General features: G+C 38.3%; 1 protein-coding gene across 1 annotated transcript; it reads right to left on the bottom strand.

Moving 5' to 3' along the window:
* Positions 1-15,660: 15,660 nt before the first annotated feature.
* On the bottom strand, positions 15,661-32,810 carry LOC122005671 (DNA-directed RNA polymerases II, IV and V subunit 9A-like). Its single transcript, XM_042560792.1, has 4 exons — positions 32,635-32,810; positions 32,487-32,562; positions 29,255-29,413; positions 15,661-15,956 (listed from the first exon to the last, which is right to left on the bottom strand). The coding sequence occupies exons 1-4, from the start codon at positions 32,661-32,663 to the stop codon at positions 15,876-15,878; spliced, it is 345 nt and encodes a 114-aa protein (XP_042416726.1). The 5' UTR covers positions 32,664-32,810; the 3' UTR covers positions 15,661-15,875.
* Positions 32,811-72,089: the final 39,279 nt, after the last annotated feature.

Genomic DNA, 72,089 nt, shown 5'->3' on the forward strand with positions numbered 1-72,089 from the left:
TTGGATTGGTTCGGCTTTTTGGCTTTTGGCTCAGTCAGGTTCGACATCTCGTCGACTACCCACTTTGTTCCTCTAGAGTCGGACATCTTTCAATTATCTTCCTTAATTCGTAGCTTTAGGATTAAGTCTCCAAGTCTCATCTCCTTTTGCTTGTGCTTCAAGTAATTTTTGAAATCCTTCTATGATAGAGGGATTTTCTCGATTACCACGGCTACTTTGAACAACTCGTTCAACTTTATGCCTTCGGCATCCATATCATGCATTATCAGTTGCATGTTTTGGACTTGAGATGTCTTGCTCTTGGAATTCATCATCTTGAAATCCAAAAACTGTATGACGATGAATTTCTTCAATTCGGCATTTTCGGTTTTGTATTTCTTTTCAAGTGATTCCCATAGAGATTTTGTCGTTTCTATCGAATAATACACGTTATACAACGTGTTGTCGAATGCGTTAAGAACGTAGTTGTGGCACAAGAAATCTCTATACGGCCACATATCGCATGCATCCTTATTATCGAACTTTCCTTCTGTAGCAGTCGATGGGTCTTCATACAAAAACCGTACGAGGTTTAGCATTGTCAGGTAGAACAACATCTTTTGTTGTCATCGTTTGAAGTTAGTTCCGTTGAACTTCTCCGGCTTTTCTCCGTATGGAATGGCGGTCGAACCATCATTAATCCCAGCCATCAGTTTGCACGATTAGAATTCGTCTTAAAATTGTTGGGATCTTTGTGTTGATGCAATCTGAGCGTGGCCAAAATGACGGTATACCACCGTTTTGACGAAGTCGAGGCTAGATTTAGACTCTATCTCTTTAAGATGAATTTGTTGGTGCTCACGGAACACGACAATTATCTCCCAAGATACAACGACTTTATCTTGCGATAGCAGCATTGTAAATCGCAAGACCTCCGATCCAAAGAAGGCTTCTCGAACTCTCCAATGCAAGTATGGAATGCAATGCTTGCTTTACTTGGAAGGAATTGAGTGAGTGAAATGAGGATGTGAGGGACATTATTTATACTAAATGAAGGGGTATAAGAACCTCTTGGTTCAAATAGATCTCATTCATCCATTTTAAATTAGATGATGTAGATCGCATTCTTTCCTAAGAGGCACATTACCTCTTCATAAGATATCACCCTTTAATTATCCAAAAGACACTTAAACCTTTTAATTTTTCATTTATAATTTCTAATAGAGGTAAGGAGGGAGGAATATTTGTAAACATATGCTAAGCGTGTTAAGATAAAGGAATTGAATGGAAGAGTGAGAGGAAGAGTCTTTGAATCATAGTTGTTAAAAGCGAGCGCTTCACTCGCTTTAGCGTGAAGTGCAGCAAGGCGCGAGCCTTGTGTTTCACAGATTTCGAAAGTACACATGATCTCTGAAGTGCGTGCTTCATTGCACTTCGTGCAAAAAGCACAAATGTTCAACTTTGCGCAAAGTATAGAAACTTCTTTTTTTGTTGACGCTTCCCGTAACGCTTTTGCCATTCCAGAGTCATCATGATGCCCCACAATCACTATAGCACCATGACAATCTTGGAGCATATTTAATTGATTTAATCAATTTCTAACTTAAATACAATAATTCAAATAGGGTTTCAAAATTCTTAATTAAATTATCTCAATAAAATATATAAAAATATATATTTAAATTTTTTTAAAAAAATAATAAATATTATTAATTCATGGAAATCAACTTTATATTTAATCTTTTTTTTATTTTAAAAAATATATAAAATATTTTCAAAGATTTATAATTTAGTTTTTATTTTTTTAATAATCTATAATTTCATCAAAGAATATTTTATTTATAATCATTTAGATTTGTAAAGATATTTAATAGATATAATAATTTTTTTTCCTTTTTTTTTTTTTTTTTTTTTTTTTTTTTTTTTTTTTTTTTTTATAAAGTCTACACTTCAAATCCCAAGACCTTTAAAAGACAACTATACTTTGAAGGGACAATGAAAGCAAATCATGCATATTCTTGTTTGGGCCCAATTACTGGAGATTGATAGAGAGCTTTGTACAATGGTATAATTGCATGGACTTTTCCCTTTTTTTTTTTTTTTTTTTTTTGGCAACTGTCAGATGTTTAACATCAGGGTTTCAGTAATTGTTTATGCATGTTTTTATTTAGAAGGCACTGAACTCAGTATGTTCTTCGGAAGGAAAGATGTTGAATGAACCTCCTCTGTTTTATTCTAAAGGATTTCTAGAAAGAAGTGCGACCTATGGTTCCAAATAACGAAAATAAAGTCATTACTTGTATTCTGAAAGCTCAAGGAAACCAACGGATGAAACAACCAAAATATTTAAACCCAAGGTAGTTAAAAATTTAGGTGATCAGTGATGTAGAAAGTGTGGCTGCTACTCCAAGTACATCATTGGATCATGCACTAGGAGCGAGCAATGAGGAACCAAGCCTAGTGCCTTCATCGTGGCTAGTCTGTGATGATTCTGAGTTCTTAGAAACAACGAACTATCAGAGAATTCATTAGAAATGTTGAAAAGTAATGTTAAGTTTGGAATCAACTATATTTTTTGGTAGTGCAGACAAGTCTAACAGAAGATCTTAGACTTGGAGACTGGACTTACATAATCAACTTCGTTGGGGAAATGATTTTTAAGCATGCCACTTTTATTTGTTGTCTGAAAAAAAACAGGTGAATAGAGGCAAGTATTTTTTAAGATTCACTCAACCAATTTTGTGGGAGAAGTAGATTTCTTGAGTTAGGCTTCGTTTGGGAGCTTTAAGTTGGAGAGAAAGGAAAAAGTTTGGATGGAAAAAAAAAAAAAAAATAGTGCTTAGGAGGTTTTCATGTAAAGGAAAAGAAAGTGAGGAAAGGGAAAGTTTTCCCCTTTATTAATCAAAAGATTTTCCACCCAAAAATGGGAGGGAAATGGGGAGAATTTTTGTTGGAGGGAAAAAATTATTTTTTATACCAAATATACCCTTCAAAAGTTGATACAAAATAAATTTATCCACAACATATCCTATAATTGATAAAGTGAGTTTCTCTTCCAAAGAATTCCAAAGAACACAAGAGCTTCACAAGTCGAGGAAGATTGAAAAGTGCGCATCTTCTATAATAATCAATTAACAAGTAATACTTTTCATTTTGTTGATATCATTTACCTCTTTCTCACTAGTTCATAGTTATTTGTTGATTTATTTAATTATTTTGTGTTTATTTTTGTTAATGGGCTTTATTTGTTTTAATATTTTCCTTTATTTTTCACATTGTTGATATACTTTCTCTCTTTCTCATAATTATTTGTTGATTTATTTAATTACTTTGTGCTTGTTTTGTGCTTATGCTACTTTGATGGCATATAACAATCATAAATTATTGAAGGCATTCAATTAATTGGAATACTAATAATTGTATTTTAGATGGATATGGAGCAAACTGAAGTTGTAAGAGAGTGTGATATTCATGAGAGAAGTCGACAATTAGTTGTTGTTGAAGTTATTTGTCGTATTATAAAATTAATCATTTTTCGACATTTCTCTCATCTAAATTATGTGGATCGGCCTAATGGAAATAGGTCAAAGTGATGTCATCTAGTAAGAAAGAAATTATTATACCAACTTAGATCTAATGGGAATTTAAATAAGGTGATTCGCATGGGACCAGAAACATTTGGCCATTTGTGTGAATTATTATAAACATATGGTGGTTTAAATCCTACTCAAAGAGTCACGGTAAAAGAACAAGTTGTTAAGTTTCTCCATATATTATCAATTCCGGTAAAAAAATGGTACAATGAAATTCTTTTATCGGTGTTCTGGTGAAACCGTTAGTCGTCATTTCCATAGAGTTTTGAAATGAGTTATAGGATTGGAAGATCAATTTCTTCCACACCCTATAGGAGAACAAAGTCCTCCCGAAATACTTCACAACGAAAGATTTTACCCATACTTCAAGGTGATTTCATTTGCTCAACTAGTTAAAAATTTTAGGTATAATTACCTACAACCATAATATGAACAAATTACATGTTTATTAGGATTGTGTTGGTGCAATTGATGGAACTCATATACGCATGAAAGTATTAGTAATTATGCAATAAGATGCTGAGGTAGAAAAGAACATCCAACACAAAATGTGCTGCTAGCTGCATGTTCTTTGGGCATGTGATTCACCTACGTTTTACCCGGTTGGGAAGGGACTGCATCAGATTTAAGAATCATAAAAAATGCCCTTAGCATAGAAGATAAATTAATCATTCCTAAAGGTAATATTTAGCTACATGTCAATGCTTTAATTAAGAAGTAAGTTACTAACTATTTAAACTTTTATAGGGAAATATTACCTTGTTGATGCTAGATTCATGTTGAAAAGTGGACTTTTTACACCTTATAGAAATGTAAGATACCACCTGAAGGAATACTCAAATTGACAACCACAAAACAATTGTGAATTGTTTAATCTGCGACATTCTTCCCTACGCAATGCAATTGAGCAATCATTTGGTGTTCTAAAAATAAGATTTCCTATCGTTGAAGATAACCAACTTATAGTCTTGATGTATAATCACAAATATTCTTGCCTGTTGCATATTACATAATTTTTTAATGGAAGTTGATCTTGATGTGGAATATATTCACGAAGTGGATGAAGAATTGTCACGACAATCTCCACCACAAGAAGATACGATTGAAGTAGTAAGTATTGAAAAAGATTCACCACAAGGAGAACAATTAAGAAATCAGATAGTCATTCAAATGTGACAAGATTATGTATTGTAACCTTCTGATTTTTCATTTTACGTGCTAAATTATCATATATGATGTGGACTTCATTTTGTTTAGCATGTTCTGTTTTTGTAGCTAATGCAAATTTTTTATTTTGTAAGTTAACTTATGAATTATTATTTATTAATATATATTGACTGTAACTATTATGTGACATTTTCTATTTAGATTACTATTTGTTATAATTAGAAAGATTAAAATAATTTCTTAACATGAAGAGAGAATATAAAATGGGCAGCTCATATGGATGAAGCATTCACTGAGGCATTATTAAATCAGCATTACCAAGGGTTTCGAGTAGATGGGACATTTACAACCACTGCATATAATAACATTATCATCGAATTGAAAAAAAATCTTCAAATGGAATTCACTAAAGACCATTTGAATAATCGAATGAAGATACTCAAGGAACATTTGAATGAGTCTTATGATTTTTTTAGAAATGGAAAATTAAGTGGTTTTTCTTGGAATCCATTCACAAAAACTTGGTGTGCTGAACCTGAAGTTTAGGAACAACATATAAAGGTAGGTGTTAATTAGAATTTTAATTGTTATTTTGTTTCATTTATTTTTATCAGAAATTGATATATGTCTTTTGTTAATTTTTATAGGTGAAACCTGATGCCATAAAATGGAAGACCAAAGTTGTGAGCAACTATAATAATTTGAAAGAACTCTTTGCTAAAGATAGAGCAATAGGAGAAGGTGCTGAAATAGCAAAAGAAAAATGCAAGTGTTGGATTAATGAAACAAATGGATTGTAGGTTAAAAGTATCATCGATATTGATCGACTGGTGTGTAAAAAAGAAATAAGTTTGGAAGACTTTTCCTATTCAGGTAAAGATTTGAATGCACCATATTCAAAATATAACAACAAAAAGAATCAAGGTTCAACAAATTCACAAAGGAAGAAAAAAAAAGTCTCAAATGATGAAGAACTTGATATTCTAAAGTTTGCACTTGACAATGTTGTTGAGGCAATGAGAGAGGAAATTTTCATTCTCCAGAATTCTAGAACTAGAGTTTATACAAAGAACGAGATCTTCAATAAGTTGATCGCTATTGAAGTTGACGAAAATTATGTTGGTGCAACATCCCTCAGGTCAAGGTTGACCTGGTTGACCAAGCTGAGTCTTGGTTTGTGTTTAGATGTTTGACAATAAGATGTTAATTGAAGAAGAGTCAAGTAGGTCAAGGTTGACCGAATACTTGACTGGGAAGTCCTAACTGGGATGTTAGGCAGAAGGAAAATCCTGGTGAGTGAAGTCAGGTGAAAGACCTAGTGAGTGAAGCTAGGCAGATGGAAAACCCTAGTGAGTGAAGCTAGGTGAAAGTCCTGGTGAGTGAAGCCAGGCAAGGGAAAATCCAGATGGATCAAGGATGATCGGACATCTGGTGTTGGGAAGTCCAAGTAGGTCAAAGGATTGACTGGATACTTGGCACGAGGAAATACAGATAGGTCATCTGGTGTAGGAAAGTCCAAGTAGGTCAAGGGAGTGACCAGATACTTGGCATGACGAGAAAAGTCCAAGTGGGTCAAAGGAATTGACCGGACACTTGGTGGGAAGTCCTGGCAGGTCAAGGGAGTGACCAGATGCTAGGCATGATGTACCAACAGGTCAAGAATGACCGGATGTTGGTTTGGGAGTCTTGGAACTTGGTTTTGGGCAAAAACCAAGTGCTGGATCGATCAGGGGATCGATCCAGGAGCTGGATCGATCAGTGGATCGATCCAGGCTTTTCCCAGCGAACAGAAAGCCTCTGGATCGATCCGTGGATCGATCCAGATGTCCCAATCGATCAGTGGATCGATTGGGACGCGGCTGCTTCGCGCGATCGATCCGTGGATCGATCCAGGCGTTTTTCCTAGAGCACAGAGGCGCTCTGGATCGATCCGTGGATCGATCCAAAGCCTCCCCGATCGATTGGGAACATTTGAATCGATCGGGTTCCGACCGTTGGCGTCGATTTAAGCTGCAGGCGTGCGATGGCTGCGGTATCTCTTCTCCGATTCACTCCAGATCTTTCGCCAACTTCTCCACAGCGCTCTCAAAGATCAGATCGCCAGTTCTTGAAGGATCTTGGAAGCTTTCCAAGTCAAGAGGCGGATCAAAGGCAAGAAGAGAAGCTAGGGTTAGGGTTTTCTGTACTCATTGTAAGCTTTGCGCTTGTATTTTGTTTCCCTTTCCTTTCTTCTTGTACTGAGAGTCTTGTAGGGCTTCTCCGCCCTCGGTAGTTACCGAAAAGGAGTGATTTCATAGTGGAGGGTGCGTGCGTGGTGTGGATCCTTGGATTAGTCACCTCTTGTGAGGTGGATACCAAGTAAACCAACCTTGTTAGCGTTGTGTGATTGTTTCTGTTATTTTCCGCTGCATATCCTTGAAGAAACAAGCCACGACGAGCGACGAGCACGCGACGAGCTATTTACCCCCCCCCCCCCCTCTAGCTACTTTTGGTCCTAACAAGTGGTATCAGAGCGAGGCCGCTCTTCACCGGAATCATCGCCGGAAGGGTTAAGCATAACAAGAAAAGCTAGAGGGTGAAGAAGTTGGAGCAAATTCTTCAAGTTCAAGATTTTATCAAGCTCAACTTCAAGATGAAATTCCAAGATGGACTTGGATTTGACACTAGGGTGGCTCCACCATACACATTGGCAAGCTTCGATTCTTGGAGATCAAGAATCGAAAATTTTCTTATGATGGAGATAGAGCAATGGTTTGCTCTAATGGAAGGCTTCGAAGCTCCAACAAACTCCAAGGGCAAGCTTCTAAAGAAAAGCAAATGGAGCCCGGAGCAAGTCCAAAGGTGCGAGGCAAATGACAAAGTGACCAAGCTTTTGGTCAATTTATTGCCAAGCACCATCCTTTGCAAAATTGGAGAATTTGAAGATGCAAAGGAATTATGGAGTAAATTGGCAAAGCTTCATGAAGAGATCCCCTCCACTGTACAAGAACAAGAAGAATCTAGAGATGGTGACTCTTTGGAGCAAGACCAAGAGGTGGACTCCGAGGTTGAGAGATGCTCAACCTCCGAAGAAGAGGAAAACCAAGAAGCTTCATCCTCAAAGGAATGCAACGAAGGGAACAAGGAGGGAGCATACTCCTTGTTTCATATTCAAGATGATGAAGCCTCCACCTCTAGGATTGAGGGGGAGCAATCCTCGGTGACACCGGATCAAGAAGAAGGAGAAGCTTCTACATCCGGGTCAAGAGAAGAAGAGGAGGAAGAAGCTTCTACCTCCACAAGTCAAGAAAAATCGAATGGAGGAGGATCAAGGGTTGATCAAGAGGAAGCTTCTACCTCCGGATCCAAAGAAAAAGATGCCACCCCTACAAGCAAAGGTATAAATACTTCAATTAATAATAAAAATCATATCATATGCTTTGAATGTAGGGAACATGGGCACTACAAGAGCAAGTGCCCTAAATTGGCCAAGAAGAAGGGCCAAGTGGCACAAAAGGACAAGGTGAAGCCCAAGGAGACCATTCCCAATACAAAGAAGAGCAAGGAGCATATTATATGCTTCTCTTGCAATCAAAAGGGGCATTACCGGAGTCAATGCCCTAAGGGGAAGAAGGTGGTCAAGGCTCAAGGAGGCACTAGTCAAGGGGGAGCCTCCAAGGTAAAAAGGAAGGTAACTTTCATTGAGCCTATTCCCTTGCAAAATGGTAAAAAGCATGCTAGGTCAAATTTTTATCATTTTAATGCAATTTACCATAAGAATAGAAATCATGAGGGCTTTAAGGAAAAGCATGTGGCCCTACATGCCAAAACTACTATCCCTAAGGCTAGGAATGTAGGTAAAAACCTAGGCGATAACTCTAAGGATTTAAGATACAAGCCTAGAAACAAAAATGCTCATGGATCAAACACTAAGGACTTAGTGAGAGAAAATCAAGTCTTGAGGTCAAGACTTGATAAAATGGAAAAGACCCTAAAAAGGATGGAAAATATCCTATTAGGGCAAAATGAGCATAACTTAGGGTTAGGAAAATCAAAGCCATCCGATGGCCATAAAGGTTTGGGATACAAACCAAAAACTAAGAAGGATGTGCCTAGCTATCATAGGGTTCCATATAGTTATGGCACAAACCCTAGGTCTAGTGGTCAAGTCAAAAATACTAGGGAAGTCATCCCTAAGAGTGTTTTTGCAACAAACGTGACGAAGGCTTCTAAGAAGTCTAAGAAAGTCACAAACAAGGTCACAAGGGAGGCTATCCCTAGAGTTGACCTAGAAAATGTGACCAAGGCTTCTAAGAAGCCAAACAAGGTCACTAGGAAGGTATCTAGGGAAGTTATCCCTAGTGAATATCTAGAGCATCCAAGGAGCACCAATAGGTGTTGGGTTCCTAGGAGCATCTTCTCTACCCCATAGATGGGTTAGAGAGTGTCAACTCCGATTAGAAGGGTAGTTAACCCAACTTTGAGGAAATTGACACTCAAGGAGCATTTTCAAGGTTTTGTTAACCTTTGAAAATGAAATGGAATTATTATTTGCTCCTTGAAAGAGTAAAATGTGCCTAATGGTGGAAAATTGATGTTATTTTAAATGGCAAAAAATTTGAGAAAGCATAAGAACTACCAAGTTGGGATTTTGGTATGCTCTTAGGAAATTTAAGGCAATCCGGGCCTTAATTTAAAAGTGCTACTCTTGTGAAAAATGAAATATGCCAACATTTGAGGATATGCTTAATTTCGACTGGCATAAATTAATCAAGGGAATTAGAAATGCAAATTTAGGCGTTGGCATTTTCATGAAGCACTTTAGGGCAATCTAGGTTTAAGTTGTAAGTTTAGCTAAGTTTTTAAGGATACTTAGATAGTTGATCTAGGTATATTTTATTTATGTTAAATCTTGCCATGATTGTTTGCCCATCATATGCCATGACATCATGTTTATTTTTGCATTCATGTTTTATTATGCAAAATCCAAAAATACCATGTCATGACTTTCATACATCATGTAGTTATAGGAATCTTTCTTTTGAAAGTTATTTTATTTTGATGTATGCCCTAACATTATCATGCATTAGTTTAATTCCTTGTAATTAAGGACAAATGGCATTTTAACAACACTTATTAACAAGTGACATCCTAGGTGGATGTCTAATATCTTTAAAATGCCTAGATAGATATGCATGATCCCTAGATAAGGGCAAAACCAAAATCTACATCTCACAAAGACTATAAGGTGACTTGCATGTGTTTTAGTACACATTAGATACAAGTGAGATGTTAGGATGATGAACAAAGCTCAAGATGTTGATTTAGTACATTCTTTTGAGTTTTTAGGTTCATCAAAACACATAGTTATGTGTTTTCCCATCATTGGGAAAGCTAATGTACAAGTCATGTGCATTAAGCCCAAGGAACATGATGGGATATTGGTTTTTAAAAGGTTTTTAAAATGATTTTGGAAAACCTTGGTGAAGGCTATCTTTTGATAGTAATCACCATTGAATAGTTAGACACAAACTTGAAGAAAACACTAAAGTTTTTGCAAGATTTCAAGTTTGTGTCAATCTTTGAAAATATGATGTATTTTCATATAAAACTATTTTTCCATGATCAAGTATGCCCTAAATAATGTCTACACGAAATTTCATGATTTTTGGATTTTTGTAGAATTTTCTAGGGGTTTCTGAAGTTGACTGAAATAGAATTTCAGCAACTATCAGAGCTCCGATCGATCCATGGATCGATTGGAGTGCCTGAATCGATCCATGGATCGATTCAAAAGGCAAGTCACCCGTGAGCAGAAGCTCGCTGGATCGATCAGCCGATCGATCCAGGTAGTCTGAATCGATCAGTGGATCGATTCAGAAAGGTTCAATCGATTGGAACCCAACTCCAATCGATCCAAGTTGCTGATTTTGGCTGGGAAGGCCTGATTTCAGCACCTTGAACCTCTTTGAGTCTAGGTAACCATTCCAAACCCCCCAAAATACATTTGTATACATACAAAGGGTGTTTTCATGTGAAAACAAGGATGGATTGGTTAAGGAAGACTTCATTGAAGTTTTAGGTTGAGGTTTGTTTCAAATTTTGAGTATTTGAACCTCAAAACTTCTAAATTTGGGTTTCCTAAAGGTTTAGGGATTCCAAGTCATTGTTGGTGCAATGACAGAAGTTACCACCATGTCTTTAGGGGGAGGGACTCTTTAAAGGCATGAAAATTATTTTTCATGAACCTTGGAAGGTGGTTAACCTTCTTTAAAGAAAATGCTCATGGATGAGCTTTTGAACTTAAAATGAGGAGTGGATATCCTCATTATTTCAAGTGGGAACTCAAGAGGTTAGAAAATGCTCAAGGTTGGGTATTTGTCTACATTGAGGAAGAAGTTAAGGATAAATGAAGGGTATGGGACCTTCATTATCGTGTTGATCACGACGAGTGATGTTGTGAACAACGATGAGCAACTCTTCAGGGGGGGAGTCGTTAACAAATGGATTTGTTGATGTGTACCCAAAATTGGGGCATGGGTTGATGTGTGCCCAAAGATGGGTTGATGTGTGCCAATAGGGGGAGAATAAAAGGACGTGTGAAAGGGAGTAAGTTAGGCTTTCATTATCTAAGAGGGAGTTTTCCCTCTTAGGGGGAGAATGAAAAGCTTAACTTATGCTTTCATTACCTAGTGGCATGAAGAATGAGGCTATGGGATTAGCCTAACTTACATGTGGCATTGTAAGTGTTATTGTGGTATTGTCAAACATCAAAAAGGGGGAGATTGTTGGTGCAACATCCCTCAGGTCAAGGTTGACCTGGTTGACCAAGCTGAGTCTTGGTTTGTGTTTAGATGTTTGACAATAAGATGTTAATTGAAGAAGAGTCAAGTAGGTCAAGGTTGACCGAATACTTGACTGGGAAGTCCTAACTGGGATGTTAGGCAGAAGGAAAATCCTGGTGAGTGAAGCCAGGTGAAAGACCTAGTGAGTGAAGCTAGGTAGATGGAAAACCCTAGTGAGTGAAGCTAGGTGAAAGTCCTGGTGAGTGAAGTCAGGCAAGGGAAAATCCAGATGGATCAAGGATGATCGGACATCTGGTGTTGGGAAGTCCAAGTAGGTCAAAGGATTGACTGGATACTTGGCACGAGGAAATACAGATAGGTCAAAGGGATTGACCAGACATCTGAATAGGAAAGTCCAAGTAGGTCAAGGGAGTGACCAGATACTTGGCATGACGAGAAAAGTCCAAGTGGGTCAAAGGAATTGACCGGACACTTGGTGGGAAGTCCTGGCAGGTCAAGGGAGTGATCAGATGCTAGGCATGATGTACCAACAGGTCAAGAATGACCGGATGTTGGTTTGGGAGTCTTGGAACTTGGTTTTGGGCAAAAACCAAGTGCTGGATCGATCAGGGGATCGATCCAGGAGCTGGATCGATCAGTGGATCGATCCAGGCTTTTCCCTGCGAACAGAAAGCCTCTGGATCGATCCGTGGATCGATCCAGATGTCCCAATCGATCAGTGGATCGATTGGGACGCGGCTGCTTCGCGCGATAAGCGCTGGATCGATCCGTGGATCGATCCAGGCATTTTTCCTAGAGCACAGAGGCGCTCTGGATCGATCCGTGGATCGATCCAAAGCCTCCCCGATCGATTGGGAACATTTGAATCGATCGGGTTCCGACCGTTGGCGTCGATTTAAGCTGCAGGCGTGCGATGGCTGCGGTATCTCTTCTCCGATTCACTCCAGATCTCTCGCCAACTCCTCCACAACGCTCTCAAAGATCAGATCGCCAGTTCTTGAAGGATCTTGGAAGCTTTCCAAGTCAAGAGGCGGATCAAAGGCAAGAAGAGAAGCTAGGGTTAGGGTTTTCTGTACTCATTGTAAGCTTTGCGCTTGTATTTTGTTTCCCTTTCCTTTCTTCTTGTACTGAGAGTCTTGTAGGGCTTCTCCGCCCTCGGTAGTTACCGAAAAGGAGTGATTTCATAGTGGAGGGTGCGTGCGTGGTGTGGATCCTTGGATTAGTCACCTCTTGTGAGGTGGATACCAAGTAAACCAACCTTGTTAGCGTTGTGTGATTGTTTCTGTTATTTTCCGCTGCATATCCTTGAAGAAACAAGCCACGACGAGCGACGAGCACGCGACGAGCTATTCACCCCCCCCCCCCCTCTAGCTACTTTTGGTCCTAACAAATTATATTGATGATTACTATATTTTCCTCACTAAAAATTTAGATAAAGCAAGAACTTTTTTTGGGTGTTCAGCAGAAAGGCGCAAGAATATTAAGTTGATGTTTGATTCTCATTCTTGAATATCAGCATGCTATGAGTGATGGAAACACTTTTGAAGATTGAAAATTATTTTGAGTGACCAAGATCCTTCTTTATATTACCTTTTGTGTTAGGATCTATAAATTAAGTGAAACTATATAGATGTACATGTTCATGTTTGTGTAGAGCATGTCTTGTGCCACTTTTGGTGAAGTTAATATCTTGAAATGAATCATGGTTTAATGGTTAAGTCTTCATTAAATTGATTTATTTTTTATATTATTGGGAGCTTTGAATTTGTAGAAATTATTTAAACTTTCTTACAATAAAACATATTTATGAATAAGTTGTAACAATGTTTACATTACCTATGTTGTATAGCAGCGAATAACTTTAAAGTTTTTCATGATGAATAAATTTATTGGCTGATATATATAATATCAAACATATAATTAGAGCTATTAAAAATTGAAGGTTATAAAAGTCAAGTGAATATATTATTAAGTATTTTCCTTTCACTTCCCTCCAACTCCCAAACAAAAAAAAAATGATTCCCTTTCTTTTCTTTCCTCCACTCCCAAATAAAAAAATGAAAAATGATATGCTTAAGGAAAAAATCTTAAGGAAAACCTCAAGGATAGACACATAAAATTATGGAGCTCACAAAAAGTGAAATGGTGGGCCATGAATTTATGTATCTATCCTGTGAGATTTTTCCTTGTGCATATCATTGCTCTAAAAAAATATATCATTTCTCTTCTCTTCCTTTCTCTCTCCTTCCTTTCTTTTCTCTTCTTTTCTTTTCCCTTCCAACTTCCAAACTAAGCCTTAGATAGTAGCTTCTCCAATTTTGCTAAGGAAGAAAGGAAAGAACAAGCAAAGATGTAGTTTATACATTTGCTTTTATTTCCATCCACATTTCTCCTCATAATTTAGGGAAAGGTTTGCATTTACTTCCCGAAGTGCATATAACTTTGGTACTTTCTCTTCTTCAAGTCCCTCTCTTTAACTATCAGACTTTTATTTTCTACCCTCCAAGAAAGCACCACTATTCTTTCACCTTATCATACTTTTCAGAAATAGAGAAACCTCTTACAACAATCTATTCTTACAAGCAACACAAACCAAATACAAAGATAAAAATAAAAATAAATGCAGTGTAAATAAACTATTCACACAAGAAATCTATGCGTGACTCGCATTGTGATTGCTTTAAATTGCTCTTTGAATGTCTGGAATGGAATAATACTCACCCACAAACCTTCCGAGAACAACCTCTCAAAAATTTCACAAAATTTCTTTTATATAATTGTTGTTCATGATTGAAATCCACCTAATAGTTGACTAATTGCTCCTTTACAGTTGACTATAATACTGCAATTCGAATGTTGTTCTACTCTGTCTACTCAACGGTTCCATCCAACTCAAGATCCAAGTCAGTAGTCACCATAGCAATCGATTGTTACTCATCAATCAACTATAAAATTTTTGTACTATTTCATAGTTAATCAATTGAGTTCATTAGTTGACTATACCATCCATCAATTGATAATCACTAACAATCGATTTTTCATACTAGAAAACTCCAACAAATTCTGAATTTATGATTTCGAGTTCATCAATCAACTGTTACTTCCACATCAATCGATTAATACCTTACTTTTAGTCATACCCAAGTTGAACTATATCCTTGCCTAGTATACAGTTGACTCCAAATTAACAAGACTTCCTTTGCATAGTATTTGATCAACCTTGACCTATCGAAACATCTTCATTGTTAGACCTCTAATTCTCCTTGACCAATTTAGAGTTCCCATCTCATGCCTAAATTCAATCCTCTATGACCTGCTAAGACTTCATCCACTCCTAACATGCAGTCCTTCATGATCTATTATAAATTTCACTTACATGCTTAATATCCAATGCTCCATGACCTATTAGAATGTTCATCATTATCGATTATTCAATCAACCATAACCCAATTTGATTTTACCTTTATTAACTCCTTATTGGACTTTTAATTGCTAAGTATTCGATCAATCATGATCTACTTAGACTTTTCCATTATCAAGTATCCGATCAACCTTAACCTATTTGACATTTTGCTCAACCATCAAGCATATTTGATCAAATACTGAAACGCAACTTGAGCTTAGTCAACTTTAACTAAAGGTCAATTACATCAATAAAAATCATCTCCAAGTAAAGAGATTGATTACACCAATAGAAATCACCTCCAAGTAAACATAGGGTATCAACAAAATAACAATACAGTGTGTGCCAAGACCAGGGCATAGTCACCTTGCCACCACCAAAGGCATGGTGAAGCTCCTAAAGGCGAGGACCAACCATGTTCAAACTGTTTGTTCAGCCAAGCATGTCATCCTTCAGGCGGTTAGCTTTGCCTCTCCAATTGAAGAAGAGATACAGATGTGGCGTGTCCTCTGAGAAATCCCACAAAAGTGCAAAGACTCAATCCAAGACTAATTTGATTGCGAGGCATCGATTAGATCCCTATACGACTTGTTTTTTTAATTAGAAGATATTGAGATATACTAAATCCTGAGTTCTTGAATGATGCATATCATTGGATGCGCATGGAATGATTTTTCTTGGCTTAGACTTTGTTTCCATTTTTTATTTCCCCTTTTTTATTTGAATATTCTACTTCACCGATGAAACTGGATGCGTAAACCCACTTTTGATTTACAGATACAAAGATAGTTGTGTTCGCTAAACTCAGGATACGGAGAGACTCCATTGAAGTAAATATATGTTCAGATGGAAATCCAGGAGGTGCATAGCTTTTCGACACAGAATTGCTTTTTAAAAAAAAAAATAGGCTTCAATTCAGCTCCAGGTTTCAGTAGCAGGTTTGCCCCATCAGTCTCTCCATCTATGCCCACAACTTGGATTGCAGCAGATGAAGAACAGAGTCAAGCCCTCCTCTCCCTTCGAAGGTGCCTGTAAATCAATCAAATCGATCACAGAGCTTTCAGAAAATTTTTGGGTTGAAAAAAAAATCAGCTATGTGAGTTCTGAGTATTTTGTTCAGCCAGCACTTACAAAATGGCTTTGGAATTCTGAGTAACTTGCAAGACAGCAAATTATTTTGATCTAATTCAGGATCGAATTACAACTTATGGTAACAACCAAACTAAATGCTACATAAAGGCCTAAATGGTACAATGAAGACCATGATAGTTGGTTGCAATCAGATTCCTTCAGGGCCATGAAAATACATAATTTGGGGATGCAGTGAAAAGGAGGAAGCTAGGAAAAAAAATACTGAGACATCAAAACAAAAACATAACAAACTCAAAACACATTATACATGAGTCTGATACAAAAATAATAACCAGAGAATTGTTTAGCTCAAAGTTTTAAAGCTATGAACCCAAAGTTAGCTTGGATTGCATCACTAGTCATGCACAAGCATCAATTCAATGAGTGACCATCCAAACAATTTAATGAAGACAGTATGCGTCCAATCTCTAAGTTTTAGATACTTTATGATAAGTTCTTGATACCAAGAGTCTTATATTAAAAAAAATGATCAAACATTGGGATGTGACTAAACCTTGTTTGGGCTTGAACTGAGCTTGAATTATAGTTAAATTGTATAAATTATGGTTGAACCAAATTAGATGATTTGGATCCAACTCAGTTGCATTTTTTTTGTTCACTTGGTCTGGAGTTTTGAGGTGTTTATGCATTTGAGGGGTTGTTTGATTTCCCTAATTATTTGTCCAGTACAACTCCAGTCCCACTCCTCGCCTTCGTATCTATTTTTTTTCTTCCGAAAATTCTCCCTCCCTCTCCTGAGACTTCGACCCCCATCACAGCTGCCACTGTCACCTACATTGACCCCTTCTTGTTGCTGCACTAAACCATCACCATCTCTACCTAAAGCAACACTCGTTGCTGTTGTCACTGTCATTGCCACCTACATCAACCCCTTCTCACTGCTGCCCTAAGCTATCCTGTTTTCATCTCTACCTCAAGCAGCAACCATGCTGCCTCGCTGACCAAAACTAATCGTCATTTGTCAGCATCAGCAACCGCCTCCATCCTGACTGGGAAACAACAGTGATGTAGTTGATTTATCTCTAGGCAACAATGATCTCCCTCTTAGGGCACCAAGACACGTTAAAATCCCTGAATGGCTGGATCCCGCTTCAAGCAGAAATTAATCGATGGGAAAAACCATCAAGCAATTCACCTTTAATTTGATCCTTGTTGCTCCCAAGTGATATGCCCTTAGCTGCAACTATTTTGGGCCCTTCCATTGTTGTGCTTTAGTTTTCAGCAATGCTTCTGATAGGGGACCATCTTCAGTAAGTACTCATTTTTTTGTGCTGCTCTTGATTCAATTCCTTGCCACTGCAGAGTTGTTAGTTTAAGATTGGGACCTTGTATATCTTTGTTTCTTCCCTTCTTTCCAGTGCTATAATTTAACACATTGAGAATTTTGGAAGTATAGGCGTTCATCTAGTGAATTTAATTGGATTTCTGTTATCAGAATTGGATCTCATCATTCATGAGTAGCATTGGATGAAATGTGATTGAATGTGGATCCTTCTCCTTTTCAATGATTGGTTGGGGCCAAAATAACCTTTCTTGAAGCGAAAATATATTCAGTGTTGAGTCATAATCGATAATTGTTCTCATTCACATCTTGCATATCTAATTGCTAGCAGAATCTTGAGGTGGTTAGAGTTAATAGCAGGTGGTGCAGATTTTCGTTTTCAAGGTGGCTTTTTTACTTGTTTCATTATACTATTAAATGTGGGTAAGTAGATATAATTATGCAGTGGTTTGAAAAATAGAAGTATTTCCATATTTGCTTAACATATGCTTTCAGGTTATTTGACTTTTAGTTGATCTTGGTGTTATTTCTCTCCTTGTTCCTTCCTAGATACTTGTTATGAAAATGATGGAAACAAATGGTAATCCCTTAAAAGTGAATGAACTCCCTCAAGAATCTACAAGAAACTAAATGTGTAACTATATTACTGAATCAAGATAAATTACTTATATCTTAGAGCTTTAACTCCACGCTTTGAAACGAGGTAAATGACTATTTATACTGAATCAATAAATTCAAAAATAAATCACCTGTACTATAAAGCCTCAGCTCTGCACTCTAAAAAGGGTTGTGTGACTAAATTACTTGTGATATAGAGCCTTGCCTTTGCACTTTAAAAGAGCTACATGATTACATTATGTAAATTAACAAAACTATGAATGCATTACTTATACCATAGAGCTTTGGGTCCAAGCTTTTAAAGACCTACATGACTAACTATGTTGAACCAAGAAAATGATAGAATTCTTAAACTTTAGAACTTTGGCTCTCTGCTCTATTGGAGTTGTGAGACTAATTATATTGAATCAATGATTGGAATAAATTATTTATACTAAAGAGCTTTGGCTTCTCACTTTCAAGTAGTGTGACGATTTATGAAAATGATGTAATGCAACAATGATGAAATTGAAGAAAATTTTAAAAGTATTTGTGTCATAAGTGATTAATGTTGTTAAATTGATTTAAAAAATGATAATCTTGATTATTTATTTTTTATTAGATTCTTTTGTGAGATATTGTATATCATGCACTTTTCTTTTATACCAACTTTTCATTTTATCCACACGTTTTTGAGTTTTTAACTTTCATTTATTTTTTTAGATTGTGAATAGTGCTGAAAAAGTTTTTTTTTTCATAGGTATGCATTTAGTTTACCTTTTGTCTATATTTTTGCTCTAACATTATTGAAATTCACACGTGGCAAACAAAGCTAGTTTCACAATAAGTCTCTCTCGTGTGGAGTGTGGTGATAACCAACATTTCGATGCATTATTATGGCTCTTTTATACTTGGCGTTTTAATCATCTCGTATGCTTAAATGTTGATTCATATCGTATTTTACAAGCAAAGAGTATATTTGGAACTTCGCTACAATTTACCTACATTTAGAGCATTATGTATTAGTATTTGAACTTTATCTTGTAGGGGATCAAAGGAGAGCTAAACCGGAATCAAAGAGAAGCCAAAGCTCACCACAAAAGCCAACACAGCCTGGTCGTGTCCCACTCTGCTCTATCCTAGAAATCAATTGGAGCCTCCCTACAGTAGGGAGGTAGCAAACACGATCAAGTCATACTTCCTAGTATGGTCGTGGCCTGGGATAGTAGCTCATCGGTTTTCCCTTGGAGGATCGATTCATTCACTCATATCTAGGGTTAGGGAGTCATCTTCTTCCTTCTTCTCCACCTCCATCTGAGCCCTCATCCCGATTGGAAGAGGTGCTACCATCTCCATCTCTGGTGGCCTCCTTCATCCACAAGCTCTCATCCCGGTTGGGAGAAACTATCATCTATTTCACCCCAATAGGGAGGGGTTTCCTCACGAGGGAATACATAGCTTAAGGAGGATAAGAGGGTGTGATGATCTTCCACCTTCTTAGCTTTCAAAAATCCGTCTTTGATACGAATCAAGCCCTTCTCCTAGTTGGGAGAGACGCTCCCATCTTTATCGTCAGATCCGCCACCGACTAGCCCTTGACCAGTTGGGAAGAAGTACTTCCATTTCCATCCACAAACATCGTTCTATATCATCTACCCTGATCGAAGGGAGAGTTGCTCCACTTTACCCATAGTTTAGCTTAGCTTCCTTTATTTCTTATGCTTGCAATGTGTTTGTTTTAATGCCCCTTAAGCTTAGTTTACTTTAGTCAATGCATGTTAATTCCTTTAATTTTTGTTATGCTTGTTTCGTTCAATTGCTTTAAGTTTTGTTCTTCATTTGGATGCAAGTAGATTAAGTTAGGTTAGATTAGATTAGGTTTCTCCAGATGCTTTAAGTTTCATTGAATGTTTTATGTTTCCTTTAATTTTGTCGTGATTGTAGTTTAGCTAGGTTAGAGTTTTAATTTCTCGCATTGCTTTCAATTATTAGTTTTAGAATTCAACTCAACGAACCCTCATTTCAACATCAAAAACCAAAACCCAAAACCCAAAGCAATAACATTTAATTTTGAGATTATCATTCACCAACTACATTCCTTGTGAGAGATAATCCGAGTCATCTCTATACCATATTAGTGTAGAGACTCGGTAAATTGAATTATAATTGTAGTACGACAAAAGTGTATTATCAAATTTGGTATTGTTATGGGGAAGTGTTAGCGGTGTTTGATAATCTTAAATTGTTCTTTGTTTTTTTGTTTTGCTATTTTGTTTTTCTGATCGATGAAATTTTTAGTATCTCTGTTTGTCCTCAAATTATGTAGGTTGAACAAATAGGGTGTGAAGATCATTACTCATCACTTAGACCACCTTTTCAAATTCCATCATTTAGACCACCTTTTCAATTTTAAAAAATTTTTATTTAATTTTTCAGGTTTATATTCACTTACTTTCTCCTATAGTGATCGTAAAAATTCTAAAAATTGTTAGGTGCCTTAATTATCTTGTATGCATATGTTTCATCTTGTGTGTTTCCAGTGTTTTCTCATCTTGTTTTCTTAAGTGTTTCAGTGTATGACTAGGACCTCCTACAATGACTTGTTTTCTCATATCTTGTAAGTAATACAGCGAAGAACAACAAGACTAAAAGAACTTTGGGCACTAGATGTGACTTATCAACCCTTCTGCATCTAGTATCCTAAGTTAGATGTGGACTTGGAATTAAGATATGGAATCATACAATCATTGTCAAAATTTCATGGTCTTACTACTTTACTAGGAGGATCCTAGTAGGCATCTGCAAGAATTTCATGTGGTGTGCTAAGAGGAAAACATCATACTCCGAGCATTTCCATTTTTGCTGGTGGATATAGCAAAGGATTAGTTGTAATATCTTCCCTCTAGTTCTACCACTAGCTGGTTCGAGATAAAAAAAAAAACATTTTTCGTGAGATTCTTTCCTGCTTCTAAGACCATAGTTATTTTTAGAAGAGTATTTGCGGTATTTAACAACTCATGGGAGAGACATTACATGAATATTGGGAGAGATTCAAGAAACTTTACCAGCTGTCCTCAACATCAGGTCAGTGATCAGTTGCTTATCCAGTATTTTTATCGATGGATAGATACATGTTGGATGCAATTAGTGGAGCCGCCTTGGTTAACAAAACTCCTAACGCAACTAGAGAACTCATAGAAAATATGACCGCCAATTCATAGCAATTTGGAAGTAGACAAATGGTTACCAAAGACATTAATGAGAGCCTATGATATTTGTGCTAGTCCCAACCTACAACAAAGTGCTAGTTCTATCTTTGTTAATCAGACAGCAGCTAATGTTTTTCACATCCAACTTCAACACTAACAGCCCCAACAGCAAAATAGATATGATTCATTGTCCAATGTCTAGTCTTGGTTAGATGTATCATTCAAATTTCAAGTGGGGGAATATACAACAACAAATTACTCAACCTTTCCACATACTAGAGGTCTCTTGCTCTCAGTCAAATAGAGACTTGCTTTAGTGCAAAAACAAAAAGATCTCGTGCAGCAAGTAGCAACTCACAGTCTCTAGTTCCACCAAAGAGTTGATGCATCATTACAGAATTGCAAGATGTATGTAGACCAAATGGCATCATCCATCAACCAGATGCAAGCACAAGGCTAAACTTCTCTTAGAGACCATTCCTAATCCGAAAGGTAGTGTTAGTGTTAATGGTATTGACTTGCTCGAAGAGATGGATTGTAGAATTCGTGATAATCTTGTCTTTGATTCTGCTTCTCTACAAGACTCCTCTAATTCTATGTCGTGATGATAAAGTTGTTAATGTTGCAAAGATGGATGATAATGTTGGTGTGTTGTCAACTGATCCTATTGGTGATCTTGTGATGTTGTAGAGGAGGCAATATCCCAAGAATTGTTTCCTTCAGTTCTGCAACCACCTAATCTAAAGTTAGAGCCCCTTCCTACCCATTTGAAGTATGCATATCGAGAGAAGGATGAGCAGTGGACAATGATTATTGCCTAGAATTTTCAACCTGCCAAGGAGAGAGCACTTGCAAACATACTTGCTTCAAAATTTCTACTGAACAAGGTCCTAACATTAACCGTAATCAACCCACTCTTAGAGTGAATACTCTAATTGAACTGCTTCCAACCACTCAAAAGAACTTTCAAAAGGAAAAAGGTGGAAGGAGCGTTCCTTACTTCAACAGCAATTATTCCACTTCCGAAGTGGATTCTACACTCGAATCTTCAACCACTTGGTAAAACCTTAAAGGAGTTGATAATGGAGGGAGCAGGGATTCATGACGCTGACCACACAAAGAAGGCCCTCACCTCTACTTGGACCATCCCACTTTCGACCCGGCTACTACTATTTAATCGCCTTCAATAGCCAGGTCCAAAGGGGAGTCCATTCCTTTCCTTTTCTTTATCTTTTTGTTTGTGTGCTTTTCTTTGCTTTCTTTTATTGCTTTGCTTTCTTGTTTTATACCTTGTGTAGTTTTGTTTTGTAATTCTCTACATGTTCTCTCGTGATACTTTAAGAATTGAAAAAGTTTTTTAAGTTTAACCGTCGAGTTTTAAGGTCGTTTGACATGATTGAATACTCTGCTTACATGTTGTCATTAGTGTGGTGATGGATTCTAACTTGATAGATTAAATTTGATAGTTAATATTTACCTAGTGAAAATTATTGTCATGCTTATTCCTTATATTCTTGTTGTGTGTATTGAACTCATAATAATTGACACTCTAGAACTTGCTTTGCTTCTTTTTGAGACTACATTATCATATGCATGCATGAATGTGATGAAGGTCCTCTCACTTGTTCACTTTGTGATTTCCTTTCTTAGCACTTTCATTGTCCGTTATATTTTCCTTGTCACATTTTTATTTATTCTCTGTCCTATCCTTTGATGAGAGTATTGAATGATGGCATGATGAGTTACATTGTCCGAGATGGACAAATTCTAAATGTGGGGGGAATTCTATGGGAAGAAAAAGGCTTCCCAAAATGAAACACGAGCAGGTCGTGTGAAGTGACACGGCCATGTAAAGTGACACGGCCATGCCCCATTCTGAGAGTTTCATAACAAGAATTTTTTTTATCCTAGAATCAAACATGAGCAAGCCGTGTTATGTGCCTAAATAAAAAAACACGACCTGGCCGTGTTTAGTGTCACGATCATGGTATATTCTATAAATAAAGAAAAAGAAAAAAATAAAAGAAGAAAAGATGCCTTTTATTTGGGTGAAAAGAAGTTGAGCATTAGAATGTTTGGGTGAGATTTTTATGCATGTTACGTGATTGTATCCATCATGCTTATCATTCCATTGCTCTCGTATTCTCTTTGGCCTCTCTTCGTGTCTTATGCTTCTTGTTTCTTTTGACTTCTTTTTGGCCACATTATAACTATAACAAGTCTTTCGGATTTATGCATGTGTATGTTTCCAGTAGTGGAAAGTAGAAAATAAGCAATGGTAGTGCAATGTCATGAGTAGTATTGAGTGTAAACTCCACCCTCATAAATGCTTACTTGAGCGAGAGCGAAAACACTTACCTTGTGAAGCTCTATCATGCTTAGTTTATTCAAGTTGATTAAAATCACCATGTTTATTAACTTGTGTAAGAATTGAGTTCATGAATGTTTTGATGGTCTTAAGTAATTACCTTTTACTATCTTCGAAGTGTGATAGGGAATGATAGGGAGATGAGTTTTTAGTTGTTTACTTGCCTGAGACGTGCAAGAAATAAAGTGTGGGGGTGTGATAACCAACATTTTGACCTATTATTTTATCTCTTATACTTGACATTTTAATCCTCTTGTATGCTTAAATGTTGATTCATATCGTATTTTACGAGCAAAGGGTTTATTTAGAACTTCATTGTAATTTACCTATGTTTAGAGCATTATTTACTAAGATTTGAACATTATCTTGTAGGTGATCAAAGGAGAGCTAAATCAGAGTCAAAAGAGGAGCTGAAGACACAGTCGGGCCATGTCCCACTCTGCTCAATGTTGGAAATCAATTGGAGCCTCCCCAAAATAGCAAACACAACCAAGTCGTGCTTCCTAGCACTGTCGTGCCACGGAAAGGCGATTAATCACTTAAATAGTTGGTTTCCCCTTGGAGGATTGATTCATTCACTCAAATCTAGGGTTAGGGAGTCATCTTCTTCCTTCTTCTCCACCTGCATCCGAGCCCTCATCCTGGTTGGAAGAGGTGCTACCATCTCCATCTTCGGCGGCCACCTTCATCCACAAGCTCTCATCCCAGTAGGGAGAAGTTATCATCCATTTCACCTCGGTTGGGAGGGGTTTCCTAACAAGGGAATGCATAGTTTGAGGAGAAGAGGGGGTGATGGTCTTCCACCTTCTAGCTTCCAAAAGTTCATCTTTGATCCGTATCAAGCACTTGTCTTGGTTGAGAGGCGCTCCCATCTTCATCGCCGGAATCCACCACCGACTAGCCCTTGACCTAGTTGGGAAGAGGCGCTTCCATTTCTATCCACAAGCATTCATTCAATGGGAAGAGTCTCCTCTTACCCCTAGTTTAGTCTAGTTTTTATTGTAATGTGTTTGTCTTAATGCCCCTTACGCTTTGTTTACTTCAGTCAATGCATTTTAATTCCTTTAATTTTTGTTATGCTTGTTGTGTTCAATTGCTTTAAGTTTTGTTCTTTATTTGGATGCAAGTAGATTAGATTAGATTAGATTAGGTTTCGTCGAATGCTTTGAGTTTCATTGAATTCTTTATGTTTCCTTTAATTTTGTCGCAATCATAGTTTTGTAGGTTAGAGTTTTAATTATTCGCATTACTCTTCGATTATTAGTCTTAGAATTCAACTCAACAAACCCCCACTTCAACATCAAAAACCAAAACCCAACCCCCAAAGCAATAACATTTAATCTTGAGATTATCATCCTTGTGAGAGACAATCTGAGTCATACCTATACTATATTAGTGTAGAGGGGTTCGATAAATTGAATTATAACCGTATTACGACAAAAGCATGTTATCATGTGGCAAAAAGGCTATTAACTCATAGTTCATTACTGAATGAAGCTATACCGCATATCATGCATCATATGGAATATAAAAACTATAGCACCATTCTTAATTGAACCCTATTTTATCATTTATTGAATAATTACAAAACATGGATAGAAATCAAACCTTCTTAAGCTATTTGGGGATTTCTCTGATGGCCAAGCTTCGTGGTATGTATCAATCACTTCTATGTAACATTATGCCGAAATGAGTGAGGGTTAGTGCTTTGGGTTCGACTTATACCTTTGAAAATCTACTCATCAAGTTGATGTTGAAAGACTTCAACTAGTTATCATAACCTTAATATGTGATTCAATTGGCCTTCCTCAAAAACAAGAGCACCAATGATTTCTTTACGTGTGCCTTAGAAATCATAAATCGGTGCCAGATCAGAGATTACGAGGAATCAGTGGTTATAAAATTGAAGTATGAGAAGGCTTCGATAATGTGAATTTGGAAACCTCAGAGTGGATCGTCAAAGTGGGAGTTTTTTCTAGCTAGATGATTTCTGGGATCTTAGTCATTATTTTCAGTGCAGATAAGGTGACCATCACAAATGCCAAGTCTGTCCATCTTTTCCATGTATGAGGGTCTACGGTAAGGTATTCCCTTATCCTTGGACATTTTCATTCTTTTGACAGACACTCTACACTATATTTTAAGGAGGGAGCAAATGTTGAGGCTTAATGAGGGAGTTGTTAAAAGCTTCGGTTTTCAAATTGTTCAATAGGCAGTGAATATACTATTATTTTCTAGTGCTAATCCTCAGACGATCTTTTACCTTCACATTTTAGTTGTAGCTTTCTCCATGTTCAGTGGATTAAAGATCATATGTAATAGATCTGCCTTGGCATATATTGGAGAACTAGAAGGAATGATCAGATCTTGCTGATATATTCAGGTGTTCTTACTAATCTTTGCTGATGTCTTATCTCAGGTTTCAACTAGGCACTAGACCAAACAGGATATACTAGAAGAAACTATTGGATAAGGTTTCTAGGGACTAGATCCATAGCTAAGGGCCTTTCTCTCCCTAGGTGGCAGGTTAAATCTTCTAAATATTGTACTAACTTCCATAATATTGTTTCCATGCTCTGTGTGCATCCTACCAGAATGAGTGAGAACTAGAATGGAAAGCATTCGATGTTCATTTCAGTAGAACAGTCAGCAGGGTTCGACCCCTCTCCCCAGGACGGTACTTGGCAGCTTGGTAAAAAAAAAAAGATAGTCCGGTGCACGAAGCTCCCGCCATGAGGGGTCCCGGAGAAGGATCCATTGTACTTGGCAGCTTGGTAGATGTCCGCAAACCAACGGCATTGGTAGGTTTAGGTATTCTTCATTTGCAGGATTTTAATATAGCACTTTTATGCCATTGGTGGTGGCAACTGCTTAATGGAGCTCCACTGCTGTAGTGGCACATCATCAGTAGAACCTACTTCTCAAACAAGCTTTAAGAGATTGCACATCCAGATCAACTGTGGTCCTTCTTGTGGAAATGCATCTGGTAGGTTCGTGGTAGGTTCGTGATTTTTGTGCGTTGAACCTCTCAGTTAAAACCACACAATCATCCAATTTTGTGCTTTGGCATAGTGAATGGAAGCACACTGCTAAAATGGGACTTCTGTGACTTGTTTTCAGTCTGCAACTCTCAAGGTTAGTTATTAGACAACATAACACTGAGCCACCTACAGCTGGCTTTTTTTGTTTTCAAGACCAATGATTATGTCAGATCTTGCTGCTATTATTCTCAGAATTTGAAACATTCAGTCAGGAGAAGGTTTGTCAGTATGGATATTGTGGTGGAATGAAAATGGTACGATTTTTGTCAAATCCATATGCCATATGATCTTATTCTGAGGGAGGGCTGATCCTTGGTGTGTTACAGTGTGGAGCTCCTCACCCATCATGGTTAAAGGCTTTTGCTAGCTCATGCTGCAGACCAAGCTTAACACCAGAACCATACTGAGAAGAAAGCAGGTGCATCTGGAATCCTTCACTTGTATTTTCTGCTTTGAACATACTGAATCCAGAGAATCTTTTCTTGTCCTGCAATGCATCTCTAGTTGGATGGTAGATAATTCAGTCTATTCAGGATCGCTCTACCCAGAGAATCTTAACTTTTACCGTAAATACATCTCTAGTTGGCTGGCAGATAATTGGGTCTTTATTCAGGATCCCTCTACCCAAGGTTTTGAAATAGAGGCTTGGCTGCATGCATTAGCAGAATTTCATTCATGGTGGTGTCCCAGCTTTAACACGACAGCTCAACCATGGTGCCATATGTCTAGCTCTCCCATTGCCTAAACATTTTCCAAATGGTCCATCAAGATCAGGCAGATATGTTCAGAAATTGGCGAGAGATTCTACAACTCAGGAGTCATCAGATTCCATCTTCAAAATGAGCTACCTACCTTCTTTGCTTGAGAAATCTGGTGCTCAAAATTGGCGAGAGATTCTACTAGGGAAGAAAAGTGCAGGAGAGAGATGGTAAGAAAAGATGTTGATAGAGGGAGAATAAGAAAATCACTCTCTCCTTTGTACATTTTGAAGAGAAGAAACCCAGGAGAGAAATCTTTCTTCGCCCTTGAAGAGAAGGAAAGAGAGATGAGATTTAATTCTTCATTTTAAAAAATGCAAAAAATATAAAATCAACAAATCAACAAAAAACAATAATTTCATTCTTTTAAGGTTTTAGCCTGCATTTGAGCTAGATTTTGAGTTTTTTGTTAGATTTGGGTGGAAGCTATTCGTGGAAAGCAGGAGAATTAGTTTTTTACCTGTTGTTTCCTTCCTTGGCCTAAGGAAATGGAGGGAGAGGTTGACCCCACCCACTTTTTCCCTAGGGCAGGCCCTTCCATAGCCCCACCAACTAAACACACCCTTAACTAACAAGTGTTAGGAGAGGCTCTGCAACTGAGATTATCATTCGGGATTTTGCATAGCATCCTTTAGTGTTGTAAGTTGGGCGTGAGGAGAATCTATTATAAGCAGGCCAAGACCATAACTTCAAATAGTGTATTAGCAATGACCACAAGTTATAGAGCTTTTGTTGTGTGGTTCTTTAGTTCCAAGACTCAAGGTATTGGCTAAGAATTACTAGCATTTAGTGGGTTCGGGAGGTTGGAAGAGCTAAATTATTTCACAGCAGTTGTCCACTCTTGTGTGGTTTTTTCTTACATTACACTTAATCAAACCCTCCTTTCAGCATCAATCTAATGTTGGTGGAAATACCTTTTATCCTGAGTTGTCTGGAAAGTCAGACAACTCTCTCTCAAGTTATGCTAGAAAGTCAAAAGGGTTTTTTCCTTCAAGTTGCATATTAGACAAATAAGACTTTAAGGAACGTGTCAGATTATAAAATAGTACAGAACTTATATAGGAAAACTATATTAGCTTTTTTAACTTTTCACCTCTTTTTACATTCGTCAAAGGCCATTGGGATGATGGCATGCAGCTGACAAAGGTTGGTCATGGAAACTTCTAAAGCACGGTTGTGTGCTTGTGACGGTTTACTCTGTTGGAATCCAACTTAATAGATGATGTAGATGACACATCAACAGGTACGCAACAATCAAACAAGTGGGTATGATATTTGTCATGTTATTATTGATGGTTATAGATTTGGCTAAAATCCTTTGGGTACTTGTTACCACTGTAAGAGGTGTATTTTAGATTTATTGGGTTTTTCGTTCTTGTTATCACTGTAGTAGATAAAGGTGTTGCTACTTGTAAGATGATCTCTTTCCAATACCATGAGTTTTCATTAATAGTCTCTCTTCGTAAGAAAAAAAAGAAATTTGACTAACTACTTTCTAATAAGCTTATAGTCATTTTCACTTAATAACCAACTTGTGCAGAAAATTAAACAAATCATTAACATTTGACTAACCACAAAATAGAAGTATCTCAAATAACTGATCATACTTTCAACTAAAACAGTCCTACAAGGTGGGCTCTTCATTCCCAAACACAATAAGATTAGATCAAGAACACAATCATCCTAAGCTGCAGCATTAAAGATGTTTGTCTCAGAAATAACAAGCTATCAAAGAAATTATCATCTAAAATAAATCATGCATGAAAAATCCAATGAAGTCCCAGGCAATGAAAAATAGTAGCAGAGTGACGAACACATTAATAATACTATCTTAACTAAACAAACATATAATGACTTGAACTAATGAGATAGATGCCAATCATTCGTAGTTAGAAAACAATGAAAGATAATATATTTCACCTGGAAGAAGACAGCCTCTGGGTGATTACAGTTGGAGCATCTAACATTCCTTGTACGAGGTAGAGCCGGATCAGAGGCTGCATCTTGTAGCAATCGAGACCTTTCACCAACAGAATGATTTATTTCCATTTTGTAGACACAGGAATCCTCAGCAACTTCCTGTGAAGAAAACAAGAAGCATGACTAAAAATGACAGAAAACAAAGGTGATCATTTAGAATGACTACAATACATGATGTTATAATTGTTGGAAATTCGTAACCAATTCGTAAGTATATCATCATAAACCAATTTACTGAGTGAATGACGAATAAATGTCCGAGACCATTCGAGATATGAAGGGTGGGTCCATTTTGATTGGACAAAGATATTACTTGAATACAAGCGAGGTTCATGAATGGGGATACACAAACACTAACTCGAATGTGAGTGTCAACTTTCACAAGACTATTAAGGACTAGAAATTGAAATTAGTTTTATTCTCAATTAATTATTAACATTAATTAATTAATTAAATTAAATGAATAGGTATGAGCATTCCGAGGCAGCAAAAGAAAATATAATAATTAATCTACTTAATTAAGTTAATAATTTTCTTTACGGAAAAGACACACTTGTGCCTTTTCACCTCTCAAAAGTGACTTCACCCAGAAATCTTTCTCCCCTATAAATTAATCACCTCTCATTCTTCTCAAATAACTCAATTCCAAAGTTGTGAGTTCTTCTTCTCTCTCCCTCTCTCTCTCTAAATGGTTCACAGACTTCAAAAGTTCACCAAAACTCAAAATTTAGAACATTCTTATTTCATGTCATAGGTCGTTGTATCTTGGGAGGTAATTGCCAATATTCTTCTCTCTCCCTCTCTTTCTCTCTCTCTCTCTCTCTCTAAAGGGTTCACAGGCTTCAAAAGTTCACCAGAACTAAAAATTTAGAGCATTCTTATTTCATGTCATAGGTTGTTGTATCTTGGGAGGTAATTACCAATAAACCATAAGAACCTAGGTGAGACAAAATTGCCTTAAGAAAGAAGACATATCTTCGTCTCGAACTCAATTTTATTTTTTAAAGGGTTAAGTCGACCTAAAAGAGTGTATTAACATTCATAGAGATGATCCGACGAACATTATTAAGTCACAATAGTAAATCGATAATAATGCTACAGAAAGGGGTGTATCTACGGTGCATCTACCACCTGGAGGGTGCTTCAACAACCAAAGGGATGTCTCAAAAATATAAAGGAGACATGATCTGCATCGCCATATTATTGCCCCACTAGTTAGAGCTGTTCGAATTTATTTCTCTTATCCAAAGGGATAAACCAACTCGAAAGGGTGTATCAACATCCATAGAAATGATTCAATGACCAACAATAGAAAATTAATGAAAATGCCACCAGTTTGGGTGCTTCGACAGTATGTTGAGAATCTAAAGAGGACATGATCTGCATCACCATACTTGGATAATTCTGATGATCTAATCAGATGCACAAAGATTTTAAAAATAGAATTAATCAAGATGACAAAAAAAAATGTAGATATAGGAAATTAACCAAGAATTTCTCAACTCAAAAAGGAGAAGACAAGAAAGCAGCTAACTAGATTAGAAATTATTCTTCACTTTGTGTTAGATATTGAATTTTATGATATTTAAATTTTTACATTTAAATTTTTTTAGAATCTTAGATGATGAATTAACTTAAAGCCAACCAACAAATTAGGTTTTAAGGGTCGAACTGAAGTTGGGTTGGATTTGGATTTGGATTTGGATGAAACCCATCGTATAGGCATGGTGATTAAGGTCATGTGGGTTCAAATCAGAATCTCATTTTGACTATTTTAGGGGTGAACCAAAGTTCTACTTGGAATAGTCCAATTATTTGTGCTACTGGCTTAGAAGAATTTTTAAGATGTTGGTTTTTAGTTTTTATCATTTTTAAACTGTAAAACTCTTTTGTTTCATAATAATTTACACTTAGAATCTATTCTTCTTTTATGAATAGAATGCTAGAATGAGCAACAAAAAAATAAAACTTTCCTTAGTTCACTATAAATTGAGGCATGCTTTGCTTTCGAATTCTGCAACATTGGAAGACTCAAGAAACTTTCAATGTTGAGGATGTAATTTTGCTTGAAATGAATATGTATTTTTATAAGTTTATGTAATTGTATTTAAAATTATTTATGAGTATTTAGTGAAGCTTTAAGCATTAAATATCACGTTGTTTATTATATTTTGTTTCCAATCTCACCGCACGATCTCATAGACGAGGCAGATGATCGTTAAGGCAAACAATTTAGTATTTATGAGTATTTTGTTTACTATATCCAATTAGGCAATGCAAAATTATAACATATACACAAATTAAACGAGGAAGAGAAAAAACAAAAAAGATTTGATTAGCAATGATAAAAAAGGATAAAATTTATTTAATTAGAAATGATGATATAGTAGGGGATAGAGTAAAATGGCGTAGGAGGATCCATATAACCAAACCCACCTAACTTAGTAGTTGTTGTTATTATTGTATTTTTTATTACACTATCATTAAGTGGGGTAGCTCCTGATAAATGAAATTTCACCATGTGTCATGACATTGTGTGGATAAGGCACTTATGTCAGAAAATCAACCTAACTTGAACTCCCATAAGTTATATTTGCTGCAAAATCACTTCAGGTCTAACAAAAAGGTTTTAGATACCATGAAGTCTGGATCACAACCAAAGCCTGTGAGTTTGTACAACAACAACAAAAAGAAAAAGCATAACAAGCATGCTTTCACGAGTATAAGGTATTATCCACTACCAGAAATACCTCAAACCACTTTGCCAAGAGCTCTACTACAAATCCAAAGCATATCCAAGGAGCATTGGTCTATAACATTGTTCTATCTGTAAGACTGTCAGCTAGAAAATAGATCAAGCAATTTAAGTCATCAAATGACGAGGGCATACACGTTTGCTTGACGAAAACCAACTAATAAGTCATTACTGGAGAATAAAACGAGCAGAAGACCCTCTTCCACGTGTTAATGCCATACAAAGGGGCGAAGAGTTCTTAAGAGTCAATTTTTCCCTCCTTCTCTACTTACACAAAAGCAAGTGGGAAGTTCGATCTTTGTTGGACCCAGTTCAGTATTTCTCCGATTACAGGTAGCTTAAAGGGAAACAAAAGAGCGCTGCAATAACATTGGCCAAGAAAGCAGTGTAGGGAAGAAGAGGAGGGCAGAACCACACCTGATAGCTGCAGTTGCGGCAGGCGAAAAGGAGGATACTTTCTTCCCTGTTTTCCTTCGGATACAGCACATTGTTGCTGGAGAAATAAAACAAGAAAGTGGTAAGAGGATGAAGACGATTTTAAGGGGGGGCGGGGGAGCGTACTGACCATTCACCGCAGAACTTCATAACGCTCATCTTTTCCGCTGCTCGCTTGCTTTGCTGCTCAGTCCAGTTCTGCGATCGCTCCTTGATGGTTGAATTATTATCAGAAAAATGAAGAGTCTGTCCAATTGCGTGGATTAAACCCTAACGGGTGGTTCGTGGGAACCGTGGTGCTTTTGTTAAGGAATTCACAGTTTGATTTATTAAATAATTTGATGACTCAGTTAGATTTATATGTTTGATTTGTAAAATTATGTCATGAGAAATAGATTTTAAATAGTTTATAAAAAATGCCGTGTAAGACATAGTCCATTGGCCCTAATTTATGATATTTTAATATTAACTATATTAATTTTTTTATAAAAAAGTTCACTTTTAATTTTAAATTATCTTTTAAAATATTTATTTTTAATGTTAGTTTATTTTAATTTTATTTGTTGTTGATTTGTAATGGTATTTTTTAAAAAATTTAATCGACTCTTCGTTTCTATATTAGTTCTAAAAAAAATGCGTCCTCGTAATTGTTGATGATCTTGTGCCTTTTTCTATCTTGTCAGAGTAACCCTTTTCCTCATTCATACAGTTTGTATGGTCTTGTATTCTTACCATCGATGATATTCTTTTCCTCCCTCACTATTAATATTCCTTCCTTAATCTTTCTTCCTCCTCGTTGATAAAAATCTAGTTTTTTTAAATATCAAATTAATTTTTTTAATTATATAAAGTAAAAAATTATCATCTTCAATTAATAGTGTTAGTAAATCCTTATATCAACATTATTATTGTATTAATGATTATTAAAATGATGTATTCAGTGATTTCTATTAAAGAAATTATAAATGAAGTGAATATAAAATCAAAAATTCATGAAAAATATATAAATTTAACAAACAAATAATTTGATAAAAATGAAACTAATGTGGTAAAATTTTTACTTAAAGAATTTTTTAAAATTAATTATTTTAATTATATTATTGATCATGTCGTTTTTTCACTTTAAAATAGATTTGAATAATTTATAATTTAAATTTTTTGAATGAGATAGAAAGTTAAAATTGTTTGATGATGATTTTCTAAAAAAAAATATTTGAACCTTAAAAGTTTTTTAAAACATGACATGCTATCTGATGATTTAGATTTATTTTTTAAATAAAAAATTAAAAAAAATAATAAACTCAAAATTAAAATGTAAAATACAATACCTAAATAATAATAAACTAATTAGGTTATTTGAGGAATAATCTTAACGGAATTTTTAGAAATTTTTTGGGATTTAATCGGAGCTCGTATGACATATGTTAAGGGGATAAATTATTGGACGGGAGAAAACCTATTTAAACTACCATATTTGAACGAGGAAATGTTTAATTTCTTTAAATATTTTTTTTTCTTTTCCTTCATTTCTTACCCATACCCTAAGCTTCCCCGACGTCGTCTCCTCCCCAACCGACACCGACCTCCTCTTCCTCTTCCCCTGAGCTCTTCGTCTTCCCCCAACCCGACGCATACAAAACCCTTCCTCTCCCTCACGCCGAGCCCTCTCCTCTCACGATCTCCATCGAACCCAAACACCGAGCGTCTTCTGCCGTCGCCTCCTCGCCGCGGAGATCCCAATCGCGCCAGTAGCCACCACCGATTGAGATCTCTCCATCGTCACCTCCTCGGTCGACCACCATCCAATGCTGAGCCTTCCTCTCCCGATGCTCTCAATTTCTCCTCGCCTCATACGCATGATCCGTGCCCTAGTTCTCTGAGTCGCTGCTTCGCACGAGTCGATCTTCGGCCAAGGGGGAGGATTCGAGCCCTTGTTCGGCTGGGGTTAGTGGTGATCGACTTGCTGGACAGATGGTTCTCCTTTTCATGGCTTAATCTCGAGCAACCACTGGGTTCTCTTCCCTGTTCACAGGAGAATGTGGTGAGTATCTTTATCCTTGTTGTTCCTTCCTATCTAACTGTTGGTTGTAGTACTCATTCGATCTGCGATTGGGTTACAGATCTAATCAGTAGCACTTTGAACCTGTTGGATCCCAACAAGCAAGTGCTGATTTTGGGTATTTGATTTAGTGATCAGCAAATCCATCTAGCTTCAGTCACATTTTCCAGCAGCTACTCTTTCGACAGCAACCATCCCTGGTTGTGGATCAACAAGAGTGGCTGTGAGATTGAGGTAAGGTGTAGAAAATTGGACCTTTGCTATAGATTATGGATTGAGTTGGATATTGTAATTGGTTGTTCATGTGTGAAAAGGTTTATGTGGATTGAGGATTATTAGAGTGGTTACATGATTATATCGATTAGGGTTTTCCCTAACTTGTTTTGGGAAATATATATATATATATATATATATTTAACTTATCTTTTTGGTATTGTCATTTGATATGCGTAGTAGATTATAATGAGTAGTAATGGTTATGTCTTATCTGCATTGGTAGGTCAAGTCTTTACTTGATACCTATAACATGCTTTATTTGTTGTCTGTTATACATCCATGCTTATACCCTCTTAATTATTGTCATGTGTATTTTATGTTCATAAAGGTAGTGATCTACCATGCCATATTGTATACTGGACTAGTTATTTGAAATACTTGTCAGGCGTACCTAGATCATCTGTTTGGACCTATTTACCTTTTGGTACATACTTTATAGAGGTGGATATGTTCAGGATTTACATGTTTAGTGACATGCACCATCTTGCATTATTGCATGCTGAGCAATTATCGGCTCTATTATTGTTGAGCACATCGCCAATTACATAGATCTGCACACACAACTACTCATGGATTAGTGGTATATTAGGCAGGGTGTGTTGCAGCAGGTTGCTCTATCAAGGGCTCCGCTGGTCCGCTCATGGTAGTGTGATTGCAGCATGGTAGCAGGACAGGGATCCCTCCCCTTGACTATAACACAGGGAGATGAGAGCATTAGGCTCCCCCACTTATGATTTGGGATAGGAGGATAGGTGTACTCTGACAACATTCTGTCCACTCGGTCACTCAGGAATAGTGATGGCAAAGTGCACAATTGTCATAGTCCTACCCATTCGGTCTCACCATCGTGTGTGAGATGACTGACTGATGTCAAGGGTGACCATGTCATTTGCATCATATGCATGGATTGCATTTATTACTTGTGATTGCTGCATATTGGATGCTGCATTTCTGTAGTTGTATATGATTGACATGCATATAAAAGACATGATGGATTTGGTCTGACTATCTTTATGTCAGGATAGGAGGCCCAGGTGAGTATAATTATTCTCCTGTCTTTCAGTTTTGCATTTCCAGTTATTGTCTAGGAGACTGTACTACATGGTCATTACTGTTGGTTATATTTTACTATACATGTCAGTTTGATACCTGCTGAGTCGTTGAACTCACACTGTTGCTTTATTTTCCTATTTCAGGTTGAAGTCGTCAAGAGGTTCCAGTTGCTAGTGTTGGAACGCGTTGGTCGGCTAAAAGGGGGGTTGAAATAGCCCTGCACAAATTAAAACAAAATTACCCTTCTCGGACTTTCAAAAGAACACTTGCATTAATTAAAGAAAGAACTAAAAAGGTAGAGGCACAAGAATTTTTACTTGGTTACAACTAGGGAGGTTGTTAATCCAAGGAATGAACCACACTAGTATCTCCTTCAAGCAGAGAAGCCTCTTACAACAATGACGTACAAAAAATAGAGGTTAAACTAAAAATGGAAGCATACAAGTGTTGGTTTGCTAATTGCTTGAAAAATGAATGAAAAGCTTCTAGATCAAGGCTGTATTATAGCCTTAGTCAGGGCGCCTGGAGGGTTCTAGGCGCCTGGGAAGGGGATAAAACTTTATCCCTTTCGTATAGATCACGTTTGACAGCGATCTTGATGAAATCCCGGTCCAGCGCCCGGAAGGGTTTCGGGCGCCCAGACCAAGAAAGTCAACAACATTGAATTTTTTCAGTCCTGACCCTATGTTCCGGTTCAGCTCACCTCAGTCCGGGTCTTCCACTCCGGGTCTGCTTGCTTGGGTGATCACGGCCATCCGGAATAGGGCTCACCCGAACCCAACTTCCGGCCTTCTCGAGCAACCTTCCACTCCAGCTTCTCGTCCCTCGGAAACGTCGCGCACCTCCTTCTCGTCCGCCCGCGTACTCTTCTGCAGCACCTCATCCCTCGGACGCACCGATCCCGTTGGCTCTCTCGCGTGCAGTCCTTCTCGCTAGCTGTGTTTTTTGCTCGACCCCAGTGCTCCTAAGCTCCTGTACACTTAGACACAAGGTTAAAACACCATAGGACCTAACTTAACTTATTGATCACATCAAAACAACCTTGGGGTTCCAACAATCTTCCCCTTTTTGATGTGAGCAACCTAAGTTAAGATATGGTAAATAGATATAAATGAAAAACAAATAATATTACAATAAAGTGCAAAAAATAAAAAATTGTAATCTACCTCCCCTAGACTTAACCTTTTCCTTCTCCCCCTTTGATCACATAAAAAAAATTGGGTACCAAGAAAAAAAACTCTAAGGGTAATAACTTTGAAAACTTTGAAATTTTTGAAAATTATCGATATCATCAAAAATTTGCAACAACTTATTTCAATACTTAGAAAAAAATTCTAAGTAAAAGAAAAAAAAATTTATAAAAAAAATTCTAAGTTTAGACAATTTTGTAAAAAGAATATTCTAGAAAACAAATTTTGCAAGCATAAATATTTTTGAGAACTTTAAAAAAAAATTTAACGCAAGAACATTTTTCTAAGTTAAAAATTTTAAGTCATTTTTAGAAAAAAAGTTTGAAAAAAAAACTTTTCAAAGCATTATTTAATTCCAATTTTAATACTTTACTAGTAAGTTAATTAAACATTTTAGTTCAATATTTTGGCTTCTAGGCAGTGGCTGTTGGCACTACTCGGAATTTCGTTCTGTTTCCTCTGTACAAAAATTTGTACAAGCACAGAACTTTTCCTAGCAACCCATGTACTTTTCAGAAGTTAAACTTGGATTGCAAACGAAACTTAACATTATTAATCCAAGTTCAACCCATGTGTTCATCAGAAGTTAAATTATATTACAGAAGTTGATTAAATTTCTATTTCAAGGATTGACTTCCAGGTCGTTGGCGAGGCACTCGACCTTCTTGGGTATGTGATCATCCACCACTTCCTAGTCAAAGCCTTTCAAAGAAATTGAATATTTAAATTCCTTACAGTAAGCCCTAGGTTAAACTACAGAGACCTCAATCAAAACACAAGATCGCTAGCCTCTTGTGTTGGTACTTCAGGATCCATACAAAGAAAAAATAAACTAGTGTTGGTGCAATCGACCTAGGTTTTGATGTGTGTGTCAAAGAGTTTAAGTTAGGCTTTCATATGTATTTGATATGTGTTTGAGTCTTGCAGGACTTTGTGGAACACATGAGAACTTGGTGCGGCCAAGTGTGGGAAGCTCATCCAAGGGCTCGGATCGTTGAGTCGGTGAAGGATGATGTGGAAGACATCCGAGGGACCGCGCGGACGAGGAGCAATGGAGTGGGGCCGAAGGAAGTGGACTTCAAGGCAGCGTGAAGGATGGCACGGAGAGGAGCCGCGGGCTCGGGTGCATCTGAGGGACGAAGGCCGAGGAAGAGGACTTCAAAGGCAACTCCGGAAAGGATGAGAGGAGTGAATGTACTGGGACCAGTCGACTGATCCAGCTTCACAGAATGCACAGAAGCATTCTGTGCTTGTCGACTAAGGGGACCAGTCGACTGGTACATGACCGTTGGCAGAAAACGGGCTCTAAAGAGAGCCGTTGGTGTTGCCTAACGGCTAGCACCAGTCGACTGGTGCATGGACCAGTCGACTGGTGTCAGGGTTTGAGTTGATTGATGATCAACTCTTTCCTCTTATTTAAGGGGAGCTTTGGGGCATTGAGTAGGTTACTGATACTCATTGTAAACCTTCTGAATCTTGCCCAAAGCTCCCAAGACAATTCTCTTCCTCCTAATTCTAACTCCATCTTGTAAAGAGGAAGAGTGATCTTGTGAGAGGTTTGCTCCACCGAGAAGGAGAAGCTTTAGCCGGAGATTGCCGGGGACTGATCCACCAAAGGATCAAGGGCTCGTCCACCTCAAGGACACGTCGTGGAGTAGGAGCAAGCAATCTCCGAACCACGTTACATCGAGCGTGTTAGCATTTGTATTCTGGTTTGTGTTTCTTTATTTTAGTTTCTATATTTCCGCTTGTGCAAACTAACGTATTGTAGAGAAGAAATCGATTTGGGGGTGGCCTAGCTATCCAACCCCCCTTCAAGCTGGCCACCGATCCTCCAACAATTGGTATCAGAGCAAGGAAGCTCTTCAACGGACTAATCGCCAAGAAGAACAAAATCATCAAATGACCGGCTCAAACATTCATCCACCCAAATTCGAAGGAGACTTCTCTTGGTGGAAGAAGAAAATGGAGGTATTCTTCGAAACCGATTTTGATATTATGCTAATCATGGAAAATTGTTTCGAAGTACCTAGGGATCAAGACAACAAGATACTTGAGAAAACAAGGTGGAGCAAGAAACAAAGGGAAGAACATCTAGCAAATTCGAGAGTCATCCATCATCTACTACATGTTCTTCCCCAACAAGAAGTAACAAGAGTTGGAACCTACTCAAGTGCCAAGGAGTTGTGGGAGAAGCTAGTGGAGCTTCATGAAGGCACATCGGAGGCTAAATTGGCAAGAAGAGATCTCCTCCGAACTCAACTCAACAATGTAAAGCTTGAGAAGGGAGATAAGGTATCTACACTTCATGCTAAATTTAAAGAAATCTTAAGTGGACTAACAAGTGTAGGTGAGAAACTCTCCAACCGGGACATCATAATGAAAGCTATCAATGCTTTCCCAAGATCCTCGACATGGAGCTCCATTGTAGATTCATTCTACATTTCAAAGGATCTAGAGAAGAGCTCTCTAGATGAATTCTTCTCAACCATGGAGCTTCACGAAACAAGGGTTGAAGGATTAGAGGGAGAAGCAAATAAATCGAGAGGAGTAGCCCTTGTGGCAAACAAAGGAAAGGGTAAGAAGAAGAAGTCTTCATCCCCACCATCCTTCGACTCCGAAGAATCAAGTGCCTCAATGGATAGTGATCAAGAGGCGTATATGGTAAGGAAAATGAGAAGAGCTTTTAGAAAATTTTCATCTAACAAATCTCATGCTAGGAGAAGCTCAAGAAGCAAAAGTAGGACAAGGAAGATAATTTGCTACAATTGCCAAGGAGAAGGACACATAAGAGATGATTGTCCTCTCTTGAAAAAGAAGGAAGGAAAGAAGAAGAAGGAGAAGAAAAAAGAAAAGGGGAAGAAGGCTCAAAACCTAAAAGCAACATGGGATGATCCTTCATCATCATCGGAGGAAGAAGAGCACCACATAGTCAATTTTGCTCTCATGGGGATTGATGATGTAGCCTCCACCTCATCCGAACAAGAAGAAGGAAGGAGCTCAAGTGAAGATGAAGAGGGGAGCTCAAGTGAAGGGGGAGGTCAAACTTCGGATTCGGACTTCTCGGTAAGTGAGGTACATAATCTTCCTCCCCATATCTTAGTTAAAATTATTTCAAGCACAAATGATGACTTGTTCAAGGCAAAAAGGAAAAACAAGTCTTTGAAACATGACATTTGCATGCTTAAAGAAAAATTAGAATCCATGCCTATTAGGGATGATGATTTGCATGCTTCCTCTACAAGTTCAAATGATTCATGTTTAGAAGAGGAAAATAGGAAATTAAGGGAAAAGGTAGAATACCTTACCAATGCCCTTAGAAAATTTGAAATTAGCTCAAATACCTTAAACATGATTATTGGGAGCCAAAGGGCAAGTTTTAAGAAAAATGGGCTAGGATACAATGAACCCAATAATGAAAAGACTTATCATTGTCTACTTGCTAGGGGAAAATCAAAGAGAAAGACCATAGATAGGAAATGGATCCCTAAGGAGTACTTGGTCAACCCAATTAGAGAGAACTTCTATTGGGTGCCAAAATCAATCCTCAAGGGTTAGAGGATTTTAGGTCAAGTCAACCATAGAAATCATAATTCCAATTTTTTTTGGTTGACTTGAGACCTTAAGGGGGAGTACTTAGCCTTGATAGAAATTCATGATAAAAAGGGCTAAGTAGAGATTACCTTTATCTCACAATGACTTGCATTATTTTCTAACAATAAATGTGAGATACTAGGATGATACAAATAATTCACATATGCTTATGACATTTTGATGAGTTATGAAATGTATCAATTTTTAGTGATCATAGACCAACTATGGGGAAGACAAATGTTTAATTAATGGACATCTTGCCCATAGATCATAGTTGGACATTTCAAATGTTTTGAAAACAATTCTATGTTTTATTTACTGTGGTCTAGCTATTTTAAAACATATGATTTCAAAACTGAGCTTGAAATTGATACAAACTTGCATGTTTTCGATATTTTTGAAACTTGGTCAAAATTTTTAAAATAGGTTGACTTTTCATGAAAACATATTTTTCTTAGTTAAAGAATATTATAAGAAATATGTGTTCAAAATTTCATGATTTTTCGAATTTTCTGGAATTTTTTATGGATTTCTGAAGTTGGCTGCCATAGGCTGAAATTGATGTTCAGTTTGTGCCAGTCGACTGGTGCAGATACCAGTCGACTGGTACCAGCCTTTCAGCATTCTGTTGGTCTTTAAAATCAAATTTTCGGTTCAAATTTGGTTATAACTGATACCATAGTATGTGTACGTGTCTGGTACAATATTTTTGATGGTGTCAAAGGGGGAGAATTGGGTAGGTTTAAGTTAGAAATCTACTTGGTTTACTTGTGTACAAATCTTTGAAAATTAAGGTTGAGAGCATGTGTTAAGGGGGAGCTTGGGTTTTATGCTTCATGTTTACATATTGCTTCAAATTTTCAAAGTTGTTATTTATGCCTAACTTAAACATATTGCCACACATCAAAAAGGGGGAGATTGTTGGTGCAATCGACCTAGGTTTTGATGTGTGTGTCAAAGAGTTTAAGTTAGGCTTTCATATGTATTTGATATGTGTTTGAGTCTTGCAGGACTTTGTGGAACACATGAGAACTTGGTGCGGCCAAGTGTGGGAAGCTCATCCAAGGGCTCGGATCGTTGAGTCGGTGAAGGATGGTGTGGAAGACATCCGAGGGACCGCACGGACGAGGAGCAATGGAGTGGGGCCGAAGGAAGTGGACTTCAAGGCAGCGTGAAGGATGGCACGGAGAGGAGCCGCGGGCTCGGGTGCATCTGAGGGACGAAGGCCGAGGAAGAGGACTTCAAAGGCAACTCCGGAAAGGATGAGAGGAGTGAATGTACTGGGACCAGTCGACTGGTCATGGGACCAGTCGACTGATCCAGCTTCTCTGTGCTTGTCGACTAAGGGGACCAGTCGACTGGTCCTAAGACCAGTCGACTGGTACATGACCGTTGGCAGAAAACGGGCTCTAAAGAGAGTCGTTGGTGTTGCCTAACGGCTAGCACCAGTCGACTGGTGCATGGACCAGTCGACTGGTGTCAGGGTTTGAGTTGATTGATGATCAACTCTTTCCTCTTATTTAAGGGGAGCTTTGGGGCATTGAGTAGGTTACTGATACTCATTGTAAACCTTCTGAATCTTGCCCAAAGCTCCCAAGACAATTCTCTTCCTCCTAATTCTAACTCCATCTTGTAAAGAGGAAGAGTGATCTTGTGAGAGGTTTGCTCCACCGAGAAGGAGAAGCTTTAGCCGGAGATTGCCGGGGACTGATCCACCAAAGGATCAAGGGCTCGTCCACCTCAAGGACACGTCGTGGAGTAGGAGCAAGCAATCTCCGAACCACGTTACATCGAGCGTGTTAGCATTTGTATTCTGGTTTGTGTTTCTTTATTTTAGTTTCTATATTTCCGCTTGTGCAAACTAACGTATTGTAGAGAAGAAATCGATTTGGGGGTGACCTAGCTATCTAACCCCCCTTCAAGCCGGCCACCGATCCTCCAACAACTAGTACACAGCAGAAACAATTAACTAGTTATACCTTTCTTTGTAACTTAAAGACCTCTTGATCTTCTGCTGTATTCCTCTCCTCCTCTTGGATGTTGTGTGGGCGACGATCTACCAAGATGCAAAAACCACCGAAGTCCTTTCTTCCAACACTTTCGGCCACCAAGGGATTAAAGCTAGGAGCACCACCTCTTGTTCTTCTTTCTTCCTTGCAACCCGCCGGCCACAAGATGATTGAAATCTCTTGATGCCGCCGGCCTTAGGTGAGAAAGCAAGGGAAGAATAAGAATATGAGGGGGTCGGCCACAAGGAAAATAGAAGAAGAATAGAAATTGTGTAGATGATTATTATTTCTAATGCACCATCTATCCTCTTTTATAATCCTTGGTAATGGCTAAAAAGGAAAAATTTTAACAACAATTAAAATCTCTCTTTTAAATTTCCTATTGTGGATGGCTACAAAAGTAAAGTTTTAAAATTAAAAATTCCTCTTTTAAACATTGTAGATGACTACAAAAAGGAAAGATTTTTAAAATTAAAACCTCTCTTTTAAATCATGGTTACCAAAAAGAAAAGTTTTAACAAAAATAAAATCTCTCTTTTAAACCATTGTAGATGGCTACCAAATGAAAGATTTTTTAAATTTAAAAGTCTCTTTTAAAACCATGTGAATGGCTTCAAAAAAGGAAAGTTTTTAAAATTTAAAATCTCTCTTTTAAAACATTGTAGATGACTACAAAAAGAAAGATTTAAAAAATTAAAAACCCACTTTTAAACCCATCTTGGTCGGCCCCTTGCTTGGACACCAAGCAAGGGGTGGTTGGCCCCTGCTTGGGCACCAAGCAAGGATGTGGCCGGCCATAAGGATGACTTGGGTGAATACAAGACTTTATACATAGAGGCTACAACAGGGACCCAGAGGAGGAATTAGTTTTGGCCTCCTAATGAGCTTGAGCTTCCTGTGTTCAACTCGAACACCCAACTCAAGTTCATCAATAATTACTCATACCACTAAAGAGTTATTATTGAACTACCGCACCAATCTCATATTACATTATGAGCTCCTTCTTATCATGAGTGTGTTAATCTCCCTGTGTTTAAGATATCGAATGTCCATTAATTAAATGAGTTACTGACGATTCACTTAATTAACATCTAGCTCCAAGAGTAGAACCACTCAACTTCATTGTCATGTCGGAACTAAGTCCACCTACAGGGTTTACATGACAATCCTTATGAGTTCCTCACGGGGACATCATCATCCTAATAAATAGGATATAGTTTCCTTTTATAATCAACAACACACCATATAAATAATATTATTTCCCAACTTATCGGGCCTATTGATTTAACGAATAAATCTCACCCTTTGATAAATTAAAGAAATAAATACTAAGTACATGTGCTTGTTATTATATCGGGATTAATAGTATGTACATCCATAATAATAGAGGTTCTGTTCTTTTATGCAGTCAGTATAAAAGGAACAACCTCAAATGGTTCTGCTCTATACATATATAGTGTACTAGTGTAATTTTATTGTCAAGATAAATTAGTACCAAATTACACTATAACCATTCCAATGGTTTATCCCAATCCATCTTAATTGTGAGCTTCTATTTATAATTTATAAGGAACTGATAACTATTGGATCGTGAATTTCGATAGAGGGGGGGTGAATATCGATCTAAAATTTCTAACGAGTACGCAGCAGAAAGTACGAAAATGAGACAAAGCTAACACAAACCAATTTTACTTGGTTCGGAGCCTTTGGCGACTCCTACTCCATGGCCCGCACACAAGGGTGCTTTCGTTGGGCAATCCACTAGCAATTCGAAGAATATTACAATAATGAATTACAGGAATGCTAGTAAGAAAATAAATACCGACAAAATGAAAAGAAATAAACTGAAGACAGCACTTTGTCGGAGTAGCCTCGCGGCGTCGCAAGAGCACAAGAGAGTAGTCTGAGAGTTCTGAGTTGTATTGAAGCTTCAGCCTTGACCCTCCTTATATAGGAGGGTTCGGAGCGCTTGGAACCTTCAGGGCGCCTCGATCATGACGTGGCTGACCCAACCGACATGCTCCACGTGTCGACGTCGTGTTAGGGGATAAGACTTGCCTTCGGGCGCTCGGATCCCTTTTGAGCGCCCGGACCTACCTTTCTCCAGAAACTCCTTCTCCTGCAAGACAAGGTTAGTCCGAGGTAAATATAAAATGTATATCCTGCAAAACAAAGTATTAGCGCAGTTTATAATTTAACAGAAAAAGAGTATGACTTAGATTCCGTCTTTCCAAGACCGGAATCTAGTCACGATCTCGACTTAGAGTTCCGAAATGGTTCTAAGTCAGATCGGTGCCTAAGTTCCCTTCCCGGGAACGCATCCTCACAGTCACTCCCTTCCAGTGACTTACCTTTACTGTAACACTCCACCCTCCTCTCTACTAGTCTGCGAGGGTGGGACGTTACTGGACTATTTGTTGTACTTAAGTAGTGTTGCTCACATGTAAATATCAATACTTAAAACTCTCAAAAACTCAAAGGATACAATAAGTAACAGCTGGAAACATAAATAATTCATCTAATACATTCTACTCAATTATTTGTTCTCAACTAAAACTATATATGTTAACCTGAACATGCTAAAACTATATATTAATCTAAACATGCATGCAACAATAATACAACTCAGATAGCGGAACTAATATGCATAGCAAATAAAAGGAAGAATTCTAAAACTTAAAATATTCAATGAACAAATCCAGCAACATGAAAGAATAATACCAACAGTCTAAATACAAAATCTTAATGAATTCTTAAGCAAAATCCCAAGGCTTCCATAGTCCAGACATCACACATCCATCCACGCCTCCTTATCGCCTTTCTTCACTATAGCTTTTGTCACGCCCCCAAAGGAGTCTCTGCCAAACAAAAATCCGGCAACATCTCCCCTGTACCGGTGACAATCTGAAGCATCTATACAAGCAAAATACATCAGCCACATGCGGCTGGAATATTTATATACACAACCACGCAGTTATAATAATAGCCCACTCGGCTGGAATGAAACAATCACAACCACGCAGTTATATATAAAACAGCCCATACGACTGTACTAAAACACAGCGGAAAAACGAAGGAAAGCCCACACAACACAAATAAATACAATGCATGCCGGCACGGCTTAAACACAAATACAACACCCAAAACCATAAGATAGTCACATGGCTACACATAAATACAATGCCAAAAATAATAAAAAGATATACAAAAGAAAACAAGCACGGTCTTCGGATGTGACGTAGGACCCGACAGACAGGATACTCCGAGCGACACCAACCATCTACAAGCTACCTGAAAACATAAATGTATACATGCGGTGGTGAGTATAGGTAACTCATCGGGTAATAGAAAAGATAGTGCATGGTCCATAAACAAACATGGAGATCACAAGTATACAGTCTCAGTAGGGAATAAAGAACATGATCATACTATCATAATCAATGCACCTAAACATATCTGACATAATAACCTAACATATAAACTGTACAAACCATAACTAACATAATGACAGATACATACCCAATCTGGAATCAACACATGGTACAATGATCAGTAAACTCACCGGATCTGCAACAGATATATCCGTGACACCTGTGCAATATAAATACGACTGCATATACATGTAAAATAAATGACATGTATGCAGCATGACAACCAAATGCAACAGTCATATCTCAAACAAATGCAACAACGACAATCACATGCAACTAGTATCTACTAGGCATGTATGCAAATATAACCCCCAGATGCACCGCGCATCATATGCAAAAGTGCATGCATGCTCCATGATCACCCCCGCCACCTCTCCTGTAACACCCACGAAATTATAAGATAAGTATATGAGTGTTATTTGCTTTAGAGCATAAAAGTAAGAAGAATCAAAAGAAAAAGAAATAAGAGAAATAAAAAGAGAGGTGAATGTTTGAACCTTGGACCTCTCACAAAGGATAGAAATAAAATTGTATGATAACCACCAGGATAATGAATAGCATATGAATGGAAAATGATAGGAATTGTAGTTAAAAGTGAGGATATAATTAAGTAAGGGAACAAGAGAAAATCAAGTAGCTTTCTTCCTCTTGTTTACCTCTTGGTTAAGAAAAGGAATAAGCAAAAGACAAGTTGTCTTTTTTTTTTTTTCCTCTTTTCTCTCTATTTTTCGTGGGAATTAAGAGAGTGAGGATGAGAAGAATTAAGGGAGATGAATGGGGACATATTCTCATTAGGAAAGGATATAAATGAATTAAAGAGAAAGGGAAGCAAAGTTCATCTTTGTTTCTTCCACCTACTTAGCATAAAAAGGAAAGAGAGGAAAGGATTTCATTTTCTTCCTTCTTCCTCACCATTGCCGAAACTAAAGCTCTCCTCCCTCATCTCCAAAAGCCAAGTTTAGGTTTTCTCTCTAAGAGAAAACTAAATTTCAAGAAGGAGCCTTCAAGGTGTACCCTTCCAAGCAAGAGAAATCAAAAGGAGTGCTAGAAGAAGAAGCTCTCTTCTTCCTCTTCACCAAGGGTACCATTTCCTTAAGGATCAACAAGTGAATACTATGTAAGCTTCCCCTCACCTGTGGTACAATAGCTCATATGGTTTTCATGAAGATAGATTACTTAAAAACCTAGGGTTGCTTCATGGAAATTTCGGCCAAGACAAAAGGAAGAGTCTAAGAAATTTTAAACTAGATATGCTTATTATATTTCTTGTGACATGTATCTTATGTAGGAGGTTAATCTAATGTTTCCATGCTAGAATGATTAATGAGAACTTAGATCCATGAACCTTAGACTCTCGGCCAAGCATGAACAAGAGGACTAGGTAAGCTTAAGACTCAAACTAAACATGCTCCCTTGTTCTTGTGTTATGTACCCTATGATAATGGTGTTGTTAACTTTTTCTCTTACTTGTATGTTGATTGAAACTCCATTTTCATGCTCATGAATATTCGGCCATGGAAGAACTAAAGGCCTAGGAGAACTTTAAACCTAAAACTAAGCATGCTATGATTTTTCCTAAGACAAGATATGAAGCTAAAATGTTATGCCCATGATTGTATGTTGGTTTGAACTCTATTTCATGCTTATGAAGATTCGGCCATGTTGAGATTTGAGGCCTAGGAAAGTTTAAAACAAGTCTAAGATGCTCATGACCTTCTTGATGAAATGATATGAAACTAGTTTGATGTTCTTATGTTTGCTTGTTACATAGAAATTTGGTTACATATGACTTTCGGCCACACAAAGTTTTAAGGCTAGGATGCTTAGATTTTAAACTAAGTTTACTCATGTTGTTTCTTGTAATGATGCCATGAAAATTGTGTAGGGTTTCCATGCTTTTAGGCCACATGAAAAACAAATCTATGCCTCACATGTTTCGGCCACTATTGGTCTAAAGGCCTAGGGAAACTTAGAACCCAACTTGGATATGCTCATGATGTTTCTTGTAATAAATGCTATGAAATGTGTTTGTGGTTTCCATGCTCTTATGCCATTAGAAACCTAGTTTCCATGCTTAACATGTTTCGGCCACCTTAAATTAATGGGCTTAGGAAGTTTGGAACTTGAACCAAATATGCTTATGATGTTCCTCAAGAAATGTGTAGGATATTGGCTTAAGGTTCAACACTTTCATGCTACTTGTAACCTAGAATGAGGCTTGCTAGGGTTCGGCCATGATAAGGTTAGAAGCTTAGGGAACTTAGAACTCAAACTAAACATGCTCAAGTTGTTCCTTATGAAATATGATATGATATGAGTTTAGGATTTACATGTTTGCATGTTGCTTAGAACTTGTTTGCTCTTCATGAAGGTTTCGACCATGAAAGAATTAGAAACCTAGGAGGGCTTAAAAATTTAGGTTAACATGCTTAGGATCTTTCTTATGATAGGATGTGAAGTTATCATGAGATTATTATGTTTGTATGTTGTCTAGAGTTCATGTCCCTACTCTTGAACTTTCGACCATAATAGGTTTAGTGACCTAGATGTGCCTCACATGCTATGTTATGAATTAAGAGATGTTATTTAATGATTTCATGTATGATTATGACTTTCTGTGATAGGTGATATGTTCATTATGTATGCTTATGATCCATGCATGTGCTATGTGCCCAATTATGCATGCTTTATGATATGATAAATGACATGTTCATTATGTATGCTTATGATCCATGCATGTGCTGTGTGCCCAAATATGCATGCTTTATGATATGATAAATGACATGTTCATTATGTATGCTTATGATCCATGCATGTGCTGTGTGCCCAAATATGCATGTTTTATGATATGTTAAGAAATATGATATGCATGAAATGATAAGAACTATGATATGTATGATATGCTACTTTACTTTATGTATGACTTGTACCAAGGGTGGGCTCCATAAGCGCCCCGGGGTCGATGGACTAAGAAACGGGCCTCGTTAGGGATGGGCTCCTAAGTGCCCCTAGGTCGATGGACTAAGAAACGGGCCTAGTATGTATGCCTTGTAGGGTTCAAGACTTGCTACCTTAGACCTACATAGGACGCGCGCATTTATGTATGTGGTACAAGCCGGGGCCCTAATCATGTTGAGATTATGTTTAAGTATATATATTATAAGTTTTCAAAAGACATGTTGCATATGTTTCATGATACATGTTTAGGAATTCACCTTGCATATACTTTATGATTATGCCATGATATTTATGATGATGTTATGCTATGTCAGGATACATTTGATGTTAATGTTAGAATATGTCATGATACTTTATGATGATTATGTTACGATATGCCATGATATGCTGTTTGATATGATAAATTTGTCTCCATGCATTTTGACTTGTGATTTTGATATGCTATACGATTTTTGTGAGTAGGAAAGGAACTTATTGAGTCATGATACTTTCTTGTACCACAGATAAAGGCAAGGAATGGATGAACTAGGGGAGTAGCAGGATAGGCTAGAAGGATGTGTGTGGTAGTGGCTTAGCTAAAGGGAAAGACCTGCTTTTGTTTAATAAGAAATATGCCATGTTTATGTTATTACTTTATGACTCCATGACGTTAAGTATGTGTTTGGGTATTATGACTCAAAAATCATGTTAAGTATGCTATGTGGTTTTTTTTATGTCCATGGTGATTTTAAAGTAAGGAAAAGTTTTTAAATTCTCTAAGTAAGACTTCCGCTGTAGTAAGTAGGTATGTATGTCTAAGTAACCCCCGTCCCCTTAGCAGGAGGGGAGGGGCGTTACATCTCCAGATACCACGACCCCTGTATGGCCGAGAGGCTTGGGTCTGTGACGACTGTACTACCCTCCAACCCACTATATAGTGGTCGAGGCGGACAGTCCACTAGTAACTATCTAGCTACATAGTATCAGGGTCCCTGACTGCTCACAACGCCGGATCTCACAAAAACCTCGTGACCGGGTGGCACGACAGGACTAGCAGCAACTGCTCCAGCTACCACTACCCATGAGTGGCCGAGTGTGCGGTGCTATTCCCAAACAAACTGATGACTCTCTCAACCACAAGGGAGATAATGGTCATCAGATGCAATGAATGATGAACATGATATATATATATATATATATAATCATCATCCATGCAACCACCCCAAGCCTCATAAATACCTCCAACAAGAGTATAATCGTCATGATACCTCCACGTATCCCACCAAACATATGTACACACTACACATGTATCATCAACAAAAAATCTCCAATGATCCCACCAGACACATGTACGCAAAATATAAGTACAATCAACATGTATCCTCCAGTAAAACACAACAGACAGGTGTATATACCCTAAATATACAATCAACACGACTCCTCCAAAAGTACATGACAAATACGTATGTACACACCACATGTAAATGCACGGTCAACAAGATAACTCCTATAACACATACCACCTATGTACAGTCCACATCATATAACCAATCAGCATGGTAATACCAACAACCCGACAATCCCTACAAGACATACTCTACACGTGAAATCACAACAGAGTAGATATCAAGAGTAGAGACTGTATATGAATTGAATAGATCATCACAAGGGTCAAGCATAAGTATCATGCAGGAAACACAGCAACCGGTCATGATATAAGATAAAGCAGCCTAATTTATCAAATAATAACCATTCACTAAATATAAGAAAATCTACATAGAGGTCAAGGAAGAAATACCCGCCTTGATATATCTCGTATCAATAGAACCGCCCATATCGAAATGAACATCCCATATCAAAGTCCTGCATAAATCAATACATATATTTCATTTAGCTAAATTCATATGATTAAATAGCTAAATAAAATCCCCAACCCAACTAGGATCACTCCAACTAAATCTGATCTCTGATTAATCCTCCAAACAATCCTCAATCAATCCAACACAAACCAATAACGATCATGTTTAACTCCACCTAATGATCCAAATCTAATACGATATTAAATCCATCCTTAATCCAACTCCTTCTAAACCAAACATAATCCACAATCATTAATTAATCCAATCAAAACTCCTCATGAATTAATCCAATTCAATTAGTTAACTCTTCTTGTTAACATGCTTCAATTATCCAACCCATAACTCATCCAATCCAAAAATCCATAATCTAATATCAATATGAGTTAAATCAATACATCTACTCACCATTTATAATCTAAGCAAGCATAAAACCCTAGATCCCTTAGAAAACCTAATTTAGCATCATAGTAATGAGAATACCATAGGTACATCACTAGAAAACACTCACCTTGAGGTATGGCAACAAATCCAGTAGCTCAACAGCACTATGATCCCCTGTCCGAAAACTACAAGAGCACATACACACACTTTTCTCTCCAAGAATCAATCCAGAAAATCCATTATACATCAAAGGATTGTTGAAGCCCTAATCCACAATACAAAACTCACCTCAACAGCCCCTTACCTTCTCACCCGAAGCCTGCACAGCTTGAAGAAGTAGAATTGGCAATGGCCGGCAACAAAGAAGGTCCACCACATACTGATCCAATGCTTTATCTATTCCAGGACAGAAAGAAGAACAAAAATTGGAAACAATTAAGGCAAGACCTTGATTCCATATGAATTCGGATGAAGCTTACCAAGGTTGATCACCCTATTCGATCCGTCTAGTGGGAAGATACAGAGCATACCCCAGTGATCGGATCCAGGAGGAGGATTGAAGGTGGTCAATCGGCTAGGAGGGCGTTGCGATCCCAAATCTTGTTGTGCCCTAGATCGGATCCCTCCGATCGCTGTCGACCGCGCGCAAGGACCAGCAGAGAAGACGAGTGCTCCACCAGATATGATCCGAATAACCTCCTTATCTCCAAGATTCGGCGGCGTTCCTCCAATGACGCGGCGAGGATGAGATCGTCAGGGAAGCCGTCGGCGTAGGGTCGTCCGTGCACGTGAGAGGAAGCAGAAGAGGGGAAAATGAGGGAGGAAGAAAGATCGGCCAGTCGTTTCCCCTTCAACGCTCCGGTGGTTGCTCGCGCCGGCGACGCCGAGAGGGGAAGAGGGAGATCACCGATCGCTGGTGAGTCTCGGGACGAAATGAATCGGGGAAGAAGTTGGGGGAAGAATCGGTAGAAGAAAGCAAATTAGGTTTAATTAGCATATATAACTTAGGTTTAGGTAATTAAAACCTAAGTTAATTCCTCAATCAAATCCCACTTTAATTGGGTATTCCAATTAGGCCTCCACTGTACCCAGAATTTATCCCCTCAAAACAAGTCATACGGACTCCGTTTAAATCCCGATAAATTTCTAAAAATTATGAAAAAATCCAATAAGATTTTTCGTCCAATAACATTTATTATTAAATTTTTCGGTATCTTACATTCTCCCCCACTAATAAAAATTTGGTCCCGAAATTTACTGGTCAACTCAGGGACCCTCATCCAAGGTTGAGTGGATAGAGTGGTATGCGGTACCAATCAACATACTCGCATACCACTCTATCCAAGTATGATGAACAAATCTCCAACCATAAAGAATGACTCTGTGGGTTATGAGCTCACCCTACTTCCGCTACTCTCACACTACTGTCTAACCAACTGTGGCTAAATCAACTACCTCTGAAATCCAAAATCTATTATCAATAGATCCTCCAACACCAATATAAATCGCTCAAACTATCCATCAGTCTGAGATGAAAATCTATACTAAAGTGAAACTCCTAATCCAAAGTCTGCTGTAACCAAAATCAAAACCATGACATGAAATCACTAATCTCTATCCAATACAACCCTCAGAGATATACCATAAGGTCCAATAACCTCCCCACAGTATAATCCTAATACTCAATCCAAAAGAATTCGTCCCACAAATCGATGGCTAGGGAGCAAAGTCGTCACCCAATAATGATTACCCAAACCATAATGTCCTCTCCATGTTTTGGATAATCCCACAACAAAATCCGTCATAACATGCTCCCAACTCCACTCTAGTATCCAAATCATCGGAGGTAATCCTACTAACCTCTGATGTTCAGCCTCCACTTGCTGACATACTAGACATCAAACTATAAAATCCGTGATGTCCTTCCTCATGTCGTTCCACCAATAAAAATGCTTTCAGTCTCCCTACATCAGGTGTCAACCGAATGTATCACAAATCCAGATCAATGTGTTTCCTGCAGTAACTCCTCCCGGATAAGAAGTGACGCGAAAATACACATGATCTCCCACGAAAATAAAGAATATCATTCTCATTACACGAGAATTCTCACCACTAGCACGAGACTACTCCGCTCATGCTATATCAGAACTGCACCGACTCCCAGATACGATACATCTGTATAGAGTACAAATCCATCTACACTAGAAAGTACAACTAAGAGAGTGCAGTTAACAGCTTTTCGTCCAACTCCTGAAACTGATCTCGTAATCATCTATCTAGGAAAATTCCATACCATCCTAGACAATCTAGTCAACAGCATAACAATACTGGAGAAACCCTCAACCAATCTCCGATAATATCTAGCCAGATCAAGGAAGCTGCGAGTCTCCGGTATAGACTACGACTACTTCCAACTGGTAACAACTTCTAACTCCCATAGATCCACTAATATATCTCTACTAAAGACAATGCGTCCCAGAAATCTCGCAGAAGACAATCAAAATACGCACTACTAAACTTCGCATATAGATGTTCCCATCGAAACATCTCTAGAACTATGCGAAGATGGTGTACGTGATCCACCTCGGATCAGGAATAAATCACAACATCATCAATGAAGACAGTGAAACTGATCCAAACGCCCTACGAATACCAAATTCATTGAGTCCATAAAAACATAATGTCTAGGGTACTGTAAACCTAAATGATAAATCCAAGGACTCAAAATATCCACACAACAGACACTCTCCACCATAAGATCCCCAACAAATATGTGATCTGATCATCAACTACAAATCAACAAATCTATATATATCACACATATGCAACACTCCATGTCATTATCAACCTTAAGGACCAAATAGTATATCATCAAATCAAATATTCACCAATAGATCATCAAAGGACAACCTATCACCACACCTGATCTCACAATATTCACCAATTAAAATCATCCTCAATATCAATCAATCATACAGATAGTCTCCTAAACAATGATAGAGGAACACTAAATACAACAAGCATATCTAACTACATCCAATAGGTGTATGAGTCAGGATCTCCCATAGAGCAATGATAGGCGAGTCTACTAGTCATCGCCTTATAAACCACCATGCTACCGAAAGAGGTAGAGAACTACTCTCTCTCCAAACACCTCAAGGAAATCACTAAGTGATGACCTGATCTCCAAAAAGCATTCCCTGCTTCTTCCTTCACGTGGTACCGGGTCATGTAAAGGTTAAGCAGTTAACTTCAACTCTTGCACGTCAGTACAAATCATAAATCTGAATGTACTCCCCAAGTTATACACTAGTAACGGTTGTATCTCATAAGTGTTAAGCATGTAGCCTTACACTTTTCCACACCGTGCAGTATCCTATCTGAATGTACCTTCTAAGTCCTCCAACTAGGTACAGACAATCCATAGTCAAAGTCCCCATGGAATAGGATACGACAATCCTCTACAGGCTGACCAAGCCGACAATGGTATACGGCTAACTCAGTCCTTCCCATGACTATATAAGTCATGTACTCAAGTATGTCTCCCAAAATATCTAACCAAGCACGAGTATCCCAAAGATAGGAATCTCTTAAAATAGAGTAAGTCAGTCCCCTACTGGTCGGACCAACAAAACAGATAGTCATCTACTAACAAATCCAAGAAAAGTACAACAATTATCCACTGATAGAACTAACTAAGGTCAATCGATACCTAACTACCTAAGTCAACAAGGGTAATCTACTAACCTAACCAACATGAGTAAATCAATACTCTACTAATCAAAACAACAGGAGTACAAAACCAACTAAGATAAATCAAACCCCTACTACGTCAGTCAATCAGGTAAATCAATCCTAAACTAACTGAACTAATAGGAGTAAACCGGTACTCTACTAACAGAGTCAACTGTAGTACACAAATACTATCCACTATCCAACTAATAGTAACCAAGACTAGTATGAGACTCTAACTCTCAACCAACTAGTAGTAACAGACACCAAGACTACTAGTAGTATGATATGAGGAAATCCCCTGAGACTGTAAATCCTTGATCTCCAGTAGGTCAACCGTGATCAGTGATTGACCCAACACATGAAATGTATGGTACAAACAAATAAGCAAGTACTAACAAGAGAACACTAACACACATCATAACTATATGGGCAACAATACATACACCAACAGAAATGCATGATAACAATATGCAAACATACCTCCTATAGCCTGGAGATGTCCTGCTGCTGCCTGGTCCCAAAACCCGAAAAGTCACATCAAGAAAATCGAAACACAAAATCCAAAAACATGAATAACAGGCATCGTACCTGCTCTGATACCAAATTGGTATCAGATAAATCTCGAAAATCCAGAACATGAAACAAAATAGGCATCGTACCTGCTCTGATACCACTAAATTGTCACGCCCCTAAAGGAGTCTCTGCCAGACAAAAATCCGGCAACATCTCCCCTGTACCGGTGATAATCTGAAGCATCTATACAAGAAAAATACATCAGTCACATGCGACTAGAATATTTATATACACAACCACGCAGTTATAATAACAGCCCACTCGGCTGGAATGAAACAATCACAACCACGCAGTTATATATAAAACAGCTCACAGGCTGTACTAAAACACAACGGAAAAATGAAGGAAAGTCCACACAACACAAATAAATACAATGCATGCCGGCATGACTTAAACACAAATACAACACCCAAAACCATAAGATAGCCACATGGCTACACATAAATACAATGCCAAAAATAATAAAAAGATATACAAAAGAAAATAAGCACGGCCTTCGGATGTGACGTAGGACCCGACAGACAGGATACTCCGAGCGACACCAACCATCTACAAGATACCTGAAAACATAAATGTATACATGCGGTGGTGAGTATAGGTAACTCAGCGGGTAATAGAAAAGATAGTGCATGGTCCATAAACAAACATGGAGATCACAAGTATACAGTCTCAATAGGGAATAAAGAACATGATCATACTATCATAATCAATGCAACTAAACATATCTGACATAATAACCTGACATATAAACTGTACAAACCACAACTAACATAATGACAGATACATACCCAATCTGGAATCAACACATGGTACAATGATCAGTAAACTCACCGGATTTGCAATAGATATACCCGTAACACCTGTGCAATATAAATACGACTGCATATACATGTAAAATAAATGACATGTATGCAGCATGGCAACCAAATGCAACAGTCATATCTCAAACAAATGCAACAATGACAATCACATGCAACTAGTATCTACTAGGCATGTATGCAAATATAACCCCCAGATGCACCGCGCATCATATGCAAAAGTGCATGCATGCTCCATGGTCACCCCCGTCACCTCTCCAGATATCACGACCCCTGTATGGCCGAGAGGCTTGGGTCTGTGACGACTGTACTACCCTCCAGCCCACTATATAGTGGTCGAGGCGGACAATCCACTAGTAACTATCTAGCTACATAGTATCAGGGTCCCTGACTGCTCACAACGCCGGATCTCACAAAAACCTCGTGACCGGGTGGCACGACAGGACTAGCAGCAACTGCTCCAGCTACCACTACCCATGAGTGGCCGAGTGTGCGATGCTATTCCCAAACCAACTGATGACTCTCTCAACCACAAGGGAGATAATGGTCATCAGATGCAATGAATGATGAACATGATATATATTTATATATATAATCATCATCCATGCAACCACCCCAAGCCTCATAAATACCTCCAACAAGAGTATAATCGTCATGATACCTCCACGTATCCCACCAAACATATGTACACACTACACATGTATCATCAACAAAAAATCTCCAATGATTCCACCGGACACATGTACGCAAAATATAAGTACAATCAACATGTATCCTCCAGTAAAACACAACAGACAGGTGTATATACCCTAAATATACAATCAACACGACTCCTCCAAAAGTACATGACAAATACGTATGTACACACCACATGTAAATGCACGGTCAACAAGATAACTCCTATAACACATACCACCTATGTACAGTCCACATCATATAACCAATCAGCATGGTAATACCAACAACCCGACAATCCCTACAAGACATACTCTACACGTGAAATCACAACAGAGTAGATATCAAGAGTAGAGACTGTATATGAATTGAATAGATCATCACAAGGGTCAAGCATAAGTATCATGCAGGAAAAACAGCTACCAGTCATGATATAAGATAAAGCAGCCTAATTCATCAAATAATAACCATGCACTAAGTATAAGAAAATCTACATAGAGGTCAAGGAAGAAATACCCGCCTTGATATATCTCGTATCAATAGAACCGCCCATATCGAAATGAACATCCCATATCAAAGTCCTGCATAAATCAATACATATATTTCATTTAGCTAAATTCATATGATTAAATAGCTAAATAAAATCCCCAACCCAACTAGGATCACTCCAACTAAATCTGATCTCTGATTAATCCTCCAAACAATCCTCAATCAATCCAACACAAACCAATAACGATCATGTTTAACTCCACCTAATGATCCAAATCTAATACGATATTAAATCCATCCTTAATCCAACTCCTTCTAAACCAAACATAATCCACAATCATTAATTAATCCAATCAAAACTCCTCATGAATTAATCCAATTCAATTAGTTAACTCTTCTTGTTAACATGCTTCAATTATCCAACCCATAACTCATCCAATCCAAAAATCCATAATCTAATATCAATATGAGTTAAATCAATACATCTACTCACCATTTATAATCTAAGCAAGCATAAAACCCTAGATTCCTTAGAAAACCTAATTTAGCATCATAGTAATGAGAATACCATAGGTACATCACTAGAAAACACTCACCTTGAGGTATGGCAACAAATCCAGTAGCTCAACAACACTATGATCCCCTGTCCGAAAACTACAAGAGCACATACACACACTTTTCTCTCCAAGAATCAATCCAGAAAATCCATTATACAGCAAAGGATTGTTGAAGCCCTAATCCACAATACAAAACTCACCTCAACAGCCCCTTACCTTCTCACCCGAAGCCTGCACAGCTTAAAGAAGTAGAATTGGCAATGGCCGGCAACAAGGAAGGTCCACCACATACTGATCCAATGCTTTCTCTATTCCAGGACAGAAAGAAGAACAAAAATTGGAAACAATTAAGGCAAGACCTTGACTCCATATGAATTCGGATGAAGCTTACCAAGGTTGATCACCCTATTCGATCCGTCTAGTGGGAAGATACAGAGCATACCCCAGTGATCGGATCCAGGAGGAGGATTGAAGGTGGTCAATCGGCTAGGAGGGCGTTGCGATCCAAAATCTTGTTGTGCCCTAGATCGGGTCCCTCCAATCGCTGTCGACCGCGCGCAAGGACCAGCAGAGAAGACGAATGCTCCACCAGATATGATCCGAATAACCTCCTTATCTCTAAGATCCGGCGGCGTTCCTCCAATGACGCGGTGAGGATGAGATCGTCGGGGAAGCCGTCGGCGTAGGGTCGTCCGTGCACGTGAGAGGAAGCAGAAGAGGGGAAAATGAGGGAGGAAGAAAGATCGGCCAGTCGTTTCCCCTTCAACGCTCCGGTGGTTGCTCGCGCCGGCGATGCCGAGAGGGGAAGAGGGAGATCACCGATCGCTGGTGAGTCTCGGGACGAAATGAATCGGGGAAGAAGTTGGGGGAAGAATCGGTAGAAGAAAGCAAATTAGGTTTAATTAGCATATATAACTTAGGTTTAGGTAATTAAAACCTAAGTTAATTCCTCAATCAAATCCCACTTTAATTGGGTATTCCAATTAGGCCTCCACTGTACCCATAATTTATCCCCTCAAAACGAGTCATACGGACTCCGTTTAAATCCCGATAAATTTCTAAAAATTCCAAAAAAATCCAATAAGATTTTTCGTCCAATAACATTTATTATTAAATTTTTCGGTATCTTACAGCTTTCCTTTTCCTTTATCTGCAGTAAGAGGAAATGCAACTATAAGCAGAATGCTTAGTAAGCACTATCTAACTCACAAAACTCGAATATGCATATGAACAGGAAGAAGTCTAAGAACTGAATGCTTTACAAGAAATACTACTCATGCTCATCTAATAGCAAGGAAATCAAAACAGACTGAAATGCTAAACATGTAAAGATGCTCATACTCATCTAATAGCAATAAGAAAATCTGAACATGTAAGAATAAAAGAACTAAGCTAGCTGATTTTTAAATTATGTGGAACTTATTCCATTTGTTCAAAACTTATACTTTTATACTTCAAAATAATAATCTCTTGGGCCCAGGCTTAGTACCATTGCACGCTCCCTAATAAAAACTGAGGTAGCGAGCCACCAGTCCTACGAGGGTAAAGACCTTGTCTTACCAGGGCCAAGACCTTGGTCTTACTAGGGCCAAGACCTCGGAATTGGTCACCTGAATTTATTTAACAACAACCTCGGAAGTCGGGTACTAGCCTTTTCAAATAAAATACATATTATCTTTAAATACTCCTAAAATGAAGTGCCTCGACATTTCTTCAAACACTTGGTGTATGTTTGATCTCAAATTCTGAAATTTGGGATTAAATCAAATCCTTGGTCTTTTCTTACTTATAACTACTCAAATATGTGATCTGTTCATGCTCAATAACTCAACACGAACTAAAAACAAGCAACCTGGGATGCTAAAGGAACATCTAGAACTGCATGCTGGAGTGTAGGTAAGGCTATCCGTGCTAATTGGAAAGCAGAAAAGGTCTAAACGACATAGTTCAAATAAAGCTGTTCTTATTCATTGCAGTAACATAGTAAACCAACATGGTATACTTAAAACACAGGCTGTTCATGCTCCCTAAATCAGTAATAAAACTAAAAAACTGAAATACTAACATGCATAATCAAGAAGCAAGAAAACTCAACTAACGTGCTAAGGGTAAGGGGTTGTTCATACCCCATAAATAGCAAAAGAAAATCTAAACTTGCTGGAATTAGACTTCTATTAATTATCTGTTGAAAAACTCAAACTAAAGAAGGGAACAAAGATCCGAAAACTACTCCTACTGCAGGCGAGAGCACTTACCTATGTGTTCTTGAACTTACAGCCGAGAAGAGAAGCTTCTAGGGTTTCAGAGGGCTGAAATCTCGGCCTCTTCTACATGCCTACGGGTTCTCCTCGATGAGAGGGTCTTGAATCTGTGAAGAGCTCACGGAATTACCCCTTGGTCGGCCGCCGGAGACGAAGCCCTAGCTTCGGCTTCATTTTCGCCCGAGCAGCGCCGTCGCACGCGAGAGAGGAGAGGATGAGAGGGTTTTGGTCGTGAGGAAATAACCCGATTCCTTTTTATACCAATGGGTATTCTCGGTTTCAGTTATTACTTAAATTTATTTCGCCATCACTTTGATCATGAAACACCTGCTTGAGTGCTTGGTTATGAACCTCGGTCGAACCTCTTTATTTTTTGCAACTTCTTTCTTTTGGTAAAAATACCAAACAAACTCTGAAAATTCCATAAAAATACTCTAAAAATTCTTAAAAATCTCTAGAATATTCCTAAAGCATTTCTAAATATTTATAAGCACTTTTAGAACTTCAAACAATGAAATTTGGGGTGTTACAATTCTCCATACCTTATAAAAAGTTTGTCCTCAAACTTAGAATAATTCTGGATATTTCTATCTCATGCTGTCCTCACGCTCCCAAGTAACTTCCTCGTGCTTCTGGTTCTGCTAGATGACTTTCACTAGTGGCACTTCTCTATTTCATAGTCTCTTAACTCCTCTGTCCACTATCTGTGTAGGTTTGCTCTCATAGTTAAGATCCTCCTGGATCTGCACTGACTGATGCTGAATCACTTGGCTAGGGTTGTGGAGGTACTTTTTTAGCATGGAGACATGAAATACATTGTGTATTGCTGACATGTCTTGAGGTAAGTCCAGCTTGTAAGCTACCTTCTCAATCCTCTATGTGATCAGGTAGGGTCCTACGTAGCGAGGACTTAACTTGCCCTTTTTGCCAAATCTCATCACTCCCTTCATAGGAGCGACCTTGAGAAAGACTGAATCCCCTACTTGGAACTCAAGTGGCCTACGGCGTGTGTCAGCATAACTTTTCTGTCTACTCTGGGCAGTCTCAATTCTCTGTCTGATCTTCTGGATAGCCTGAGAGGTCTCATCCATCATCTCTGTCTGAATGCCCAGCTCCACTTCCATTTCTTTCCTTTCATCTGCTTCTTGCCAACAAATGGGTGATCTACACTTTCGACCATACAGTGCCTCGTAAGGTACCATCTTGATAGTGGCCTGGCAGTTATTGTTGTAGGCGAATTCAGCTAAGTACAGATACTTGCACCAACTACCCTTAAAATCCAATGCACAAGCCCTGAGCATGTCTTCTAAAATCTGATTTACTCGTTCTGTCTGTCCATCAGTCTAGGGATGGAAGGTTGTGCTGAACTTGAGTTTGGTGCCTAATGTATTCTGGACACACTCCCAAAAATGAGAGGTGAAGCGCCCATCCTTATCGGAAACAATCGACTTCGTGACTCCATGAAGTCTGATCACTTCCTTAACATATAGCTGTACCAACTGCTCTATAGAGTGGGACACCTTGATGGCTAGAAAATGGGCAGACTTGGTCAATCTGTCCACTATCACCCATATCGCATCGTATCTATTAGTAGTTCTTGGAAGACCTGTTATAAAGTCCATGGATATTTCTTCCCATTTCCACTCTGGTATTGGAAGGGGTTGAAGGACTTCTCTTGGTCTCTGGTGCTCTGCTTTGACTCTCTGGCATGTCAGGCAGGTACTAACATATTTTGAAACATCTCTCTTGAGTCCAGACCACCAGAATCTCTATTTCAAATCTTGATACATCTTGGTGGAACCAGGATGCATTGAGTACGGTGTACTATGAGCTTCTTCTAGAATCTTCCTTCTCAATTCCTCATCATTGGGGACACAAAGGCGGCTCCCCTGATAGAGGATTCCACTGTCTGATACTCGAAACTTTGAATTTTCTCCTTTTTGTATCCCTTGCTTGATCTTTTGGATATCTGGATCTTCACTTTGCTTTCTTTGTATATCCTCAAGCAGGGTCGACTTTAAGGTCAATGCCGAGAGTTGCCCATAAATAATTTCAACTCCAAAGTCTGACAATTCCTTCTGCAGTGGCAGTGCTAATGATGACAAGGGCATCAGGGTTGCACTGGATTTTCGGCTTAGTGCATCCTCACAGTCATAATCTTTAACCAACTCTATCCACCTGCGCTGTCTCATGTTTAAGTCTTTCTGGGTAAAGAAATACTTCAAGCTCTGATGGTCGATGAAGATTCTGTACTGAACTCCATGCAAATAATGTCGCCAAAGTTTTAGTGCAAAGACCACAGCTGCCAGCTCAAGATCATGAGTGGGGTAGTTCTTCTCATATCTTTGAGTTGTCTGGAAGCATAAGCTATAACCTTCCCCTCTTGCATGAGAACAGCTCCAAGGCCCATCTTGGAAGCATCACTGTATATGTCAAAACTCTTGTCACTCTCTGGAACAGTCAGAATGGGAGCACTAGTCAGTCTTTTCTTCAATGCTTGGAAATCTTGCTCACATTTGTCTGACCATTCAAACTTCTTGTTCTTCCTAGTTAGGGCTGTTAGTGGAGAGACTATCTTGGAAAAGTCCACGAATTTCCTGTAATACCCAGCTAAACCAAGGAAGCTTCTGATCTCCCTGGCGTTCTTGGGTCTACACCAGTGGTTGACCGCCTCTATTTTGGCAGGATCCACCTGGATACCTTCTTTAGAAATGATGTGACCTAGAAACGCCACCTGCTCCAACCAGAACTCACACTTTGAGAATTTGACATAAAGCTATTTTTACTGAAGGGTCTGCAGTACGATTCTCAAGTGTGTATCATGCTCCTCTAGGGATCTTAAATAAATCAGAATGTCGTCGATGAAAACAATGACGAATTTGTCGAGGTATTCTCTGAACACTCTGTTCATTAAGTCCATGAAGACCGCAGGTGCATTAGTCACACCAAAAGGCATGACTACAAACTCGTAGTGTCCATATCTGGTCCTGAAAGCTGTTCTGGGTATATCACTTTCTTTCACTTTCAATTGATGGTACCCAGAGCGCAGGTCTATTTTAGAGAACACTGTTGCCCCCTTTAGCTGATCAAATAGATCATCTATTCTGGGAAGAGGGTACTTGTTCTTAACTATTACTTCGTTCAGCGCTCTATAATCTATGCACATCCGCATAGATCCGTCTTTCTTCTTAACGAACAACACTGGAGCTCCCCATGGTGAATGACTAGGGCAGATGAAACCTTTGTCAAGCAGCTCCTGGAGTTGTTCTTGTAGCTCTTTCAGATCTGTTGGAGACATCCGGTACGGAGCTTTTGAAATTGGACCGGTGCAAGGAATCAACTCAATTTCAAACTCCACTTCTCTGTTGGGAGGTAGTCCAGGTAGCTCTTCTGGAAATATCTCTGGATACTCACAGACTACCCGAACGTCTTCCTGCTTGGGTCCTTTTCATTCTTATGTATTCACAATGTACGCAAGAAAACCAGTACACCCTTTAGCTAACATCTGGTGGGTTGTTAGGGAAGAGAGGAATTTCTGGGTCTTCCTCTTTGGCACTCCCGTGAACTCAAAGGATGGTTCACCTTCTGGGCTGAAAATCACCTTCCTTCTGCGGCAGTCCACCGAAGCACTGTACTTGCTGAGGAAATCCATACCCAGAATACTGACGGGTACAGCCCGAAGCCACTGGTTGGACTCCATGACTTCCCCAGAAGGTAGGGTTGTTAAGAACTTAGAGTTCATGCTCTCTGTAGGCACCTGGAATTCTTTGGCAAAGGGTACTGATATAAAGGAATGAGTCACCCCAGTATCAAATAGTACAGTAGCTAAATGTTGAAAAATAACTACTTGACCTGTTACGACCGTAGAGGCACTAGTAGCTTCCTCTTTAGTGAGGGAGAATACTCTAGCACTGGCTGGAACTGGTGGGGCTTCCAACCTTCCTTGACTGAGCTGGGGTCCTTCCAGAGTTACAGGCATGTAGTGTAACTGAGGCTTATTCCCGTATTGCTCTGCCTGTTTCTAAGGTGCTTTGAGTTTGTTAGGACATGCCTTAGCCAGGTGTCCTTCTTGACCACATGAATAACATCCAGTCATACCCAAAAGACAGGCTCCTGGATGTAGTCTCCCACATTTAGGGCAGGGAGTGAACTTGGCCTGCTTGTCTACTGGACCTCCCTTTCAGCTGCCTCCTGTATTCCATCGTTTCCTTTTGTTATCCTTGCCCTTCCAGTTCTGCTTACTTGCCTGGGGTTTCTGACTCCCTGCTATCTTGTCCTCTATCTTGACTGGCTTGAGTTGCATTTATTGTGCCTTGATACTGTTCAGATAGTGCTCAGCGACTAATGCCCTGCTGACCAGCTCTTCACCAGTCTGTGGCCGGTGAGTTCCACTACTCACATTAAGTGCTATTTCCGGTCTCAACATTCGGAGCATCAGTCTAACTCGTTCCTTCTCTGCACTCACTAACTCTGGGCAGAGCCGAGCTAGCCTGTTGAATCTTTTGACTGCTTCTTCTACTGGCAGGACACCTTGTCTGAATTCTATAAACTCCTCATAATGTTTATTGGTGATCCGTTGGCGGAAGAATTCTTCGTAAAACTCTATCTCAAAGTCAGCCCAGCTCATCTGGTTGGCTGCTCTCTTGCTCTTAACTCTCTCCCACCACACACGAGCATCTCCAGATAGGCAGAAGGAGGCACACTTGACTTTCTCGACTTCTGGCCAGTCAAGAAGCTCCATTGTGCTCTCCAGTATCTTGAACCAAGCCTGGGCATCCCAGGGCTCAGTCGTGCCTGAGAAACTTTCTGGCTTCAACTTCAGCCACTGTATCAGGTATGCTTCTTGTCGTTTAGGTGCCGTGGCACCTTCCAGGACAGCTGGTGGAACCTCAGCCACCACCGGGGTCTCCACATTGATAGTTGGGGGAGGGAGAGGAACTGGCTGCTGATTTGTCATCAGATTGACTATTACTTGTTGCTGCTCTGCTACTTGTCTCTGGAGTTGAGCAACAACTTCAGAGAGATTAGGCTCAGTTGTTCTGGGCTCTTCGTTCTCTTGAGCTCGGTCCTCAGTACGAGCGGTACGGGGATGCCCTCTTCTTGCCATCTAGTCATGTAGAGAGAGAAAATTGAAATCGTCCCTATACTCTCTAGACATATATATATATATATAAACATAGAAAGAAAACAAAAACAAGAACTTTTATCTTACTTAAACCCACATAAGCAAATACTTCTAAGGATTTCTCTATACTGCAATTAATAAGGAAAGACATAATAAATAAAAACATTAAGTACTTTCTTACTTGAAGACGGCAAGGCTGATGCTGATGTGTGTGTGATGCTGGAGAATGGGGACTGCTCTGATACCAACCTGTGACAACCACCCTCCTTACTACTACTCTCTAAGGGTGGACGCTACTTAACTACTCATTCTACTTAACTGATATTGCTTACTCTAAAGATAGTAACACTTAACCCCCTTTAACTGATCCAGAAAGTAAGAACAGAACATGTAACTTACAGCAACTAATGCATGCAATTCAAGTGTAATGACTGTATCATATTAAAATTTCCAGGCAACCTTAGCTAACAATAAGGAAAATAGTTAACCCATCAATGAATCCCCTAGCAGCATGAAATAGAAAATTCGATTCCAAAATTTTCTTATCAACTTAAGTAAGGAATTAATTTTAATAAATTCTATAGCAAGGTCCCAAGGCTTCCATAGTCCAGACATCACACATTCATCCCACACCTCCTTGTCACATTCCTTCACTGTAGCTTTCCTTTTCCTTTATCTACAGTAAGAGGAAATGCAACTATAAGCGAATGCTTAGTAAGCGCTATCTAACTCGCAAAACTCGGATATGCATGTGTACAAAAAGGAATCTAGAAACTGAATGCTTTAAAAGAAAAGCTGCTCATGCTCATCTAATAGCAAAGGAACCGAAAGCAAAAGGACCGGCTGGTCATACCTGTCAAGCTAACAGAGGAATCAAAACAGACTGAAATGCTAAACATGTAAGGCTGCTCATGCTTGCAAATAGCTGTAAGAAAGTCTAAACAGCATGCTAGAATAAAAGAACTAAGCTTGCTGATTTTTAAACTTATGTGGAACTTATTCCATTTGTTCAAAACTTATACTTTTATACTTCAAAATAATAATCTCTTGGGCCCAGGCTTAGTACCATTGTGTGCTCCCTAATAGAAACTGAGGTAGCGAGCCACCAGTCCTACGAGGGTAAAGACCTTGGTCTTACTAGGGCCAAGACATCGGAATTGGTCACCTGGATTTATTTAATGACAACCTCGGAAGTCGGGTACTAGCCTTTTCAAATAAAATACATATTATCTTTAAATACTCCTAAAATGAAGTGCCTCGACATTTCTTCAAACACTTGGTGTATGTTTGATCTCAAATTCTGGAATTTGGGATTAAATTAAATCCTTGGTCTTTTCTTACTTATAACTACTCAAATATGTGATCTGTTCATGCTCAATAACTCAACATGAACTAAAAACAAGCAAACTGGGATGCTAAAGGAACATCTAGAACTACATGCTGGAGCGTAGGTAAGGCTGTCCGTGCTAATTGGAAAGCAGAAAAGGTCTAAACGGCATAGTTTAAATAAAGTTGTTCTTATTTATTGCAGTAACAGAGCAAACCAACATGGTATACTTAAAACACATGCTGTTCATGCTCCCTAAGTCAGTAACAAAACTAAAAAACTGAAATACTAACATGCACAATCAAGAAGCAAGAAAACTCAACTAACGTGCTAAGGGTAAGGGGTTGTTCATACCCCATAAATAGCAAATGAAAATCTAAACTTGTTGGAATTAGACTTCTATTAATTGTCTGTTGAAAAACTCAAACTAAAGAAGGAAACAAAGATCCGAAAACTACTCCTACTGCAGGCGAGAGCACTTACCTATGTGTTCTTGAACTTACAGCTGAGAAGAGAAGCTTCTAGGGTTTTAGAGGGCTTGAAATCTCGGCCTCTTCTTCGTGCCTACGGGTTCTCCTCGACGAGAGGGTCTCGAATCTGTGAAGAGCTCACGGAATTACCCCTTGGCCGGCCGCCGGAGACGAAGCCCTAGTTTCGGCTTTGTTTTCGCCCGAGCAGCGCCGTCGCACGCGAGAGAGGAGAGGATGAGAGGGTTTTGGTCGTGAGGAAATAACCCGATTCCTTTTTATATCAATGGGTATTCTCGGTTTTAGTTATTACTTAAATTTATTTCGCCATCACTTTGATCATGAAACACCTGCTTGAGTGCTTGGTTATCGCGCTTCGCTTAAGTCTTGGATCGGGTCGGAGGTCGCTGGTTCGAACCTCGGTCGAACCTCTTTATTTTTTGCAACTTCTTTCTTTTGATAAAAATACCAAACGAATTCCGAAAATTCCATAAAAATACTCTAAAAATTCCTAAAAATCTCTAGAATATTTCTAAAGCATTTCTAAATATTTATAAGCACTTTTAGAACCCCAAACAATGAAATTTGGGGTGTTACATTTACTTACCTGCCAGACGTCCGGTCAGCCCTTCGACCCGTCTGGACTTCGTGCCAGCTATTCGGTCATCCCGTCGACCTAGATGGACTTCGTGCCAAATGTCTGGTCAGCCCGTCGACCCATTTGGACTTCGTGCCAGCTATCCGGTCGGCCCGTCGACCTAGCCGAGCTTCGTGCCAGACATCCGGTCAGCCCGTCGACCTGTCTGGACTTCGCCTGTACACTCAATCAGAGTGTTAGACAACGACAAACCTAACTTAACCTGATTTGTCATTCATCAAAACCTGAGTTAGACCGTTAGTGCTAACTGCACCAATAATCTCCCCTTTTTGATGGAATGAAAACCTGGTTAAGTTAGTGAAAATATGCAAGTAAAACAAGCATTTATAGGGTTTAAGTTAGATTTTAAATTTGATATTTTTGTTACACTAACTTAACCACCTATCACTCCCCCTTTGACATTCATCAAACATGAACATAGAGAGAACATGTAAAATGAAAGAATACAGCCAATGTAAACATTGCACGAAAATAAGGTCAAGTTGACTTGGGGGAGTTTAAATTTTAAAACATATTTAACTTTTAATGTTTGTAAAACGACTAAGTTTTGAAATATAGTTGATTTAGCAACATAACTTAGTATTAATTAATTTTCAAAAGATGATTTTTGCAACATAACCAAGTTTTAAAATTTCAAACATAAGTGTATAAGTTTTAAATTTCAAGAAAAAATAAGTTTCAACTTTGAGACACTTTTCAAACATAAGTTTTCAAAACCAACAATTTCAAAACTATGTTTGAAAGATCTACTTTTCAAAACTAATTTATTTTTCAAATCCTTAGTTTATAAAATCTAATTTAAAAGCTAGTTTAAATTTTTTTTTATCAAATTAGATTTTCAATGATCAGAAGAAAATTTGTAAGAGAAGACATTACTTTTAAAGTAGAGAAAATAGTTTTTGTACTAAGTATGAAAATAAGTTGATTTAATCCTCCCCCTGAACCTAATATGTAAAATCTGTCTAACCAATTAGGTACTTACTAACTATCAGAAGATAACAGCTTTCACTTGGTTAGTCAAGTTAAGTGCATTATAATCAGTCAGTGTTTGACTAAACTGAATAACTTAACTTGATCAATATCTATTTTGTATTTAACGCCTAGACTTATGTGGATGCACTGAAATAAGCATCTTAAGTCCAGGCAATCTGCCTATGCGTCTCACCCCTTTCTATGTTTGGCAATCACAAACAAGGGAATCCTAGGGTGTTGGTGAGATGCTCAAATACTAATCTTAGGGGAACATGATTTCTAAGGAATTATTCTAATCTAAGGCTAAAACTGTTTTGAAATTCTAAAAATAGGAAATTTTGAAAACATAAAAGTGTTTTGCCTTAGAATTTTGAAAATGGTGATTTTGAAAATAGTTTTAAAATTCCTAGTCTATAATGTTGGTTGCTACTCGGAAAACCTATAGGTTCCACTGTACAAAAATTTTGTACAAAGGTCTGAACCTTTTCCTAGCTACCATGTGTTCTTTTAAATTAAATTTTGGATCGCCTGCGGAACTTAACACGTTTGATCCAAAACTTAATCTATTTGTTCTTTTAGGTTTTGACTTGGATCTCCTGCGGAACTTAACACATTCGACCCAAGTCTCCTTAAGTTATTAATTCCATTAAATATTAATTTCCATAAAAGGTTCCCAGTACTGACGTGGCGAGGCACATGGCCTTCTTGGATATGGGAGCAACCACCACCGACTAGACAAAACCTTTAATAGAAAGCTAATATTTAATTTCCTAAAATAACTTTAGGTTAACCAAAGAGAACAATCAAATCACAAGGAAAAGAAAGAAACAAAAGAACACAACTTCGAAAAAACATATTCAAAATTCTAGAACGTAAGCCTCTTGTATTTGGTATTATTTCCATAAATAACTAGCATGATGCGGAAATAAAATTTACTAGTTATACCTTGTAGAAAAACCTCTTGATCTTCTACCGTATCCCTCTTCTAACCTCGGACGTTGTGTGGGCAACGATCTTCCGAGATGAGAAACCACCAATCACCTTCTTCTCCTCCTAGCTAGGTTCGGCCAACAAAGAGGAAGCTTCACCAAGGAAGAAAAATAAAATACTAACCAAGCTCCAAGAGATGCTAGCTTTCTCTCCTTCTTCTTCTTCTTCTCCGAGTAGTATCCGGCCACCACAAGAGCTCCAATAGAAGAGTAGGGTTCGGCCACCACAAGAGGAAGAGAGGAAGAGGTTGGCCGGCCACACCAAGGAACAAAAGAGGGAGAGGAATAATAGATGTTGTGTCTTGTGAAGGCACCCTCACCCCTTCTTTTATATTCCTTGGCCTAGGCAAATTAGGAAATTTAATTACAATAAATTTTCCTTAATTTCCTTGACATGATTTAATTGAGAGAAATAAAATAAAATTTCCCCAATTAATTTCAAGTGGCCGGCCACATCATTGGAAAACAAAAGAGGACAAGTTTTAATCAATTAAAACTTCCTAATTTGTTTCCGGAAAATAAAATTTCTCTTTAAAATCTCTTCATGGTTGATAAAAGGAAATTTCTATAATTTTAATTTTATCAACATGTGAATAATTTTTAAATAAAAAATAAAACATCTCTCCAATCTACAAATAAGGAAAGAGATCTAATCTCTTTCTTTAATCTTTTGTAGATCTTTTACAAGAGAGATATTTTAATTTTAATTCTCTTTAAAATATATCTTCCACATAATAATAAAAATTAAAATTAAATTTATTTTCTAATTTATTTTGGCCGGCCCTACTAGCTTGGGTTCAAGCTAGGGCCGGCCACCCAATCTCATACCTAGGCCGGCCCTAGCTTGATCCCAAGCTAGCTTGGCCGGCCCCTATTGGGTGGGTATAGAAGGTGAGTATAGATGGGTATAGAACTCTATAAATAAGAGGCTACGATAGGGACCGAGAGGAGGAATTGGTTTTGGTCTCCCGATAAAATTAAGCATCCCGTGTTCGCCCCGAACACACAACTTAATTTTATCAATGATAATTCATTCCACTAGAGAACTATCATTGAACTACCGCACCAATCCCAAATTACATTTTTGGGCTCCTTCTTATTATGAGTGTGTTAGTCTCCTTGCGTTTAAGATATCGAATGTCCACTAATTAAGTGAGTTACTGACAACTCATTTAATTAATGTCTAAGTCCAAGAGTAGTACCACTCAACCTTATCGTCATGTCGGACTAAGTCCACCTGCAGGGTTTAACATGACAATCCTTATGAGTTCCTCTTGGGGACATTATCAACCTAGTATCTCTAGGACACAGTTTCCTTCTATAATCAACAACACACACTATAAGTGATATCATTTCCCAATTTATCGGGCTTATTGATTCATCGAACTAAATCTCACCCATTGATAAATTAAAGAAATAAATATCAAATATATGTGCTTGTTATTATATTAGGATTAAGAGCACACACTTCCATAATAACCGAGGTCTTTGTTCCTTTATAAAGTCAGTATAAAAGAAACGACCTCAAATGGTCCTACTCAATACACTCTGAGTGTACTAGTGTAATTATATAGTCAAGATAAACTAATACCTAATTACACTACGACCTTCTAATGATTTGTTCCTTTCCATTCTGGTCGTGAGCTACTGTTTATAATTTATAAGGTACTGATAACATCATCTTCTGTATGTGACACCACATACTATGTTATCTACAATATAAATTAAATGAACAACTACAAACAAATGTAGATAATTAGACCAAATGTGATTCTTTATTCATAATGAATGTTTACAAAGCTTAGGCTTTCAGTATACACTCCAACATATAAGACAAGTCAGAATCAATTATATTAAGAGATACCGAAGTAGGTGAATTCCAAAATGTCATAACTCAAGGTCAAGGTACAATGATAAAATATATATAATGGTCGGGATGTCTATCACGCAGAAGAGGTGGGGTGTGATCCGGGTGGTCTAGTTCCGAAGGAACGGAATATCTCGATCAACTCAGCATGACGGGTCCGGGCATTGTCGTGGGAACTAGATAGATTGTGTCGAAGATCCGCGATATCCTGTCGCACGTCTCGTCGTAGGCTCGAGATGTCCTGTCTTGCGTCTCGTCTCAGGTCTGAGACCTCCTGCCGAAG

The sequence above is a fragment of the Zingiber officinale genome, chromosome 7B (assembly GCF_018446385.1).
Source record: "Zingiber officinale cultivar Zhangliang chromosome 7B, Zo_v1.1, whole genome shotgun sequence".
NCBI classification, from domain to species: domain Eukaryota; kingdom Viridiplantae; phylum Streptophyta; class Magnoliopsida; order Zingiberales; family Zingiberaceae; genus Zingiber; species Zingiber officinale.

What these genes read in the sequence shown, in the direction of transcription:
- LOC122005671 (XM_042560792.1), bottom strand. Translation starts at nt 32,663, where the DNA reads ATGAGCGTTATGAAGTTCTGCGGTGAATG. An exon ending in ATGAAGTTCTGCGGTGAATG is followed by an intron (nt 32,563 to 32,634) that starts GTCAGTACGCTC and finishes TTATTTCTCCAG; the next exon opens with CAACAATGTGCTGTATCCGA. An exon ending in GCCGCAACTGCAGCTATCAG is followed by an intron (nt 29,414 to 32,486) that starts GTGTGGTTCTGC and finishes TTTTCTTCACAG; the next exon opens with GAAGTTGCTGAGGATTCCTG.